At 33.6% G+C, this 72089-nt stretch overlaps 1 protein-coding gene across 3 annotated transcripts; it reads left to right on the top strand.

The window, feature by feature from the left end:
- The first annotated feature begins 13954 nt into the window (after positions 1-13954).
- Positions 13955-26011, top strand: LOC129904999 (protein PHOSPHATE STARVATION RESPONSE 1-like). Of its 3 annotated transcripts, none has more exons than XM_055980409.1 (9): positions 13972-14063; positions 15807-15911; positions 18304-19082; positions 19902-20079; positions 20180-20256; positions 20342-20381; positions 20892-20949; positions 21468-21537; positions 25424-26011. In XM_055980409.1, the coding sequence occupies exons 3-9, from the start codon at positions 18441-18443 to the stop codon at positions 25904-25906; spliced, it is 1548 nt and encodes a 515-aa protein (XP_055836384.1). In that variant the 5' UTR covers positions 13972-14063; positions 15807-15911; positions 18304-18440; the 3' UTR covers positions 25907-26011. The 3 variants fall into 3 exon arrangements, with proteins under 3 accessions (XP_055836383.1, XP_055836384.1, XP_055836385.1); XM_055980410.1 differs by lacking the exon at positions 13972-14063 and adding an exon at positions 14096-15597; XM_055980408.1 differs by lacking the exon at positions 15807-15911 and having other exon boundaries at positions 13955-14063.
- The last annotated feature ends 46078 nt before the right edge of the window (positions 26012-72089 follow it).

Here is a 72089-nt window from a genome sequence, read left to right as displayed (position 1 = left end):
TGGATGATTCTTGAACTAACGGAAACTAGACTTCTATAACTACAATTCGTATGAAGACACCAAATCCTAATAAGGAATTTATCTTATTCAAATGTAGCTTCGAAAATGGATATTCCGTTAAAAGAGATCTCATATCACCTACCATAGAATGATCTAGAACCATTTGACATCATCCATGCTATCAAAATTCTCCATTGAATTTTCAAGATCATCCTTTGGAATTAATTTTATTTATTGTTAAGCCCCTCCTCCACACCTATAAATACTCACCTTATTTCTTCATTTTATTCATCGAGCTTTCTTAAGCAACTCTTCTCTCTATATATACTTCTTTACTCATTCTCAAATATAGTTTTAGTTTTAGTAGTATAAAAATACTACTCTGGTGATTCTTATACTCCGGGTAGTACACAAAATGTTCCGGCGAGAAGAAAAGGCTAGAGGTCCAAGAGTGTTCCAATTCGGAGTAAAGCTACGGATTTAAGGTATGTAAGGCTTTCATAGCATCGAATTGAGTTCGTCCATGCACCCAATATTTAAATTTATTATAATTGAGTTATAGTTGATTTGTATCCAAATCTTGAATTCTAAATGAATTAATTCTTCTTCTATTGAGTTAGATATATTTATGCATTAATATTATTATTATTGTTATCTCTCATATTATTGGAATTATTGTTCATGGCTACTTTATCATGAATCCTAATTGATTTGATGTTCATGAATATTTTTACACATGTTTTGAGTAAAGATGTTGGCTTTTTAAAATATTTTTATTGATAAAAAGAGTGATATGAATTAATATTATATATGTATTTTATTGAGTTTTGAAAGAGCAAAAGAGTTAAGTTTAAATGAATTTGAGTAAATAATGTTTTGATCAAGATGTTTTGATAAGATGTAAATGATGTTTTTGAAGTATAATGATTAATGAAGAGGTAATGAGATGAGTTTGATGATTTAAATTAAAGTCCAATGAGATTAGATGATGAGATTAATATGAGCATATATTTTGGGAGTAGTATTGAGCACCGAGTTGGGTAAGAGTTTAATTGACTCAAACCCCAAAACTACGTAGCCAGCGTAGGATGGAGGCTATTCCTCTTAAGTCCCAAAAAGAGGACTTTGATGAGTGGATCCAAGATGGTGATGTCCTTTACCCGGGCAAGGTATTGGATGGATGTGGCAACGACATCGCTTCATTGTATCATCGCTAGATCATAAGTGATGGTTGTCGGTTAGAGAAACTCCCAACTGAGTAAGCATTTCTTATTATTATTTTAAATTTGCATTACATATTAATGTTGAGATGATGTTGAGTTCTGAGCTGAGTTTTCTTGAGAGAAGTTTCTTGATATCTATCCTTACCTTCCTGCTATTTTACATACTCGTACATTCCACGTATTGACGTCATTCGACCTGTATCATTTTATGATGCAGATACAGGTGTTAGAGATCCTCAACAGGCGCATCGTTGAAGATCATTATTTTTCATCTATTTGGTGAGTCCTTCTTATATTCGGAGGAACTCTTTATCCTTTAATTATTATTGAGTATTTTAAGGTAGTCATGGGCATGTCATTGGCACCATCTAAGAGTATTAGAGGCTTCATAGACAGAGTTTGATGATGTAATCGGAGTAGTTCTCCTTAGAAACTACTTCTTCTAAGAATTATCTATTTTTCCTTTGATGTTGATGATGACAAGCCCACATTAGTATTCTTAAGTCTTCCGCTGATGAAAAAAATGAGTAATGAGACCAAGTGGTTCTCTCGGAAGCCAGAGATGGTTTCTGAGTGTCGGTCACGCCCAGGGTACCCTCTCGGGGTGTGACACTTATATTTAGGGCTGAGGATAAAATATCAAAAACCGAATTACCTAATCAAACCGCGTATTTTGTTATTCGGTAATTCGGTAATTCGGTAATTCGGATTGGTATTCGATACTAAAATATAAAATTAGGTATTTTAGTTTCGATATTCGATATTTTTGTTTCAGTATTCGGAAAATACTGAATATAGAATTTATTTATTTTTATTATTATTATTTTTAATACAAAAAAACTGGAAAAAGAAGAAGAAAAATTACCAAAAAGATAAGAGGTAAGAGGAAACTATCCCATTTTTTCATTTCCCTTACCATTTTCATTTTAACTTTCCCACGTTTACAACATACTATATGCACACTTTCAAACACGTACATTATGGATAACTGCTAAAATTTAAATTTATGTAAATGTAAAAATTATAAATTCTAATTTTAAATTTATGCAATTGGTTAAGAATTTTAATTTCACTTTGCATGATTCACCACGTCAGTTATCTACATAAACTGTTTGGTAGTTACATTGAAAATGAAAGATTCCAACCCTTTCATATTAGTGCAGTGATGTAGAGTTTTTGGATAATTCAAAGAAAAATATATGTATAAAAATTATGTGTGATATATTAGAGATTTTTGTTTTCACTCTTTTTCATCATTTTTATTACATGATAATATTTTTTTTATTATGTATCTATTCATAAATTATTTTCTCTTTGTTTACGATATATCATTTCTCCTCCGTAGAATGTGGCTTCAGAGCAATTTCAGTTTCGGTATTCGGTAAGTTAAAATGCATATATTACTTAATTATGGTATAGTATTAAAAATGTATGTTAAAATATATATTCCTTAGGCTAATGTAAATATTAAATGCAGATAAATTTTTGTTATATATTAACTATTAAAAAAATATGATATGACCGAATACCGTATCGAACCGAAGTTTAAAAGTTCGATATTTGGTATATACTTTGAATTATCGATTACCAAATTACCGAACTCAAACTTTGAAAATACCGAACCGAATACCGAACGCCCAACCCTACTTATATTTGGCAGCATCTGAACACTCTAGTTGCTCAAATACTCTTTCCATGCGCTCCAACCACTGTCGGCATCCGTAGGGTCAACTATTCCTTCTAACTCAACTCCACCTATTTTTCTCATTTTCTCAAAATTTATTTCATTAATTTCGGACATTCTTCTAGCCATGTGATGAAAGAAATCAGCTATTTGTTGAAAAGAAGGATTAACAGCAGGAGTACTATGACTCATTGGAGGGTGTGGCCCAACTCTTGCACCCTGATTGTTTTCCACTTCAGACTCACTAGTACGAAGATGTTAGAATCAGAGAAATGTTCTCCAACCCCTTCTTGTAAGTGAGGTTGGGCATTAGAGTTATTTGAACCCTCTCGAGCGGCTTCCACAGGTCTATTAGAGGAAGAAGAGACCATGACTTAATTCCTAAATAAGGGAAGATCACATTGCATTAGGGACATGTACATGATGCATATGCGAAATACACTCAACAAAACATGCAAGAAAGAAAAAAAGAACAAGTATATCAACAAGTCACAACAAAAGTTCTAGAATCACAAACCTAGGCTATGATACCAAACTTGTAGCATCTCCTTGGGAGGATACCACTTATGAAACAAAAGTTAATTTAATACTTAAAATGTTTAGAAGGAATTTATGCCACAAGATATTCATAAAATATTTAATAGCGAAAATAGGTCCATGCAAAAAAGGGTTAAAAGTGCGATGCTTTTTTTCCCATTAGATGAAATACAATATCAGAGTATCAATTTAAGATGATAATGCCCTTTTCAAGTAGTCCACATTTAAGAACTTTGTTTTGGAATTTATATTTTCAAATCAACGCCACTGCGAGTTCCATAAGAAACATGAAACTCAAACTTGCGATTATCACAGAATCTAGCATCTTTTGTTGTACATAATTACAAGGAAAAATATAAACCCAGTACATGGCATGACTTGGGTTGAGATTACACTCTAAAATAGCAAAACATGTCTCCAAGTTCAAGTTACAAGCATATGGTCTTGTGTTCAACAAGCCTCCAGGATTTTGTACATAAGTGTGACATATGGATCATGTACAAGTCTCCAAAATTTTACAAGACCTAGATGCATATGAAAGTGTGATCTTCACTAAAGCTTCCAAAAATTCTACTCCAAATGGCCCCCTTTAGTGCAGTTCCCAAACATTACCTACGATAGAAAATAACTATCGCTAAGCATAAATCTTAGTGGTGCATAAACCTTGAACTTGGAGCCATTAGATTCTCTGATTCCCTTATCCATAGTAGGTAGCTTAATGAAAAAAAACAAATAAAGTAACCAAGTATATCAAAATATAAAATATCAAACCTTGAAGAGTTTCAAAATATTGATATCCATATTCGAAGACTCAAGTGTCAAGAAAGCTTATAAATCAATTCAAGAGAGTTTGTCCAATAATCAATTTCACCCAATATGTACGTCATGCTATTACACTAAGCTTAATCAATTCCAGATGGACCAAAGCCCATATCAAGAAGGACCGAAGCCCCGAAGCAAGAAGGGTCGTCACCCAATAATCAAGAGAATCAAGAGCCATGTTGAAAGTGGATTTCCACTCGTATTCGAGAATGGACAAAAGTCCATCATCAAGACGAAATGCAAATCCAAAGTCAAGATGGTAAAGATTCGAATCAAGAGGCATGCCTACGTCTATGAAAAATTCACCACAATAAGAACGACAAGTCCCAACAAGAATGCAAAATGATCAAGCAATTTGTACAAATGAGCGATTTAGCGAAAGCTTTGCCATACTTGAGATAATAACCATACAATGCTATAAGATGAAGAGTAAGGAAGCAGCCCATCAAGATATTTCAAAAATTCCAGAAGATAAAGATATTTCAAGTTCAATTTTATACACAAACCTTGGTGTTTTACCACAACATAAGTTCTACCATAATTTGTGAAGTTCAAATCATCTACGCCATAGACCAACCAAAATCCTCTTAGTCAAACAATTCCTCTTGGCTTGTACAAGAGCATATATACTTTAAATGCATAATCAAATATCTACTTAAGTTCAACGGTTCAGCACATCAAAACTAAACAGGAAAATCATCCCAAACTGTCAAAACAAGAATTTTGGACAATACTACTGTCCTATACTGTCGCTTAGTTTCAAAGGGGTAAATGGCAAAAATAGACTTTGTGGTCTTAATGAAAGTTGTAGATATATGTCTCAAGTTTTAGGAAAATTCAAATCACCCCTATATCAGTTCTTTACAAAATGATATGCTCAAAATACTAACAGCAGTACATGTAGGATTTACAAAATAGAATTCTGGGCAGCACATGCCCTGTACTTCCCCACCCAATTTCGAGTAGATACAAGAAAAATTGGGTTTTGGGGCCTAAGGGATATGAAATAGATTTCTAGAACATCTTTAATCACTTAAAATGGTGCTTTATACAAGGGATTAAGCTAAAAACATACATTATTTTAAAATAAAAAGAAACTATTTACATTCATGTCTTTAATTCATAATTTCCCCTCTTTTCAGTCCAAACACAAGAAACTATTTATATTCATATTTTTTTTGGCTTCAATTTTACTCCCTCAGTTCATTTTTACTTGTTCACTATACTATTTTAAAATATCCAATAATACTTATTCAGTTTATAAAATAAATGAATTATTTATCATGATATGTCTAACAACAATCTAGTCCAAAGCGGGTTTGTAACTTACCTCAATTGTGTGGAGTTATTTGGGGCTCAACCAAGGCGAGTCTTGATGATTGATTTAGTGGATGAATATTATAAGAGAAGAGAGGTTTTGGTGTCTGTCTTTCTTGGAGAAAATGAAATTGGAGAGGTGGTTGAGAGGATAAGAACCAAGGGTATATATCTTACTTAGTAAGATAAAGATGAAAATAATAAAATAAAATTTTAAAAAAAAAGGTTGCCCACTTTTATAAATATCTAATCCATTTAATAAATTTAATCAGATAATCATAGTAGGAGTAATTTATATAACTAGACCATAACACTTCAAACAAGTTTCAAATGTCGTCAAGTTCACATTCAGGAAGTGCAAAGTAAAATATACCCTTACTATTAAGATATGATAAATCGAAAATTCAAGTATTCACTAAAATAACTTTTGGGGTGCTACAACTTTCTCCCCCTTAAGAATTTCGTCCCGAAATTTACCTTATGCTAGTCTTGAAACAAATGGGGATATTGAATTTGCATATCCTCTTCTCGCTCCCAGGTTGCTTGTTTGCCAGAATTATTTCTCTAAAGGACTTTTACTAAAAGAACTTTCTTGTTTCTAAGCTCTTTTGTCTCATGGGCCAAGATTTGGATAGGTTCCTCATCATATGTCAAGTCAGGACTTACCTCAATGGATTCGACAAGAAGAACATGAGATGGATCTGAGCAATATCTTCAAAGCATAGAAACATGGAAGACATTGTGGATCCTATCTAATTTCGGTGGAAGAGTTAGTTTATATGTAACTGGACCAACTCTCTCAAGCACTTCATATGGTTCAATAAACCGAGGACTAAGTTTTCCTTTTTGGCCTAATCTCATAATCTTCTTCCATGGAGAAATCTTTGAAAATACCTTATCTCCCACTTGATACTCAATTTCACGCCTCTTAAGGCAAGTTTTGATGATTTATTTAGTGGATGAATACTATAAGAGAAGAGAGGTTTTGATGTCTTTATTTCTTGGAGAAAACGAAATTGGAGGGATGGTGGAGAGGATAAGAACCAAGGGTATATGTCTTACTTAGTAAGATAAAGATGAAAATAAAATACAATAAAAAGGGGCTTCCCACTTTTATAAATATCTAATCAATTTAACAAATTTAATAAAATAATCATAGTATGAATAATTTATATAACTACACCATAACACTTAAAACAAGTTTCAAATGTCGTCAAGTTCACATTCACGAAATGCGAAGTAAAATATACTCTTACTATCAAAATATGATAAATCATTTGATTTTGCAGTAAAAATTATGATCGTTTGATCATACAATAAAAAATGTGCTCTATAAAATTTAAATCAAAAAAAAATTCTTTAACTTTCTTATTCATTGAGAAAAGCTTCAAAATTCATTATTTAATTCTCTTAATGATAAATTTATGTTAAAAGTATTAAAATAAAGGTCATATGTATAAATTTATTTTCTTTCTAACAACATAAATAGGGTGTGAATAAGGATTACAAAGACTCACATCTTTTCTTTTTTCTTTATACTATAAAAATTGTGAATGTATGATTAATGTATATTTAGTTTATTATTACTACAAGAAAAAATGTTTCTTTTATTTTTTTTCCACATCAAAGAAAGAATTATCTTTTGGAGAGTTATTACTCCAATTTATTTATAATAACTAGTGAAGTCATCCGCGCTTCACGCAAATTAATTAGATTTTTGACTTTTTTATTTTTAGTTTTCAAATTTAACCGATGATATTATTCAAAGTTAATTTTATACATATATCTGTTTTTTTATGAATTTTCATCACTTAAATTTTTTTAGTCTTCTAAAATACTTGAATTTTATATAATATATTGTAAGTGAAACACTAATTTGTCTTTTAAAAGAAAGTAGAGAAAGAAAAAATATAAAACCTGATTTCCTTCTGTCCATTTTAATAATTTTTAAACTAAATTATTTATTTATATTTAACACAAATCTAATATTCGAATCTCGTATGCGCTTTTATCTTATTTTATTCTTTTATTTTCTCCTTAAAGTCTTTTACTTTTAATATTTTCCTTATTTCTTCTTTTCCCTTTTTTATTTTCCTACCTGTTCATTTTCGTTTTAAAAAGAAAATATCAAATGTCATTATTTCTTCTTCTAATAATCATCATAATAATAATTCCCTAGTAATAAAGATAAGTAACCAAAAAAATAATATTTCAAATCTCAATATAAAGTAATATATATATATATATATATATTAATATTTAGACAATACGAAAAGAATTCTCAGTTAAAATATGAAAAACAATCATACAATTTAATTGAAAAATAAGTCATTAACATTTTGAAAATTAAGAACCAACAGAATATTATTTATTGATTTTTGAAAACAATTATCATCAAACTAAATATTTTTTTCTTAGAATATATACATAGATAAGAATCAAAGAAACGATTCTTCTTACTTTTGACCCTCCAATTTCATATGTCACAATTATAATTTTAAAGATATATAATTTTAACCCTCTCTTCTTAATTATATTGCTTAGATATAGGAAATATTTAGGGAAATTTACATAAATGTACTACATTAAGAAAATATTTACCATTTATAACAATAATATTTTTTTTCACTGAACACTTATAATACAATTATAATACAATTTTAATACATATTAGCGAGAATAATTTATAAAACTCATATAATACAAGTTTTATTCATGGATAATTTATTTATCACATACTTTAATACACTTATAATACATTGTGTTAATTTCTTACCAAAAAAGTATAATATATTTTAAAACACTTATAATACATTTATATTACATGCATAATTCACTTTTAATACATAGTAGATATATCATAATATTGCTATATATTGCTATAAAACGTAATAAATAAAAAGTATCACTAAAATCAGTAATTATTTATTAAAAAGTGTTTTTCCTAGTAATTTTTCCAAATATTTATAAGTCAGAAATATTATTTCACAATTTTGGGAATTTAATTAACAAAACAAAATGTGTTTTTATTTTATCACATCCGCAACATTACTTTTTTGACAAATTTAAAATTTTCCTTTTCCTTTTGATTAACATTTTTGATTATCCACCCTTTTTAAATTTGTTTACCTATTAATTTATCCCTCAATATCTTAAAATAATCAAGTTATCTTGTCTTTAACTTTTTACTAATTTCATGCAAAATGTCAAAAACGAATTCGCTTAATTAATTTTTTTTATATATTTTTCATATTTTATATTAAAAATCTAAAAATAATTTTATAATAATTTCGATTATCTCCCGCCGATAAAGTGCATCCACGAACGCACTTTAATGTTTCTCGAGAATTATTCTTGATGCTAACTTTATTAATGATCTTGCTCTTATAATTTCATACGAAATTTTCAAATCAATTTTTCTCTGTTGTATATCTTATTGTGTACCCTCCTTAAAAACAAAACTAAGTACACAAAGTCATCTTTGTCAATAGCTCTTTCACTATAAAATTAAAGTAGAGAATAATTAAGCTTAAACTAAATAGATTTGTATAGGAATATTATTTTGCTGTGATTTTAAGATGTCATAAACTTGAACATTAAGTAATTGGGCTTTATTAATGTATTAAACTTGGAAGTTATAGATATTACTATTACTTATTATAGAAGTTATGAGGATGAAGTGGTATGAGTTTTGGAGAAGAATTAAATAAATATAAATAAATGGATAAAAATGAGAGAAAAAGTTAAAAAAAATAAATAGAATATTTGGTCAAAGAGAGATGTCAAGTCAACATTTCTAGAATCACTACTTGATCAGTTATCCACGCTTCACACGATTAATTAATTAAAAATCACAAAATGATGTTTTCTTATAAATAAAAGCCTCCCATTTTGATAGTTTAATTTTATTATATGACATAATTCTCTGTTTAGCTTATTTTAAACATTTCAAACTAAACGTCTCAAATATGCTTCTACTAATAAATATTATTTGTAATAATTAATATTATTTTGTACATTATATTTTGCATTACCTTATTTTATGTAGCCCGAAGTCTCTAAATATACCTACTTGACTTTTCATTTTCCATTGTGATAGTGATTTGAAATATACCTACTTAACAATTCATCATCCGTTATAATTATTTTAAATACCTACTTAACTTTTCTCTTCCACTTTAATAGTTATTAATTATATGAAAATATTATTTGTCGTTAATAATTATAAATATTCCTACTGTTTGTGAACAATTTGTTTTTGCATTTACTTTATTTTTAAAAATCCAATAGTTCATATAACCTATTATTAGATATTAAAAGATGTTAGAATTGAAAAAAATGATTAATTACATATTTATTAGATTGTTTGATCGTATCATCATTATCTTTGGGGCTAGTTGTATTATAAAAATTATTTTGAAATGATGATACGTAATAAAACTTATCAAATTTAACATTTATTTAATGATGGATAATACATTCATAATTAATAGGTTGGAATATATTCTCTAATAAAAACATCTTTCATTTCTATTATATTGAAGGCATTTGATAGTATGTTTTGACGACCCTGCGTACTTTTTGTTGGGATACCATATATATATGGTGTACTTTTCGTGAATGTGTACGAAATATTTTGCTATGTAAAATAATAGTAAAATAAATTTTTAGTACTATGATTTTAAGATGCCATAAATCTGTACATTAAATAATTAAAAGTTATGAATATTATTATAATATTAATTAAGAGTAAATTTATGTAATTTAAGAGGTATGAGTTAAGAAGATGAGTTTACAAAATAAAATAACTGAAGAAATTAGAGAAAACGTCAAAAAAGGAAAAATAAATAAATACTTTTCTTGATCATAGAGAAGTATCACATCATATCTAATGACGAAGATATATTATATTGGGAGTTAAAAAGTTAAATAATTGTATGTAAAGACTTTTTGAGATATTAAAAATAAAATAATTAATTAAATGATGAAAAAAATGGTGAAGATTGGAGGTGAAAGAATATCAAAATGCACATTATATCTAATATGGTCTATCATATTATAGTGAGAGGTAAAAAATTAAGTAATTGAATGTAAAGACCTTATGAGATATTAAACATAAAATAAATAATTAAATAAAGAAAAATCTTCTTATCTCCCAATTTTTAGCACATTATTACTGCACATTAATAAAATTGATTAAGAATTATGAAGTTGGAAGATGGAAGAATACATGAATGCATATTAAGATAGCTAAAAAAAGAAAGTCTTCTTATCTACCAATTTTTAGCACATTATTACTACACATTGATTAAATTGATTAAGAATTATGAAGGTGGAAGAATACATGAATGCATATTAAGATACCTAATAAAGAAATGTCATTATAGTGGGAGGTGAAAAGTTGATGAATTGAATAAAGAATTTTTGAGTTATTAAAAATAAATAAATAAATAGATAAATGAAGGGAATATGGTCAAAAAAAAAGAAAAAAAAGAAAAATAATTTTCTAGGCCATAGAGAGGTGCTACATCACCTTCTCCACACACACATATATAAATATAAATTAAAAATTATGAAGATTGGAGGTGTAAATGCATATTATATCTAATAAAGAAGATATATTATTGTGGGAGGTAAAAAGTTGAGTAATTGATTGTAAAGACTTTTTGAGATATTAAAAATAAAATAAATAATTAAATGAAGAAAAAAAATGGTCCAAAAAAAAGAGAAAAAAATAAATATAAATGGAGGCCATGGAGATTACATAACCTTGTCTATGTTACTCTTTTATAATATGATAGACCATATCATATAGTTTTAGGGGCAACAATATTCAATAACTATGAGAAATATACATAGGTAATATACCTTTCAACCGTGGCAAAATTTTAGAATATTAATTAGAATAATTTGAAAAAAAGACATACACATAAACAAAAGTGTGCATCTTTTCATCTTCATTTGCATAAAACTAAGAAGAAGAAGAGCAAAGTTAATTGAGTAAAAATTGTTAATTGTGCTTTCTAATATATTGGTTTGTAGAGTTTCATAGTTTGTTTCTTGCTGAAATAAAGGGAATCATATATCTGATAAAATATTTTTGTTCAAAATGAAGTAATAAAATAAAAAAGAATAGAATAATATTAATTGAAATCAAAATAATACATTAATGAATCTTCGAAATATTTGGAACTCATTCAAACTTTTATACTATAATTATGACCATCTCTCTTGATGAATCTTCCAAAATAATCAAACTTCCTTCTTCATTTTGATGAACTTGTACCAAATTAATGTGAACATATCTCTATGATGAACAACAACAACAACATATCTAGTGAAATCCCACAAGTGGAGTCTAGGGGAAAACCGAAATGCGGTGAACGTGGATTGAACACGTGACCTTCAGATCTTCAGTCTGACGCTCTCCCAACTAAGCTATCTTTGTGATGAACCTTTGAAGAATATATCTATGATCTTCATCAAAGTGAAAGCCATAACGTGACATTATCTTTTGTATGTCTTCTCTTTAAAATATTAAGTACATGATTAATGAAAAAAGATGAAGAAAACAAATTTAAAAAGGAGGAAAAATTATACTACTAAAGCAAGAATAAGAAAATGGAAACGAACATTCAATATCTCCATAGATGATTGTTATTTATAGATTGAATAATCTATAAGAATAGTTAGAAAGGAGTTGAAGAGACATGTTATTTAAGTAGAGAATATAAATAGATAGAGGTTTTTTGTAACTCATTAGATATAATTAGAATAGTAAATTTGATGGGATTTTTTTAATTAATAAATAAATTGTTTAATGAAAAGAATGAAGAAAAAAGCCAAAAAAATGAGAAAAAAGATAAATAGGAATGTAGGCTATAGAAATGTGTCACACCACCTTGTCTATGATCCTCCTTTAAATATATATATATATAAATTACCACGCGAATATTGTAATAATAAGAATAATTATATTAATGTTGTCAAACTTTTTATCGTCCCCTCTCTCTATATATATATGTGTGTGAGAAAAATAAATATCCAACTTTTGATACTATTTCTATATTTCTTTGTCACTCTCTCATAATCTCTATACGATTGAAGTAGGTAAGTATCACTCCAAGTCAGAAATCATATCATGACTTATCTTTTACATCTCATCTTACGTTATGTGTTTAATTTTTTTTCTATTGTAAAAGTATAATATCAAAGGTAATATTTCACTATCTCAACTTAATTATCTCTTCTCGCAATGCTCTACATGCTACATAAATATGCATTAAATGAGCGCGATACGAGTATCAAATATCGAAAAAAATAATTAAAAAAAAGATCTCTCTAACTTTTGAATTTTATACATAACTATATCGGTACGAGCATCGAATATCGAAAAAATATTTTTTATTTTTATTTTTATTATGGAGTTATTTATACAAAAAGTAATTTATAATCCAGTAGATTTAATATTGTTAGTTGAACCAATAATATTGCTATAAGAATCATTAAATTTAGTATGAGACTATGAGCCCGTTTGGATGGGCTTTAAGTTGGTCAAAACCAACTTAAAACCCCTTTTTAGCTTTTGGACGTGTTTGTCTAATGCTAACTTTAAGCCATAAAATTCTTAAAGTCAGTTAAAAATGAAAAGTTAAGAATTCTAACTTTTTTTAAGTGCTTAAAGCCATTTTGTTTGACCATGGAAATTACTTTTATATCCCTTATATTTTAACTAAATTTCCAAACTATCATTTTTATTCTTTTAACCCTAAAATTCAAACACTTATTTTCAACATAAGCACTTTTATCCAAACACTCAACTGCTTATTTATAAAAATAACTTTCAGCACTTCAAAGTTCTAAAAGCACTTGATACATAAAATTTACTTTTTTTAAGCCCATCCAAACGGGCTCTATGATAATTAGATTATCAATCTACTGAAACTTTTCATTTTAACCTTTATATTTTTATTTTTTTCATAAAGAATTTTAAATTAAAGATGCATCATGTAAGTTTTTTTTAGTAATTCTTTTGAATAGGTAATATCAGAATCATAACCTATATTTATTACATTATTTATTGAAATATTTATCAAATAGTGACATTAATTTAAATAAATATTGTCTCTAAGTACACTAATATATTTATAAACCAGGAAACAACAACGTCAGTTGTAAGCCGTTGATGTATGAAAGTGGGGCAATCAATCAAACAAGTAGTAGTAGTAACAACCAATTTGCCACACGCTAATTGCAAATTATTTGACGCCCCAACATTGTGGTAAAGAGGCACAAAGACAAAAGTAGCCGATAATCATTGTCCAAATCACTTACTCAAATACTTTTTATTGGATAATACTGACTCAAAAAAAAACAAAAATATAGGCAAATAAAGCAATAGCCAACCACCCATATTAGAAATCCATTTATTTCTCTCTCTTTGGATTCGTCAGCTAACGGAGAGTTTGCTACTCAGATTGGTGCATATTTCTTTTCTCTTCTTCTTTGCTATGTTATCTCTTTGGATTGATGCCAAGTCTTTCTTCTTACTTGAACTTGTGCTTGTTTTGAGTTGATTTGAACTTGGCTGATTTGATTTAATTGCTCTCTTCATTCTTGGCAAGGACCTACTGCATTGCATTATTGTTAGAAGAGAAAGTGATCCTTTTTTCTTTCTTCTTTTTGTGGTGCTGATGTTGCAATTAAAAGTGAAATCAAATTGGCTATATTTGAGTTGTGTTCATTGCTATGCCTTAAAACAGAGAACTTGATAATGTGGTAAAATCTTTTGATTCCAGAGATGTCAAAACTATAATTTAAAGCTTGGCTGGAACACATTTGGAGATCTTAAATTCAACTCTTCCTTCCCATTCTTTCTCCTTTCTTTAGGTTTTTGATGTTTTCATGAATTATTTAGAGCTGAGCTACCACGCGCTCATCTTTCAAATTTTTAAGAAATTGATGCATATTGTTAACAACATGGGAAAAGTGGTTTTTGGCTCTTTGGGTACATCTGATAAAATTCGAATGAAACATGGGAGAAATAGGTTTTTTTTTTTTGTTATTTGTTAGCTTGTCTTTTGTGTATAACTACATGATTACTGAGACATACCAAATAAGACTTCACGTTTCATTGCTTTTGAATATTGAGCTCTATATGTATTGTAGGAAGTAAAGTTTGAACTTAACGGGAAAATTAACCTCCCAAACAGAATAAAATTGAATGAAAGATTAGCAGAGCTTTGGGAAATCGCAAAATAGGAAAGATTTTTTCTCTTTGTCAAACATAAAAGAAGGGAAAGAGTTTGTTCCTGAACAGACCTGATGTGTTGAGCTATTCTTCAAGATAATGGATGCATTAGAGCAAGAAAGTTACCCATAAACTATCGCATCCTTTCATTTTAATCATTCTAATTCCTAAGGATGTGAAAGTTATTTATCACTAAAATGAAGCTTAAGTTCCAGCAAAATGAAAATAATCCTAATATTGTTAAGTGCTAATGATTGATGGAAAAGTCATGAAGAAACTATTGCCAGCATTTTCATTCAAATCTGTATTACTCTAGAGAGTTACTTATGAGGAACATCATGTAAAAAGGCAGAGAGAATGTTCACCTATGGGAAAAATAATGAGCCAACACTTTCCAGATCTATGTAGATGATACATCAGAAAAAGTGTTGGCTCCATCAGATTCTCCATAGTAAAAATAATTCATTGGAATACTATGAACTCCAGAATGGAACTTTGAAGCATGCTTTAAGGGGTTTCCACCTTTGATGAAGCTCTAATTCTAGGAGGTGCTTGGTTATTGTTTTAACATATATCTTGAGTTCCGAGTGACTTGGTAGTTTGCGGTGAAATTGCAGAAAATCTGCTGAATCTTGTCCCGCTGAATGCTTCTTAACGTTAGCTACCTTGCTTGTCTTAGAATTCAAGAGCACCTCTTGATAGAATGTTATGTGTCTGTGTTTGATCAAGATCTCAATAGCTGCTTGGATGTACAGATGGATTATGTAAGTTTTATCTTTTTTCAAGAATTTGAAGGTAGCAGATTAGGATAGCATAGCACCAAATAATCTTCTTGAGCATGACAATATTCTCAGTAAATGCAGCAATAGTCTCTATAATCTAAGTGGAAACAACGATATTATTACATACTTGGGTTCTTAATCAGGATTGTATGGCATGTGTCTTGGGATGTATTTTCATGAGATCTTTGCAGGATAAGAATCCAAACAGCTGGAAGCATTCTTTTCGAGGCTAAATAGTCACATATCATGAGGGGAGGATGATAAATTGATGTGGTTCATCAATTAAATGCTTGATGGTAGGACATTTTTATCCTTTTCTCTAACAGTTGTTCAGCTTCGATCTGATCTTTGTCATCGTGGAACCACGTAGACAAACAAAAGATCCAAAATTTCTCCTAAACCATCAAATTGGTTTAGAAATAAATACTCTCTGCAATAATTTTAAACACACCTTGAACAATTGAAAAGGTCCAAACATACCCTTATGTGGCTTCCATCATATGAATCAAATTAGACTGAAATTTTCCATGGTAGAAAGCCGTTAGTGGGTGAGATACATTTGAGATGAGACATAACAATGGGGGGTTTCATAAACCGAAAGGTAAACGAGGGGCAAATGTAAGACAAATCGCAAATCTTAGGGGTTATTTGGACCTTTTTCCTTTGTTCATTGAAGGTGAATCAAGACTCACATGGAGATCATTATGCAAGTTTAGAGCACCAAGGAAGGTTGTCATTTTTATGTGGAATGCTATTTAGACAGCCGACAACTTATGCATAAGAAGATATATAACCTTTAGATGTTGTTGCTTCTGCAAGCAACATGGGATGGATACTGGCCACCTTTTGCTACATAGCTTCACTTTGGATCTTTGTGCATTGGTATGCTTGGTTCCATCCCAGAACAGCGGAAAGATGATGAATAGTTGGCAGAAACAAAGGCAGCGAGGTAGCAGGAAGAGTGTATGGAAAATGGCAGCCTCTGGTGCTATTTGGCATATGAAGATAATGAACTAGGAGAGTATTTGAGGGGGTTGAGAGTTCGTTGGCAAACTAAATATTCTCTTTTTTAATCTTGCATTTATGACGTATACATGAATCACCAACTTGCAATGATGATTAGCTAGATTTTTGGGAGCCTTAAAGCATATTTGTACATGCCAACCCAACTTGGTACAACATTTATAAATACAGTTAATATATCAAAAAGATATTCTTAGATAATATTTGTGGCTTAATCTTTGGGTGATTTTGAAGATCAGAGGCCTTTGAACCGTCATATGTTACACTTACATATATAAGCACGGTAGATTGAACGTCATATGTTACAGTATCATGTCATTCTGTGCTCAAAACTACTGCTCACACGTAAGATTGATGTCAGACAAGTTTGCATTTTTGTATCTTAGAATTGGTATCAGAAGAATTTGTGTTATTGCCGATTTTAAAGATTATATGGTGCTGAATTCGTGCTGGAATAGTAAGTAATGTGGGAGGTTTGTAATTTATATTCAGTAAGAACAATGGAGAAAACATGAATATCAGATGGACTAAAATTTAGAGCCTATGGGAAATTTTTAAAAATATATTCAGTAAGTGAATCAATGAAGAAAGCACGAGTGTCAGAGGGACAAAAATTTAGTGCCAAATGGCCTGATGTGAACAGTAATCGAGAACAATAGAATTAGGTAGTAACCATGTTCTGGTATATCTTGCATTTTAGTAGTCTATATAAATTTGATTTTGTTGGATGCATATGATGCCAGCTTGAGGATTGTGTGCAAATCTATCATTATCTATGAGAAATTAACTTTCTTTGAATTGCATGCTCATTTCTCTATAAAAATGTTCTTGTAGATCCTTTTTTTCCCCAAAGGATTTTAGGGTTGCAGTGTTGCCTACTGATCCTTCTTCCTCAAATTTCTGTTCTTTTTGTTTTAAATTTTTGTTGCCCCTCCCTAGGAGCTCCTACCCTTCTTTTTCTCCCTTGGTGACTCGAATCTACAACCTTAGGGTTGGAGGTCCTCAAATTTCTGACTGTTTCCCCACAGTGCTTCAAGCCTATTTATAATCCACATCAATGTGATGCCTCTGGAGACTTTGACTTTTGTATCTTGATTTGATGTGTATCTTCATGAGTATTTGTCATCAAGAATTCATGTTGTCGTTATATTATCATTACTAAGGCATTTTTTCTAATGCGAAACATCTACAGTCCTTATACTTTCCACGACAACATAAGAATTCTTGTTTTCACAAAAGCCTTAATGCAAAATTTTGTAGGTTTGTTTAAAACACCTGAATGCTTTTTACTTGTGTCTTTCATTGATGATGAGATTTAACTTCTCTAATTGGTAAATTTTGTTATTCATCTAAATTTATTGATACTAGTTTCTTTTTGCAATCAAATTGACTAAATTCTTAAAGTGAACTGCTGCATGAAAGATTAGAAACTACATGAATTATGCTCCTCAACATAATGATTACAGACAAAATAATTGAAATATCAGATACATCACAGTTGATTGTTTTGATAGATTTATCAGACATATCATTAGTATTCCAACTGTATCAAATGTTTATGGATGGCAGAGTAAATTTAAAGTTGTTGGTTCTCATTTTTTATGTAGCTCATATGCAGCCCACTCCATTCTTTTTTTATGTGAGCTTTGTTATGTCATACCACAGATGCACAGGGTTTAGAAGGTTGAGACCATCATTTTCAAAAAAAGTAGAATAATTATGATTATGGGCAGCTGAAAGGAATTTTCGGAACTGTGGTATAAATATAAAGTCGGTTTAGGTAGTTCAATTTATGGACAAAAATGAACATGCGGCCTGCATTATATATACCAAGATCTAGTGAAGCACAGCATAGTAGCATGGGTGTATCTGGAGCTATGCCTATGTCCTTACCAAGTTTGCCGAAATTGGAAGAGAAATTTCCTAAATTGCCAGAGTCTCTTCATGTTATCTCGGAGAAGGAGCTAAGTACAAACCTCATTTCTCCACGGGCAATTTCATCTATGTCAAAGAGTGGGATGGTAGGGCATCTACTGTCATCTACTTCTGGACACCACAAAGATTTCCACTTTTCAGCTACCTCTTCTCAAGAAACTCGGATGCATTATTATCCATTTATCTCAAGTGGGGCTTCTATAGCAGCCAGCCAAGCTTCACACTCAAGTGTACATTCTACCTCATTGGATAACTATCCCTCCGGGAACAGACAGAATTTCTGGGGTAAAGATTCATTTCATGAGTTTCTTGCTTCTCCTACAAATGTTCCTGTTCAAAATGGCCAAGTGGAAAGCCTTGCCGGCATCATGGCATCTGATGACCATGCTAAGAGATCTGATTGGCAGGAATGGGCTGATCAGCTAATTAACGACGATGACACTCTCGATCTCGGTTCAAGCTGGAGTGATATCCTAGTAGATGTCAATTTTCCTGATCCAGAACCTAAGGTTTGTTCCTTATGCTTTGCCCTATTTTATGAAGCTAGGAATAGAAAGAGAAAGGAAGGGAAGAAGAGTAAACAGACGAGAAACTGGAAGAAGAAAGTATTATTTCCAAGGCACAAATGATATTATATATTTCTTAGTAGTATTATGCTTGATTGCTTAACAAAAATTGTCAGTTAAAAGATTTCAATGCACATCAAAACATTTTTTGGGTCAAGTAAATAAGTGTTTCCTAAGTTAAAATTGCATTCAGATGGTGTTGTACTAGCATTATTTACAGTGAAGCAAATTCAATACGGACATCTTGTAAATCTAACAGCTTATTTAACTCTAAATTGTCATCCAGTTTACACCAAACTTCAAGAAGTAGAATACATCCATATTTAGTTCTAAGTGAGGCTTCCATCTTACATATTTCGTTTCCTACTTTCTTAATTGTATGTGCTCTTGCTCCATTTGATTTCCTTGTTTTCTTTATATGTTGAATTCCGTACAAGCTGTTTTGACACCACTTTTAACAAGGCACTTATGTGAAATTTTGTTCATGGATGATACCATCCAACATCATTTTGCTGTTCAATTTAAACTTATTTGTATATTAAAATTCTGAGGTATTGTTACACAGAATATGCTTTTGACTCGAGCAAGAAAAGCGTGTGTTTCACATTCTTTGAGCTTGTCTAGTGTGTTCTTTCCAAGGGCATTATCAACATGACCTCATATCTGAGCAGAAAAATGTGTTCTTTAGGAATCATTTCTGATTTTATGTTATTAGTTTACTGTTTGTTCTTAGTTTACATAAGTTTCTAATGTTTATATCAGCTACTGGGAGTTTCTGAGATCCCTTCCAACCAGCTGCAATCTCCTCCTCCTACTTCATCTGAGCAAAGCTGCCCCATTGGTAGCCCATCATCTGCCACACCTAAGCCTCGAATGCGGTGGACACCAGAGCTTCATGAAGTCTTCATAGAAGCTGTAAATAAGCTTGGTGGAAGCGAAAGTGTGTAGCCTCTTCATTTTGATTTTCTTTTTTCAACAGTTAGGAGGATTTAAGGATTTGAATGACATAACTATATCTTACTCACAATTTTACTCTACAGAAGCTACTCCAAAGGGTGTTTTGAAGCTCATGAATGTGGAAAGCTTAACCATCTATCATGTTAAAAGCCACTTGCAGGTATAATTAAACGTCTTATTGACTATTTTCCAGCTGCAGTATCAGGTGACAGTCTACTCACTTAATCCATTTGTTTCAATTTCAGAAATATAGGACTGCCAGATACAAACCAGAGCCCTCTGAAGGTAGAAGTTACCGCTTTGATTACTTGATAAGATTTTCCATAAATCAGGCATTCGTTGCACCATATTTTACTGATTGTCTCAAATGCCCAAAAACATCTTTCATTGGGCATTGAGGGTGAATTATCACACTTCAGCTATCTGTTGGTGAAAAACAAGCATTAAACAATACACTACTATGGTAGCAGCAGAAAATATTTGAAGGGCCTTTGCCATAAGTGGGGTTATAAAGGCCCAAAGGGTACTTTTCTTATCTACATAGGAAGGAAATAAAGAGCTCAAAACCCAACACTATCGTCTCATGTCATTCTAAACAATATTTCATTGTAATGATATCTATTGTGCTAGTATTTCCTGCCTACCTTTCTTTATTCATGAGTCAATGAAATGTGTGAATGTTTATTAATGTTGGAGTGACTATATACGTTTCATTTGCTGATGCTGAGTAGATCTTTTTCATAGTTTCTATCAAAAATTGAAATTGAGGAATGCACTGTCCTATGCTTATTACAGGAACTTCAGAGAAGAAGCCAACTATCATCACAGAGATGCCATCTCTGGACTTGAAAACGTAAGTCATTACTCTGCATCTATTGAAACATGTTACTAATTCATCAGTGATCTTAAATAACTGCTTGTTTTGCTGCAAGAAGATTAATGTAATACAGAAAAATTTCTTCTGTCATTCGTAATGACTAACTGAATATCTTCGTTAAGACATGTCATTTAAGCTGCACATACATGTATACCTCTGTCCATTTTTTGTTGTTTTAATATGACTATTGACTAGTCAGGAAGCTTAGGAGTAAATTATAATGTTCACAAAATGTAAGAAGAAATTAGTCCAAAATACAGATGAAGGTCAATTTTTACAACTTCAGTAGTTTATATGGGAATTTTGTGCATGCCCCTGTGGTTGGACACACATATAAGGACTAATTTGTGTTGCACAGGGAGACTTCGTGAGAGTAGGTGATTTCAAATCTGATTCAGCTTGCTAATTTCACTTCCTTGGAGAGAACACTTCCTTTTTACAGTTAAAAATTGTAACTACTAATTGTTAAATTTTACTTCGGAATCTGATTACAGGACTATGGGGATAACAGAAGCACTGAAAATGCAGATGGAAGTGCAGAAACAGCTTCATGAACAACTTGAGGTATATGATTAAAGACACCGGCAATATTCGTGCATCTATCTTGCTTTATCTTGCACCTGATTTCTTTTTCAATTGAAAATACAAGTGTCTGAACATGAGGAGAGGGGCAAGTATTAGCATATTTGGCGGATGCTTCTTACTGGATCATCTCATATTATGACAAGAACAAACATGGGAAGATTATATAATATGGCAATAATATAATATAATATATATATATATATATATATATATATATATATATATACTAGTTTTGGACACGTGCGTTGCACGTGTTTCTCAATCTAATTGATATAAATATTATAAAGCGGCTTAAATAGATTATAGATTAGAATAAGTGTTTCATGAATTACACAAAATTTAAAGGAAAACAAACAATTCATGGTAATACTATTTGATCGATAGTTATTATCATTGGAACCGTAATTATACTTGAAACTCTATCAAATGAAATTGAAATAATATCCCTTCATTTTGTGGGAAGAAATAAAGTTTCTTTAGTGTTGTTGAATATTATAAAAGTTTTTTTTTGCAACTATACACAATAAACATGATTTGTATAACCTTCTCTTATAGAGTTTCTACTAATATATCAACTATTCAACCTACCAATTTTCTTATTGTTGATGCTTCAAGAACACATGCTATAACTATAAATATAAGCAACTCGACAAATGTAAGGCCTGATCAAATGTTAAAGTAAAAACTCAAACTAATGGCTAATGCTCCGATCATGTTATTGAATTGAGAAAGTTTTCTAAACTAAATGACTAATAACAATATAGGATGGAGCTTACCAAAGAAAAAATGCATAAATGGTAATATACAATTTCATAAATATTCGCAGGTTCAGGAATATTGAAAGTAACTTAACTATAGACTTATATACATGGTACGTAAGACTATAAGATTGTTTTCAAAATCATTAAGTGAACAAGAATGCAATAATTTCATTAGATAACATAGGAAAATTAGTATCAACTGCTTATACCAGTTGGCTTAGATCCATTTCACGCTTAATTTCGAAATTAGAATGATTCCAAGTTCTTTGGCAACTTCCAGTTCCGCCTAAAACATAAAAAAAAAAATACTAAGAATTAGTGTATGTCAAAATCAACTCATAGCTAAATACAATTAGTTGATATATGTATTTGTGAGTTTAATATTTGAAATTTTATTAGCCAAAATAATGCACAGAACATGATTTGATAATAATAAAGTAATAAGAAAAATGCAATTGCATCAGTTGTTAATAAGAACATAAATCAATATTATCACTAAACCATTCTGCTTATTGTGCCAACGGACATTTTGCTCCGTCTCAAATTATTTTCATCATGAACCTTTCTGCTTTCTTTTACCAATTGGAATATATATTGATAGTGTGATAAAAGAAATGAATGTTACTTCTGTCCTTTTGACTCCTGAAATAAATTATGCAACTCCTCAATTTATTGGAATAGTAAATTAGTCAAACGTATTTAATCTATATTGGATTACTCAAAGCAACTCCTCAAATCCTCTTATTTTTTATTTGTCTAACCATAAGAAGAGACTGTTGGTTAACCTACTGAACTATGAAGAGATAATTTAGTTATTTATTTACTAAAGGATAAAATAGTCATTCAATAGATAAACTTAATTTAATTTACAGAGTTCTAATGAAAAAGTAGAGCATCTCAATTAATTTCAGATTCTACTTATACAAGTGAAGCTATTATCAGAATTAATTATTTTTTGGAATAATTTCATTAACAATTAAATGGTGTAACTTAAGATTTCCTTCAACTGCTTAATTTTTGTCTACCCATAAAAAAGGTTGAGCTTTTAAATGCACCATCACTATTCATTATTGTAGAAGCCATCATTATTCATTAAATGTACCACTATAACAATAAGCTGACCATCCGAATGGTTTTTTTTTCTTTACCTTTTTTAAAAAAATTATTATTAGGATGTGTAAATTCCATCATTGTGCCAAAGTATTATCTGTTTGAAGGGAAAAAAAAGTCATTCAATATTTAAAGTGTAATATGATGATATATGATATGATGATGATATAAATAATATGATATGATTACTATTTAATAGCTAATTTAATAAATAGATATTTTATAATATTATAATTTAGTGTAGGGGTAAAATGGTAATCCAACTTTTCAGTTTGGATTTTTCCACTTTTAGTAATATATATATATATATATATATATATGATTATAAGCTTGGATATAATTTAACAATCGGGTGTTTGGTTGACCGCATTAAAATATGAGATGTATGTACTCCGATAAAACACTCAATTTGGAGTGAGGTGGATAAAACGGAGGCTCGTATTCGGTGTTCTATATGACGAGAATATGTCACCAAAGATTAAGAAGTAAGTTTTGTAAAGTGGTTGTCAGACCAACAATATTGTTTTGGGCAGAATGTTGGCTGGTCAAGAACTCGCATGTCCAGAAGATGAAAGTAGCGGGAATGAGAATGTTGAGACGGATGTGCGAGCATATTAGGAGGGATAAAATTAGGAATAAAGATATACGGAACAAGGTGGGAGTTGGCATCCGTGGTGGACAAGACGAGGGAGGCGAGATTGAAATGGTTTGAGCATGTAAAAAGGAGATACATAGATGCTCTAGTGAGGAAGTATAAGAGGTTAGCTATAGTGGGTATGAGGAGAGGTATAGGTAGGCCAAAAAAGTATTGGACAGAGACGATTAGATAGGACATGACATATGTGCAACTTACTGAGGATATGACCCTTGATAGGAAATATGGAGGAGGAAGATTTGAGTAGAAGGTTAATAGGTAGTTGGCATTTTCTAGTTTACTTATTAGTATTATTATCATTACTCTCCTACTATCTTTTTCTTTGATTTTACTCGTACTTTCTTGTTCTTCAATTTTAGTATTACTTGTTTTTTTGCTTCGTCTTTTGTATTCTTTATTGTTGCTACCGTTCTCTTCCTCATTGTTTTCGGCATGGCTTCGCTAAAACTGTATTTTCTTTACATATGTGATTTTTCTTATGCTTTACCTGAGCCGACGGTCTTTTATCGAAAATAACATCTCTATCTTCACAAAGGTAGGAGTAAGACTGCATACACACCATCCTCTTCAGACTCTAGTTGTGGGATTACACTGGGTATGTTGTTGTTGTTGCTTTGTTTGACTTAGGGTAAGATTGTCTTTTTCTTCTTAAACATTGTCGTGGAATTAAATCCCTCGCCTTCAAAGGAATATTTTGACATTTGGTTTCCCTACACATTGGATTAACGACTCATGTATTAACATTACCACTTTCTCCTAATATTGAATAATAAAGGTAGAATATATTATATATTGTGAATAATGTATTTATGTACTGAACATTTCAGTATTGATTAAAATCTCTAATATGGTGTCTTTATCTGGGTAGTGAACAATCTTCAGGTTTCCCTCTTCCAAAAATTTGGATCTGCCATTGTCTTAAATAAACTTTTTCAGCAACCATGCAGAATATCCTAGTTTTCTCAACATTTTGGTCACACTAGGGTAAATTTGACATTTGAGTTATTATGTTACACTAGATAGAATCCTCCTTAGCTAATATCCTGCTTTAGAAGTGGAAAGTGATATTTGTATGCTGGATAGTAATAGTTATATGATAAATCTCCCCGAGGGAAAAGTACTATTAAGTGGTGTTTGATACGTCTGTCAATATGTTAAGTAATAGGGTTCTTATTTAGTTTTTTAGTGTTTAAAGATTACATTCCCCCTCTGCTGTTTCTTGAGGACTGCTCAGAAACACTGTTACTGGTGTATTTTTACTATTTATGGTTGTACTGTGATAGACATTTCACATTTGGTGGAACAATGCATCATTCTAATAAAATACCTCGTTTCTCAGATCCAAAGAAAGTTACAGTTGCGGATAGAAGAACAAGGGAAATACCTTCAAATGATGTTTGAGAAAGCGAAAAACATGGGAAAAGAGCTAAATGTATCATCATCAAAATCGGAGGAGCCTCCATCACCATCCACTGAAATAAAGCATTCCCCTCCTGATGACAAATCAGATGCACTGGAGCAGGATCATGTCAACATGGGAAAAGAACTAAATGTATCATCATCAAAATCGGAGGAGCCTCCATCACCATCCACTGAAATAAAGCATGCCCCTCCTGATGACAAATCAGATGCACTGGAGCAGGATCATGTCAGCATTGGACTTTGTTCAAATGATGCTTCAAGCTCTGCAGATGATCTTACTGAGAATAAGGAACGAAAATCACCTGAAAGGAAAGCTTGTGAGAATCATGACTCTGATGGTAGAGACTTAAGTTCCCCTCCAGCAAAACGTGCAAAATCGGAGGAAACATCACCTTCATGAACTGACAGACTTTTTGTAACTTCGTAGCATGAATAGCTTGTAATGTAAATTGTGGTGCCTATGTTTGCTGACAGACTTGTAAAAATCGATTTCTGGTTTAAGGTGTGTTTTGCATGAAGGAAAAAATGTTTTTCACGGAAAATCTTTGCCTAGAGAATATTTTGATGGAAAATAAATGATTTTCTTACTTATTTTTTGGTGTTCGGTTAGTTAGAAGAAAATATTGTCACTATGACACCGAACCCGACCCCCACACTTTAACATGACCCTAGACCCCTGTCCCAACCTCCACCTGACCCCCAACATAGACTCAAGACATGACCTTGATCTCCACTCGGGACTTGACCCTCAACCATGACCTTAACTAGGGACCTGACGATCCACCTCAAGCAAGACCTGGACTTGACATCAATTCGAGACCTACTTCCCCTGATCCCGAACTGAGATAAGAGACCTTACCCCAACCTAAAATTCAACCTTAACCTTGAAATGGAGTTGGGGTAAGGAGACGATTCTAGGTCAGGGTCTGGAGTCAGATTCTGCAAGAAAGTCAAAGAAAATACAAAAGAGGAGGAAAAAGTTGGCAACAACTTTTGAAAGAAAAGGCACCGTCCAAGAAAAAGAAGAAAAAGTTGTTGCCTACGCGTAGAAATTTAATGCGTAGTTTTTTTTAGCGTTTTCATCCTCCTATAAATAGAGGGCCTCGTGCCCTCATTTGATTCATTTAGAAAAAGAGTGAGTAAGAATACAAAGAGAGTTATACACCAAGATAAATATTATAGTCTTGAGTGTCCTCTTTCGTAGTTTCTTTTATAAGAGAGAAGTGTTTATTGTTGTTTTCTTCTTATATTTGATAGCAGTGTACTCTCATATTATCATAGTAAAATCATTCTACCCCGTGGTTTTTCCCCTCTATCTGTTTGAGGGGTTTCCACGTAAAATTCTCGTGTCTAATTTATTTTCATTATTTATTATCGTATCAAACTTTAGTTGTGGTGCTTCCTCCTCCCAACAGTGGTATCAGATCCCTCGGTTATTCTGTCTGTTTTATGCGAAGGTACTATCTGTAAATAGTAAATTTTTTGTGAATAGTAAAATTAGGTAAAAAGTACTATTCACGTGAATGGTAAATTTTGGTAACAGTTCATTTTGTCATGATTGTTCGCATAATATTCAGAAATGATCTAGAAGGGTGTGAAACAAATAACAATGTCCAATACAACAAAGTTTGACGTTGAAAAATTTAATAGGACTAATTTCTCATTGTGAAAAATAAAAATAAAAGCGATATTGAGAAAAGACAATTGCTTAGCTGCAATTGAAGGCAGGCCCACAGACTTCACTGATCATAGCAAGTGGAACGACATAGACAACAATGTAGTTGCTGATCTATACTTGGCACTAGCTGATCAAGTGTTATCTAGTGTGGCTGAAAAATGGACTGCGAAGAAAATATGAGATACTCTTACGGGATTGTATGAGGCCAAGTCTTTGCATAATAAAATCTTTTTAAAAGTAAGATTGTATACTCTTCGAATGGCAGAGTCCATGTCAGTTACTTAACACATCAATACTTTGAATACTCTGTTTTCGCAACTTACAATAATGGGTTGCAAAATAGAGGGGACTGAACATGCGGAGCTTCTACTTCAAAGTCTGCCTGACTCGTATGATCAACTCATCATCAAATTGACGAACAATACAGATAGACTAGTTTTCGATAAAATTGCATCCGCCGTCTTAGAAGAAGAAAATCGACGTAAAAATAAGGAAGATAGACAAACAAGTTCGCAGCAAGCTGAAACTTTGATGATGGTGAGAGAAAGACCAACGGAACGTGACCCCAGTGGGAGTCACAATCATGGTAGATCTCAATCAAGAAGTAAGAAGAATATCAAGTGTTACAACTGTGGCAAGAAAGGGCACTTCAAGAAAGATTGTCGGTTCAAGAAGAAGAGTGAACACCCTGAGCCATCAAATGCTCAAGGGAATATTGCAAGTACCTTGGATGATGGAGATATTTTATGTACTGAAGCAATATCAAATAATGAAGGCAGAAAACGTTTCACTGATGTCTGGATCATGGACACAAGAGCAACATGGCACATGACTTCCCGAAAAGAATGGTTCCATCAATATAATCCTATCTCAGGAGGATCAGTGTTCATGGGAGACGATCATGCTTTGGATGTTATTGGTATTGGGTCCATCAAAATAAAGATGTATGATGACACGATACGCACCATCCAGGAGGTACGACATGTAAAAGACTTGAGGAAGAATCTATTGTCTTTAGGACAACTAGATGATAATCGATGTTCATATAAGACTCATGGTGGAGTCATGAAAATATCCAAAGGAACGCTTGTAGTGATGAAAGCAGAAAAACTTGCCGCAAATCTATATGTGCTTAAAGTCGAAACACACCAAGAAGGAGAAGCATCAACCGCATCAACAAGTTCATTTGAAGAATCCACGATGATATGCTATCGTAAACTTGGCCATATGTCGGAACAAGGTTTGAAGATTCTTGTCACGCCCCGAGAGGGTACCCTAGGCGTGGCCGGCACTCAGAAACCATTTTTGACTTCTGAGAGAACCACTTGGTCTCATTTCTTATTTATTCATGAGCGGAAGACTTAAGAATACTAATGTGGGCTTGTCATAATCAAAGGAAAAATAGATAATTATTAGAAGAAGTAATTTCTAAGGAGAACTACTCCGATTACATCATCAGACTCTGTCTATGAAGCCTCTAATACTCTTAGATGGTGCCAATGACATGTCCATGGCTACCTCAAAAGAAACATCACACTCAACAATAATAAAAGGATAAGGAGTTCCTTCGAATACAAGAAGGACTCACCAAATAGCTGAAAAGAAATGATCTTCAATGATGCGCCTGTTGAGGATCTCTAACACCTGTATCTGCATCATAAAACGATGCAGGTCGAATGACGTCAGTACGTGGAATGTACGAGTATGTAAAATGGCAGGAAGGTAAGGACAGATATCAAGAAACTCCTCTCAAGAAAACTCAGCTCAGAACTCAACATCATCTCAACATGAATATGTAATGCAAGTTTAAAATATAATAATAAAAATAATAGTAATAAGCAATGCTTACTCAGTTGGGAGTTTCTCTAACCGACAACCATCACTTATGAGCTAGCGATGATACAACGAAGCGATGTCGTTGCCACATCCATCCAATACCTTGCCAGGGTAAAGGACATCACCATCTTGGATCCATTCATCAAAGTCCTCTTTTTGGGACTTAAGAGGCATAGCCTCCATCCTACGCTGGCTACGTAGTTCTGGGGTTTGAGTCAATTAAACTCTTACCCAACTCGGTGCTCAATACTACTCCCAAAATATGTGCTCATATTAAACTCATCATCTAGTCTCATTGGACTTTAATTTAAATCATCAAACTCATCTCATTTCATGTTCATCAATCATTATACTTCCAAAAACATCATTTACATCTCATCAAAACATCTTGCTCAAAATATCATTTTTCTCAAATTCATTCAAATTCAACTCTTTTACTCTTTCAAAACTCAATAAAATACATATATAGTATTAATTCATATAACTCTCTTTTTATCAATAAAAATAATAAAAAGCCAACATCTTTACTCAAAACATATGTAAAAATATTCATGAACATCAAATCAATTAGAATTCATGGGAAAGTAGCCATGAACAATAATTCCAATAATATGAGAGATAACAATAATAATAATATTAATGCATAAATATATCAAACTCAATAGAAGAAGAATTAATTCATGTAGAATTCAAGATTTGAATAAAACTTAACTATAACTCAATTATAATAAATTTAAATATTGGGCGCATGGACGAACTCAATCCAATGCTATGAAAGCCTTACATACCTTAAATCCGAAGGTTTACTCCGAATTAGAATACTCTTGGATCCCTAGCCTTTTCTCCTCGCCGGAGCGTTTTGTGTACTACCCGGAGTATAAGAATAACCGGAGTAGTATTTTTATACTACTAAAACTAAAACTATATTTGAGAAGAAGTATATAGAGAGAAGAAATGCTTAGGAAAACTTGATGAATAAAATGAGGAAATAAGGTGGGTATTTATAGGTGGGAAAGAGGGACCTAACAATAAATAAAATAATTATAGAGAAAAATATGAAAATTTAATGGAATATATTGATGTCATGAATGATGTTAAATGGAGGACAGTTTATGTCATGCATGATGTCAAATGCATCTAGATGTTTCCATGGTAGGTAAGATGAGTTCTTTTTAACAGAATACTCATTTTCGAAGCTACGTTTGAATAAGATAAATTCCTTATTAGGATTTGGTTTCTTCATAAGAATTGTAGATATGGAAGTCTAGTTTCATATCGTTTAAGAATCAACCAATTTGGAGCAACCTACAGTGAGATATGAATTTTCTTCTATCAACACTCAATTCCATCACAGCACTATATCTTGCAAAGATTAATTTATTTGACCTACGTATACTCCGAATTTGAAGTTATGTTCTTCATGAAAGTTGTAGGTAAGGATGTTGTGATTACCCAGAAATTTGAATCACCTAATTTGGACCAACCTATGAAAAGTTATGCCCAAAATACAAAGGCTGTATTATTTTTGTCTAGAATTGAAATACCGACATACAACATTTTAGGGGTTGTTACAATATCTCCCCCTTGGGATCATTCGTCCTCGAATGAAGATGAAAATAGGAGACATAAAGAATGAATATCATCAATACATCAACTCCGATACTCAAATGGTTAATGACTCAAACTCAAGAATAAACATCGACTCAAAGGTAGAAATAAGGAATATTACCTTGAATATCGTCATCAGAAGGCATAAATAGATGAGGATAGTTAGTCTTCATATCTTCTTCAGCTTCCCATGTAGCCTCTTCAACAAATTGATTTCGCCATAGGACTTTGACAGATGCCACTTCCTTAGTTCTTAATTTGCGAACCTGACGATCAAGAATTTGAACTGGAATCTCTTCATAACTCAAACTCTCTTTCACCCCAATGCTCTCAGCTGGGACAACAAGTGAAGGATCTCCCAAACACTTCTTAAGCATAGAGATGTGAAACACGGGATGAATAGCAGCTAATTCTGGAGGCAACTCCAATTCATAGGCTATGTTACCTACCCTCCTCATAATCTGATAAGGACCAATGTAGCGGGGACTAAGCTTCCCTTTCTTTCCAAATCTCATCACACCCTTCATGGGTGAAACTTTCAAGTATACCCAATCGTACACTTCGAACTCTAAATCTCTTTTTCTAACATCAGTGTAGGATTTTTGGCGACTTTGAGCAGTCCTCAACCTCTCTTGTATGGTTTTCACCTTCTCCATAGCTTGGTGAACCAAGTCTGGTCCAATCAACTCAGCTTCACCAACTTCAAACCAACCAATTGGTGATCTACATCTCCTCCCATACAGAGCTTCATAAGGAGCCATTTGAATACTCGAATGGAAACTATTATTGTATGCAAACTCAATAAGAGGTAAATGATCATCCCAATTACCTTTGAAGTCAATAACACAGGCTCTTAACATATCCTCCAAAGTCTGTATCGTACGCTCTGCCTGGCCATCTGTTTGCGGATGAAAAGCAGTACTAAGGTTCACTCTTGAACCCAAGCCCTTCTGAAATGATTTCCAAAACTGAGCAGTAAATTGAGCTCCCCTATCAGAGATGATAGACAAAGGAACTCCATGCAGTCTAACAATCTCTCTAAGATACAGTTTGGCATAATCCTCTGCAGTGTTCGTAGTCTTAACCGGCAAGAAATGGGCCGATTTGGTCATCCTATCCACAATCACCCAAATAGAGTCATGTTGTTTGCGGGTTCGTGGTAAACCGGTAATGAAGTCCATATTGATCATTTCCCACTTCCATTCCGGTATCTCTATATTCTGAGCCACTCCACAAGGCCTTTAGTGCTCAACTTTAACTTGTTGGCAATTTGGGCACTTGGACACAAACTCTGCTATATCTCTCTTCATTCCACTCCACCAGTATACTTCTCTCAAGTCATGATACATCTTTATTGAACCTGGATGGATGGAATACTTAGAATTATGGGCTTCTTTCATGATTCTCTCCCTAATACTATCAACACTTGGAACACATAATCTTTCTTGATATCTCAACACTCCATCTCCCCCTTTGGTAAAAGCCATTACCTTCTGCTTGTGAACCTCATCCTTCAGTTGAAGAAGAATAGGGTCCTGATCTTGCTTTTCTTTCACCTCTGCAACTAGAGATGATTCGGCTCCATTTCGTACTATTGTACCACCCTCACTAGAGTCAATAAGTTGAACTCCCAAACGCGCAAGTCTATGCACTTCCTTTGCCAACTCCTTCTTTTCCTCTTCCACATAAGTTGTACTCCCCATAGATAACCTGCTAAGAGCATCAGCAACTACATTTGCTTTACCTGGGTGGTAGAGAATGCTCATGTCATAATCCTTGAGCAACTCTAGCCATCTCCTTTGCCTCAAATTCAGCTCCTTCTGGATGAATACATACTGTAAGCTCTTATGGTCTGTGAACACATCCACATGTACACCATAAAGATAGTGACGCCAAATCTTAAGAGCAAATACCACAGCTGCCAACTCAAGGTCATGAGTGGGGTAGTTCCTCTCATGAGTCTTAAGCTGCCTGGAGGCATAGGCAATGACCTTACCTTTCTGCATCAATACACATCCCAACCCAACTCTTGAAGCATCACAATAGATTACAAAACCATCCATTCCTTCGGGTAGGGATAGTACTGGAGCAGTAGTCAATCTAGCTTTCAACTCTTGAAAACTTTTCTCACAAGCATCAGACCATTGAAACTTAGCCTTCTTCTGAGTCAGCTTAGTCAATGGTGAGGATATGGATGAAAATCCCTCAACAAACCTCCTGTAGTAACCAGCCAAACCTAAGAAACTCCTTATGTCGGTTGGAGAGGTGGGTCGGGGCCAGTTCTTAACTGCCTCAATCTTTTGAGTATCAACTTGGATTCCATCCCCAGATATAATATGACCTAGAAATGCTACAGACTCAAGCCAAAACTCACACTTTGAAAACTTAGCATACAACTCCTTCTCCTTAAGAGTTTGAAGGACAATCCTAAGGTGATTAGCATGCTCACTCTTACTTCTAGAGTAGACCAAAATATCATCGATGAAGATAATTACAAACGTATCTAGGTATGGCTTGAATACTCGGTTCATGAGGTCCATAAAAGCTGCTGGAGCATTTGTCAATCCAAAAGACATAACAAGAAACTCAAAATGACCATAGCGGGTTCGAAAAGCCGTCTTCGGGATGTCACATTCTCTCACTTTCAACTGGTGATAGCCTGATCTGAGGTCTATCTTAGAGAAACATGTGGCACCCTGAAGTTGGTCAAATAAATCATCTATTCTGGGGAGAGGGTACTTGTTTTTAATGGTGACCTTGTTTAGTTGTCGGTAATCAATGCACATTCTAAGGGACCCATCTTTCTTTCGCACGAATAGGACAGGAGCGCCCCAGGGTGAGACACTTGGCCTAATAAACCCCTTATCTAGGAGGTCTTTCAGTTGTTCTTTCAACTCTTTCAACTCAGCAGGAGCCATCCTATAAGGAGGAATAGAGATAGGTTGTGTATCAGGAAGGATATCAATACCAAAGTTTATCTCTCTATCAGGAGGAATTCCGGGTAGATCCTCAGGAAAGACTTCAGGAAACTCATTCACAATGGGAACTGACTCAAGAGATGGAGTCTGATCATTAATATTTTTGACTTGAACTATATGATATATACATCCCTTAGAGATTAATTTTCTGGCCTTAAGGTAGGAAATAAATTTACCCCTAGGCACTACAGAATTCCCCTTCCACTCTAAGATAGGCTCGTTTGGAAATTGAAACTTGACAATTCGGGTCCTACAATCAACCGAAGCATAACAAGAATAAAGCCAGTCCATACCAAGAATCACATCAAAATCAACCATGTCTAACTCAACTAAGTCAGCCATGGTATCCCTATGATAGATTGACACAGTACAATTTCTATAGACCCTCTCAGCTAAGATAGAATCACCAACAGGAGTAGACACACTGAAAGGCTCAAGAAGACACTCAGGAAGGATCTCAAATTTACTAGCCAAGTAAGGAGTCACAAAAGATAATGTAGCACCCGGATCAAGTAATGCATACACATCAAAAGAAAGGACTCGAAGCATACCAGTAACAACATCGGGTGCATTTTATTGGTCTTGGCGACTACCCATAGCATACAGACGGTTGGTTCCCCCACCTGCACTTGAAGCTGCACCTCTATGATTACCTCTATTCTGTAGAGCTGCAGAAGAAAACTGAGCTCTACTACTTCCATCTCCCTGCCTTTTTGAAGGACACTCATTCTGGAAGTGACCTATCTTTCCACATCCGTAGCAAGCATTGGTGCCCACACGACACTTTCCCAAATGGAGCCTCCCACATCTAGCACATGGTGGTTTTCCTCTAGAACCTTGAGCCATACTTAATTGGGACTGAGAACCTTGAGATCGAAAGTTTTAGTGACTTAGCGATCTCTGATCATACCTGGTATTAGGTGTAAAAGCATTTGTTGGGGAAGGTGCATAATTGGAAGACCTTTTCTGAAAGAAAGACTTGTTACCCTTCCCTTGCTTCTGCTCATTCTCATGCCCAGCAGACTTAGCCTTCTTGCTTAGGTGTTCTTCTCGGTCCTTTTTCTTATCATCCTCAACCTGCTGAGCATACACCATCAATCTAGAAAAATCCATGTCAGAAATCATTAGCATTGCCTTACATTCTTTCTTTACATGTTTGCCTAGGCCAGAGACAAACTTCCTCATCTTAGACCTCATATGGGGAATCATTTCTGGGGCATATTTGGACAATTGAATAAACTTCAAACTATATTCTTTCACAGTCATACTCTCTTACTTGAGGTTCACAAACTCCTCAATTTTTGCTTCACGTAGCTCTTGGGGAAAAAGGTTATCAAGAAATGCTCTTTCAAACTCATCCCAAAGAGCAGGCTATGCATCTTCACCTCTACTTTCTTCCCACTGGTTATACCAGACATTTGCGACATCCTTGAGTTGATAAGACACCAACTCAACACCCTCAATCTCTGTAGCATGCATCGCTTTTAGTATCTTCCACATCTCATCAATGAAATTTTGGGGGTCTTCATCAACGTTAGAACCCGTGAAGACCGGTGGATTCATTCTCAGAAAATCTCTGATCCTCGTGGCAGCAGACGGCTCTTGATAACTAGAGCTAGGAGTTGGTGAACTCTGGCTACTATTTCGAGTAGCCACCAACTGGGTGAGCATAGCAATCGCTCCTCGAAAATCATCCTCAGAAGTAGGAGTAGTCTGAACAGTAGGTACTTGGGGTACCTCAGTAGACCTTGCAGGTCAGCCCCTAGTTCTCCGTGGAGGCATCACTGACTGTGGAACCTCAGTGCTGGGAGCGTTCTTCTGACTAGCTGAACGTTTAGGAGGCATGTCTGAAACGTGTAAACGCACAAATTAGAAAGAAAGATTTTATAGAGTTAAACTCTATCGCACGAACTCAGATTATGAAAGAAGTGAAATAATTCCTAATGTCCTATAGCTTCCTGATTATAAGTGTGGTGCACGATACACCTATAAACAAGACTCTACTAGACACGGCTTCATAGACACCCTAGGACTCTTGAACTCTGGGCTCTGATACCAAGTTTGTCACGCCCCGGGAGGGTACCCTAGGCGTGGCCGGCACTCAGAAACCATTTTTGACTTCTGAGAGAACCACTTGGTCTCATTTCTTATTTATTCATGAGCGGAAGACTTAAGAATACTAATGTGGGCTTGTCATAATCAAAGGAAAAATAGATAATTATTAGAAGAAGTAATTTCTAAGGAGAACTACTCCGATTACATCATCAGACTCTGTCTATGAAGCCTCTAATACTCTTAGATGGTGCCAATGACATGTCCATGGCTACCTCAAAAGAAACATCACACTCAACAATAATAAAAGGATAAGGAGTTCCTTCGAATACAAGAAGGACTCACCAAATAGCTGAAAAGAAATGATCTTCAACGATGCGCCTGTTGAGGATCTCTAACACCTGTATCTGCATCATAAAACGATGCAGGTCGAATGACGTCAGTACGTGGAATGTACGAGTATGTAAAATGGCAGGAAGGTAAGGACAGATATCAAGAAACTCCTCTCAAGAAAACTCAGCTCAGAACTCAACATCATCTCAACATGAATATGTAATGCAAGTTTAAAATATAATAATAAAAATAATAGTAATAAGCAATGCTTACTCAGTTGGGAGTTTCTCTAACCGACAACCATCACTTATGAGCTAGCGATGATACAACGAAGCGATGTCGTTGCCACATCCATCCAATACCTTGCCAGGGTAAAGGACATCACCATCTTGGATCCATTCATCAAAGTCCTCTTTTTGGGACTTAAGAGGCATAGCCTCCATCCTACGCTGGCTACGTAGTTCTGGGGTTTGAGTCAATTAAACTCTTACCCAACTCGGTGCTCAATACTACTCCCAAAATATGTGCTCATATTAAACTCATCATCTAGTCTCATTGGACTTTAATTTAAATCATCAAACTCATCTCATTTCATGTTCATCAATCATTATACTTCCAAAAACATCATTTACATCTCATCAAAACATCTTGCTCAAAATATCATTTTTCTCAAATTCATTCAAATTCAACTCTTTTACTCTTTCAAAACTCAATAAAATACATATATAGTATTAATTCATATAACTCTCTTTTTATCAATAAAAATAATAAAAAGCCAACATCTTTACTCAAAACATATGTAAAAATATTCATGAACATCAAATCAATTAGAATTCATGGGAAAGTAGCCATGTACAATAATTCCAATAATATGAGAGATAACAATAATAATAATATTAATGCATAAATATATCAAACTCAATAGAAGAAGAATTAATTCATGTAGAATTCAAGATTTGAATAAAACTTAACTATAACTCAATTATAATAAATTTAAATATTGGGCGCATGGACGAACTCAATCCAATGCTATGAAAGCCTTACATACCTTAAATCCGAAGGTTTACTCCGAATTAGAATACTCTTGGATCCCTAGCCTTTTCTCCTCGCCGGAGCGTTTTGTGTACTACCCGGAGTATAAGAATAACCGGAGTAGTATTTTTATACTACTAAAACTAAAACTATATTTGAGAAGAAGTATATAGAGAGAAGAAATGCTTAGGAAAACTTGATGAATAAAATGAGAAAATAAGGTGGGTATTTATAGGTGGGAAAGAGGGACCTAACAATAAATAAAATAATTATAAAGAAAAATATGAAAATTTAATGGAATATATTGATGTCATGAATGATGTTAAATGGAGGACAGTTTATGTCATGCATGATGTCAAATGCATCTAGATGTTTCCATGGTAGGTAAGATGAGTTCTTTTTAACAGAATACTCATTTTCGAAGCTACGTTTGAATAAGATAAATTCCTTATTAGGATTTGGTTTCTTCATAAGAATTGTAGATATGGAAGTCTAGTTTCATATCGTTTAAGAATCAACCAATTTGGAGCAACCTACAGTGAGATATGAATTTTCTTCTATCAACACTCAATTCCATCACAGCACTATATCTTGCAAAGATTAATTTATTCGACCTACGTATACTCCGAATTTGAAGTTATGTTCTTCATGAAAGTTGTAGGTAAGGATGTTGTGATTACCCAGAAATTTGAATCACCTAATTTGGACCAACCTATGAAAAGTTATGCCCAAAATACAAAGGCTGTATTATTTTTGTCTAGAATTGAAATACCGACATACAACATTTTAGGGGTTGTTACAATTCTTGCTCAGCAAAAGCTTCTTCCAGGGATCAAAAAGGTTTCACTACCCTTTTGTGAGTATTGTGTTACCAGTAAGCAAAATAGACTGAAGTTTAACAGTTCCTCTGCTAAAAGCAAGAAAATATTAGATCTGGTCCACTCTGATGTCTGGCAAGCACCAATGAAGTCCCTAGGAGGAGCGAAATATTTCGTGTTATTTATCGATAATTACTCCAGGAGAAGTTGGATGTATCCAATCAAGAGAAAAGCAGATGTTTTTTTGGTTTTCAAAGAATTCAAAGTGCGGGTGAAACTTGAATCTGAGAAAAAGATCAAGTATTTAAGGATAGATAATGGAGGAGAATATACTAGTGATAAATTTGATAACTTTTGTAAACAAGAAGGTATTAAACAACAATTCATGGTGGCATATACTCCACAACAAAATAGAGTAGCAGAGCGGATGAACAGAACCTTGTTGGAACGGACAAGAGCTATGTTGGCAACTGCAGGGTTGGAAAAACTATTATGGGCAGAAGCAGTCAAAACTGCTTGTTATGTGATCAATTGGTCGCCATCAACCGTAATTGATCTGAAAATGCCAATGGAGATGTGGATAGGAAAACCAGCTAATTATTCTCACTTACATATATTCAGAAGTCCTACTTATGTTATGTACAACACCTAAGAAAAATCGAAGTTGGATCCGAAATCTAGGAAATGCATTTTCTTAGGATATGCTGATGGAGTCAAGGGGTATCGCTTGTGGGATCCCACTGCCCGCAATGTGGTAATCAGCAGGGATGTTGTATTTATTGAAAGTAAGATACAAGCAAAAGAAGATAGCACTTCAAAAGAAAAATCAGAGACTACTACAGTTGAAGCTGAAAAAATAAAAAAACATTTCAGTTCCTTCTGAAGCAGCACCAGAGCACGAAGAACAAGAGCAAGCTGAGATCGAAACTCCACAAGTTCGATGGTCAACTAGGGAGAGAAGAGAACCATCTTGACACTCAGATTATTCTATGGAGAGCAGTATTCCATACTGTCTATTATCAGAAGATGAAGAGCCTTCAACTTTTCATGAGGCTATGAAAGGCCAAGAATCATCTCTGTGGATGGTAGCAATTGTTATACCCCATTTTAACTCGAGGTCAAACGGTGTACAACATATTGCTGATTCCTAAATTATTTAATTTTAAGGAGTCGCCACCTAATTATTTTTAAGGTAAATTAGGATACCTAAATAATTGACAATTTTAATGCTAAAAAATGATCTCCGATTAGTGGTCTACTTAGCTTATGAGATTCTAGATAAGGGTTCTAGTTATCCTAAAGGGAAGGGGTTAGGCATCCTTCAAGATTCGTTAAAAATGATTACCGGCCAAACTTAGGTTTAGATTAAAACTATAAAAAGTTGTTCAAAAGTTTTGAAAATGAAGCTTAGTAATTACATGGAAAAAGATTTTTGAACTTGAAATTATTAGGCAAATATTGCTTATTGCATGAAATAAGTGCGTGTTTAAATGCGGTATTTTTTACTAATAATTTAGCCTTAAATAAAAATATAGGTTTCTTTTATTATGATGACTCATTTTAATTAAAAGTTCACAAATCTAAATATCTATACAATGTTAGCTATTGCATTAGTGAGAACATATTCACATTATAAAAACAAATTTAACATGTAATGATAATAATAATAATACTAATAATAGTAGTAATAGTAATAATAGTAATACTAATAATAGTAATAATAATACTAATGATAGTAATAATAATAACAACAATCATAATAACAATAATGCAACAATAACAATAACAATAATAATAGCCATAATAATAATAACAATGATAATAATAATAATAATAAAGTATAATAATAATAATAACGGTAGTAAAAAATATATATATATATAATAATAATAATACGATAAATAATAATAATAATATGATAAATAATAAATATAATATGATAAATAATAATAATAATAATAATAACAGTAAATAACAACAACAATAATAATAAATACGATAATGATGATAATAATAATAACGATAATAATAATAGTAATAATAAAAATAATAATAATGATTATAACAATAATACCATAATAATAATAACAATAATAATAATAATAGCCATAAAAATAACAATGATAATAATAATAATAATAAAATATAATAATAACAATACTAACAGAAATAAAATATACTATTAATATTAATAATAAAAATAGTAAAATAAAAATATATATACTACTATTACTAATAATAATAATAATACTAATGATAATAAAATATACTAATAATAATGATGATAATAATAATAACGAAAATAATAATAATAATAATAATAATAATAATAATAATAATACTAACAGTAAAAAAAAAATAAAAAAAAATACAATTATAACTACTAATAATATTAATAACGAAAATAACAATACTAATAATAACACAATAATAATAATAATAGTAATATTAATAATAATAGCAGTAAACAAAATGTGCTAATAATAATGATAATAATAATTACGAAAATATTAATAATAGTAATAATAATAATAATAATGCTAACAGTAAATAAAATACTACTACTACTAATAATAATAATAAAACGGTAATAATAAGAATATATACTACTACTAATAATAATAATAATAATAACGAAAATAATAATAACAATAACAATAATAATAATAATAATAATAATAATAATAATAATAATAATAATAATAATAATAGAAATATAAACATACTACTGCTTCTATTAATAATATTAATAATGAAAATAATAATATTAATATGAATAACGAAAATAATAATAATAATAATAATAATAATAATAATAATAATAATAATAACAGAAATATAAACATACTACTGCTTCTATTAATAATATTAATAATGAAAATAATAATATTAATATGAATAACGAAAATAATAATAATAATAATAATAATAATAATAATAATATTAATAATAATAATAGTAATACTAACAGAAAAATAAACATACTACTACTTCTATTAATAATATTGATAGCGAAAATAATAATAATAATAATAATAATAGTAATAACAGAAAATAAAATATACTACTAATAATAATAGCAATAATAATTAAAAATAATAATAATAACGACAATAATAATAATAATAATAACAATAGTAAAAATAATAATAAGGATATCGGCTCCATGTGAGGGAATGAAGATTACATTGAAACTCCATTTTTGCTCCCGAAGTGTTCATGCAAACAAAAAGAGAGTGACGAAATTAGAAGGCTAGCATTTTTTAGGATAATATTTAAGCATAATGACAACGAATAAAACAAAGGAACATGAAGTAAATATTACCTGTTGCAGGGCAGTGAACGGGGATGATTTGGTCATGAATCTACCCTCGTTTTTAAAAGTAAAGCTAAGTGCAAATTCAAAAATACTTTGAAAGAAATATTCAAAATCAGTGTAAGAGTTTATTTTTTTGTCTGCGTTTTTTTTTCTCTTCTCCTGTCCGTGTAAGTGTAAGCCCCCCCTTTCCTTCTGTCCAATCCCTCTATTTATAGGGAGATGGAAATTAAAATAAAAATAAAAGTAAAACGGATGATTAAAATAATGCAGAGTGGGCGAAAATATAAAATAATGCGGAACGGCGGAAAAATAATAATTAATACGAAATGGGCGGAATATTTAAATAATGCGGAATGGGCGGATTATTAAAATAATACGGAACGACGGAAAATAATAATAAATACGAAATGGGTGGAATATTTAAATAATGCGGAATGAGGCAATATATTAAAATAATGCGGAATGAATATTATAATATTATTATTTTGAATAGGTTGGCCGATGAATATATATATAATGGGTAAATAGTATTATTTGGTATATAAAGGGAAACACGCGTGGAATGTATGTTGGATGAGTAAAATTATTATTATAATAATGAATGTTATTTAAAATTATATATATATATATATATATATATATATATATATATATATATATATATATTTGGAATATATGTCTATATATATGTACATCTTTTATATATATAGCCGATTATTATTATTAATTATATATATATATATATTTATTTCTTTTATTTTATTACTAGTTATGCTTTTTTTTAAAGAAGACAAAATGTACATTAAATATATATATGTATGGGGAGATGGGAGGGGACAAGAATGGTTAGTTAATTTAAAAAAATATTTTCTGAAAAAAAGAAAAGGGAGATGGAGGGGACAAGCATGGGTTAGTTAATTTAAAGTGTTTTCTGGAAAAAAGAAAAAGGGGGATGGGAAGGGGCATGCGCGGATATACACACACACACACACATATATATATATATATATATATATATATATATATATATGGGGACGCGTGGTATAAATTAATATTATTTATTTTTATTTCATTAATTATTTATTTTAAAAATAAAATCGGATTTCAATATATATATTTTGGAAAAGAGATATAATATTAATATGGGTATATGTGCAGGGGACAAGCGTGGAATAAAAAATGGTATAGGGATATGGAAAGGGGGACAAAGCATGTGTATAATAATATATATTTTATTTATATTTTTTATTTTAAAAAAAATCGGATGAATTATTTATTATATATATATTTTTATTTTTATTTAAAAAAAAAAAAATCGGATGAAAGAATACATATTTTTTATTTTTTATACATATTTTTTTATTTTTTAAATAGGAATTCGGGTGAATATATATATATATATATATATATATATATATATAAAATGGACAAAGAATGATGGGCGGGGCACGCGTGGATTAAAATAATATTAATTTTTTAATTTTTATTAAAAAGATAAATAAAAAATAATAATAAAAAAAAATTGAATGAATATAATATATATATATATATATATATATATATATATATTAAAATGGTACAAAAGTGCGGCGGAAAAAAAAATATATATATTATTATATTCATTTTTTAAAATTATTTGGATGAAAAGAAAACAATTATATATTTTATTATTATTTAATGTTTATTATTATTTATTTTTTAAATAGGGGACAACGGGTGATGGGCATTATTAATATAGTATTAATATAGGTATGGGTAGTAAATTAAAATATATATATTTTTTTATTATTATTATTATTATTATTTTATTATTATTATTATTATTTTTTTACGGAAGATTAACATTATTTAATTATTTATTTATTTATTATTATTTTAAAAGAGGGACAAAAAGTTGTGCAGAATATTATTATTTTATTTTTAATTATTTTTATTTTTGGATGAATAAATAATATATATATTTTTTAATTTCTTTATTTATTATTATTATTATTATTTATTGATTGATTTATTTATTTTTATTTTTTGACGAGGAGATGGCATATATATTATTTGCGTGTTGTAGTATTAATGGAAGAATAAAAATAATAAAAAAAATTGTTAATTCAATATTAATTATTTGTTATTTAGGAGAAGTAATGAAAACGTAAAATTAATTAGTGAAATTGGTTATCAAATTAGACGAATTAATTTACGATCTTCTTAATTTTAACAAAAGTAAAATGATTAACCTCATTGTAACTAATTATTAATTTACGAAATAATTAATTATGGTAAATAATAATTTTCTTTTTATAAGTCAAATTTAAATATTACTAAGAGATAATGTCTATATAACAAAAAAAAAATGCATGTGTTATGAAGATAACAAATTATTTAAAATATACTTGAAAATATGCATGGTTTTATAAAAGCTAATTATTTTAATTTAATTAAAATTGAAGAAGTCTAAAATTAAAATAAGATGAGTATGCATTAATTAATTAACAAACCTCTCATTTTTTACAAAGTAAATAATTAACTTCAGTTTAAATAAATTAACTTGAAATATGAGTCTATTAATTAAAATCCAACTAATTAACAGAGCTATTTATTTTAAAAATAAAAATCTTTTGAAACAATTTTTTTGAATAAATAATAAAATATATTATATTCAAGAATTATTTTATAAATATATATATATATATATATATATAGAGAGAGAGAGAAATTAATTTAAAATGATGATACCATATATGTATATTTCGTTTTTTTATTATTATTATTATTATTATTATTTAATTATATATATATATTTTATTATTATTGTATTATTATTATTTTTTGTAAAAATTACGTTGTTGAGGGTAAAAATTGGGTGTCAACAGCAATACAAAAAGAAATTGAAGCTCTTCATAAAAATAAAACATGAGATCTTGTTCAATTACCACAAGAAAGGAAGGCCATTGGAAATAAATGGGTCTACAAGATCAAACGCAATGGTAATAATCAAGTGGAAATATATCGTGCAAGATTGGTGGTGAAAGAATTCGCTCAAAAAGAAGGTATAGACTTCAATGAGATATTTTCTCCGGTGGTTCGACTCACAACAATTCGAGTGGTCCTGGTGATGTATGCTACATTTGAGTTGTACTTGGAGCAGTTAGATGTCAAAACTGCATTTCTTCATGGAGAACTTGAAGAAGAAATTTACATGCTCCAACCAGAAGGTTTTGAAGAATAGGGAAAAGAGAACTTGGTTTGCAGGTTGAACAAATCTTTATATGGTCTCAAACAGGTACCGAGTTGTTGGTATAAGATATTTGATTCCTTCATTATAGGCCTTGGATACAACAGACATAGTTTAGATCCTTGTTTTTATTACAAGAGATTTGGTGATGACGATTTTGTTATTTTGCTATTGTATGCTGATGACATATTGGTAGCAGGTCCCAACAAAGATCGTCTCACAAATTTAAAGGCACAGTTGGCTAGAGAGTTTGAAATGAAGGACTTGGGACCAACAAACAAGATTCTAGGGATGCAAATTCACCGAGACAGAAATAATAGAAAGATTTGGCTTTCTCAGAAGAACTACTTGAAGAAAATCTTGAGACGCTTCAAGATGCAAGACTGTAAGTCAATTTCTACCCCACTTCCTATTAATTTCAAGTTATCCTCAAGTATAAGTCCTAGCAATGAAGCAGAGAGGATGGAGGTGTCTTGAGTACCGTATGCATCAGCAGTGGGAAGTTTAATATTCGCCATGGTATGTACAAAACCTGACATTGCACAAGCAATGAGAGTGGTTAGTCGATACATGGCTAATCCTGGTAGAGAGCATTGGAATACTGTTAAGAGGATCTTGAGATATATCAAGAGTACCTCCGATGTTGCAATGTGTTATGGAGGATCAGACTTTACTGTTAAAAGTTATGTTGATTCATATTATGCAGGTGATCTTGATAAAAGCAAGTCCACCACAGGTTATATGTTTACTCTTGCTAGAGGAGTTGTAAGCTGGGTTTTAAAACTATAATCTATCGTGGCTATATCTACGACAGAAGTAGAATCTGTAGAAGCTACACAAGCTAGCAAAGAGGCAATATGGATGCAGATGTTACTAGAGGAGCTCGGGCACAAACAAGAGAAGATTGCTCTGTTTTGTGACAGTCAGAGCGTTTTGCATCTTGTAAAGAATCCAACATTTCATTCAAGGACAAAGCACATACGAGTTCAGTATCACTTTATTCATGAGAAGGTGGAAGAAGGCAGTGTGGATATTTAGAAAATTCACACTAATGACAACGTAGTAGATATGTTTACGAAGTCGATCAACAGTAACAAGTTTAAATGGTGTCGATCTTCTATTGGCCTAGCAGAAATGTAACATTGCAGTAATTGGGTAGAAAGAATGGTGTGAAGACTTAATTGATTCTCAATTAAATTTTCAAGTGGGAGAATGCAAGAAAGTCAAAGAAAATACAAAAGAGGAGGAAAAAGTTGGCAACAACTTTTGAAAGAAAAGGCACCGTCCAAGAAAAAGAAGAAAAAGATGTTGCCTACGCGTAGAAATTTAATGCGTAGTTTTTTTTAGCGTTTTCATCCTCCTATAAATAGAGGGCCTCATGCCCTCATTTGATTCATTTAGAAAAAGAGTGAGTAAGAATACAAAGAGAGTTATACACCAAGATAAATATTATAGTCTTGAGTGTCCTCTTTAGTAGTTGTTTCTTTTATAAGAGAGAAGTGTTTATTGTTGTTTTCTCCTTATATTTGATAGCAGTGTACTCTCATATTATCATAGTAAAATCATTCTACCTCGTGGTTTTTCCCCTCTATCTGTTTGAGGGGTTTCCATGTAAAATTCTCGTGTCTAATTTATTTTCATTATTTATTATCGTATCAAACTTTAGTTGTGGTGCTTCCTCCCCCAACAGATTCTAGTCGGAGTTTGGTCCCAGGTTGGGGTAGAGGTCGAGAGTCAGGTCTTGGTTCGGGATCAGGATCGAGAGTCAATACTTATCCTGGGGTTAGGAGTTGGATCCTAGTTTGGGGTAAGGTCCTGACATTGACTTGAGACCTAATTCCAACATCGATCTTGAGCTGTGATCGGAGACTCGACCCAAGCCCAGACTTTACCTTGACCTCGAATTGGGGTTAGGGTCGAGAGTTGGTCTTGGGCTAGGTTGGGGTCAATATTGGGAGTTGGGGTCTTGGTCGGGTCCTTGTCAGGAGTTAGGTCTCAGTTCTTAGGTTGGGGTTGGGAGTCGGGAGGTGATCCATGTTTGGGTCAATATTTGGAGTCAGATCTTGGGTCGGTAGTGTCTAGTCTTGGGGTAGGGTTGGGTCTCGAGTATCGGGTTCCAAGTTGTCATGACCCAATATACTGGATCATGGGGGTACCTACTCGATTTTAATTCGATAGGAGAACCCTTACCATCTATTTCCTTTTTTATAGAAAATTTCAAGGATTTCATTCGCAATAATAATTAATTAAATAATAAACTCAACTTATCTTTCTTCTTAAAACATTTGACATTCCCAAGGACCTCATCTAAATATGTACAACAGCTAACATAAGTGTAGTTGACAAGAAAATGAAAGACAACTTCTGCCTGCAGAAAGAATATGTAGAAGCTCATGATGAATATCTGTCATCCTCACCAACTAGCCAAACAACCTAAAACATATCTACACCCCAAAGAGTGTAGCAAGAGTAGTATCAATACATCACACATATTGGTAGACATCATCGACTGACTAGGATTAGTTCCACGCAACACAACACAAAATCAACACGAACAACAGATATCAAAATACCACAACTTACATTACTCAATCATACATGATCCTATAGTCTTAACAATATCATAGAGGACTAGACCTATATTACTACGCCCTTAGCCCGATCTTTGACCAAGTCATCAACATTCCTTCTTACATATAACAGTTATAAGGATAATCAACATAGCTAACAAAATCAAGTATCATTATCATTTCACATCATTCTTTCCTCAACTTACTAACGGTTAAATTATCAGTGACATTAGACTCGTAACATTTATCATCCTTTACTAGACATTGTCCACGGCCCACGTCAACCCAGCAACAACATCAACATTATTAACACTCAATTAGCAAAGATGATAGTAACGAGAGCATCTAGCAATATTACACAAGTAACACCATACGCAGTTCATAACTTAATGATGCGACAGGTACTAACCTCATTTCACCATAACAATGTCACATAACCACGGGAGATATAGGTCAGCAACAAATATAATAATCATCACAAACTCTACCATCAATAAGCAGTCACATACAATTGTGGAATTATATCCACACTAATCTCACAGCCATATAGCCTCTGTATCTCATCAGTTTCATCTGTCACTCATCTGTACACACATGCCAAAGGGACTTTAATCTTATTATCCATATAGTCATGGCCTATAGGGGACCCTAGGTGTCTATGTACCATATCAGTGTGGTATCCGATCCATCACTCGTATTGGCGGGGTACTCAATCCAACATGCACAACCGCTCGTCTGTAAGCTCACATTGGACTCAATCCACTCATCATCAAAATAGTATATGTATTCTCATTATCTCAGCACATCTCAATATGCTCTTCACTCAGTTATCTCTCAGGACAACACAACAAGTACAATTAATATCACAAGTATACATCATAAACATAAGTCATAAAGACAGTTTTCCACCATTCACGGCCTATTCATGCAAGCATTGTCATCCCAACAAATATTAATCAGATGCTATGTTCGAATAACAATCGCCATGCTTCATAGACTCAGAATACATCAAAGGGACTAATTAAAGTCTAATTCCCGGTAACATCTTTAGTTATCACAGTTACTACACATACATTACCACATTCAAGAAACATTAATCAATTTTAAGGGTAACACCCAATCAAGTCTATTATTATTAATTTCATCACCTTCTCAATTGGTTTCTAGACCACTTATCAATACCATATTTTAATGCTCGTTCTTAGTTCATTCCTTCTTCCCTAATACATTATGATCACTAACCATGTATCTCTCCTTTGGGTTCATCCTAGCTCAAATGTATCATGACCGCTAAACAACCCTTCAAAATCAGCTACATTAACAAGTATAACATCACGAAACATATACCATTCGACTCTACCACGTTTGAAAGCTCTCTTTCGTCCTTACTACAACAATTTCTGTATTATTCATAGATAATTATCACGTGATTCTATCCACTTCATTCACCTTGACTATTCTAAGATTTATTCATATCTAAACATCACATGCATGATACTACACGCCCATACTGTCCATATTACATGATTCTAACGGGTAACCATCCGAACACCATGTCGAAAGGCCTAATCATGTTATCTCCATCAATTCTATAATTTATACATATTTTACTAATCAAGTCTATACGTTAAGTAAATTGTCACACCCCTTTTTCGTCCGAATTTTTCCAATTTAAGTGATGGTATTGAAAATGAATTATTTTTATTATTTACTTCAGAGTAGCAACTTGGAATTAAGTTTTTGGTATTTCAAGTCACCTTATTTAAATCTCTAATCAAAAGGAAGTTGACGTCTTTATATTTTGTTGGTCTGCAAACTAAAAATTTAGGTAAGATATTCTGTTGACCGATACTACTAAAAAGAGGCCAAAAAGTGACAGAAAAAAGCGACGGACAGCGTCGCAACTGAACTATGTCGGATAAAATGACTCTATCCATCATTTTTATTTATTTTAATTTTTTTTAATTAAAAGTGACAGACAGAGACGCTTAGTCCTTCGCTTATTTTAGCGGTTTTTTGCACCAAAAATAAATATTATTTTTATATAAATATTTTATATATTTTGATAAAAAATAATATTTATAAATTAAATATTACGACGCCTTCCGTCGTAAGTAGTTAATTTTTATTTATTAATTTATTTTTAAAAATAGCGACGGACAGGGGCGCTAAGTCCGTCGCTATTGGTCAAAAGATTTGGTTAACCAATTTAAAATAGCGACGGACTGGGTTGCTTTGTCCGTCGTTTTTTGGTCAAAATGGCGGTCAAATATTTTTAAAAAAGAGACGGACTTAGAGACGCTGTCCTTCGCTTTTATTAAAATATATGGGAGGCAGATCATATTTTTTTCTGTTTTGTCTCTCTCTAAACTCTCTCTCCCTTCTCTCTACAAATCCGCCGCCGCCCCTCGTCCCACCGCCGTCCCCCCACCCCCTTCAGTCCCCCACCTCCGTCGCTACACCACCGCCGTCCAGTGGTGCTTTAAGAGTGTTTATTTATCATTAAGAGGTTAGGGCTTAAACCTTATAAAAAAATTTAATTTTTTTATTTGTCATTTGTTAGTTAGTTAATTAGTTGATTACATTTAGTTTGTTGTAGTTCATTCGTATATTGGATTGTGAAATTAGTGAATGTAGTTATAGTTTTGATTTTAGGGCTTAAATTAGTTTTGGGCTGTTGAATTAGATTGTAAATTTTTTAGTAATTTTTTTATATTAGTTAGTTAATTTATTTATGCCATTTAGTTTGTTGTAGTTTATTTGTATATTGAATTGTAAAATTAGAGAATCTAGTTATAGTTTTGATTTTAAGCTTTCAGTTAGATTTGTGATTTTTGAATTAGATTGTAAATTGGATAGTAATTTGTGATTTATTAGTTAGTTAATTAGTTTATTCCATTTAGTTTGTTGTAGTTTGTTTGTATATTGGATTAGAAGTTTTGAAGTTAGAGAAAAATATTGGAACTTAGAGGCTTGAGTTTTAGGACTTTAGAACTTATAATTAGAATAATTTAGATACTTGAATTTTAGGATACTTAAATTTAGAAGTTGAACTTAATTAGAACTTTGAAGTTGAATTTTTTGTTAACTTTAGAAATCTTATTGAAGTTAAGCTTCCCTTTGAACTAATTAAGCTAATGTTGAACTTTAGAATAACTTAGATACTTGAATATAGGAAATTTTGAAGTTTGAAACTTAGAAAAATATTGAAAATTGGATACTTGAATTATAGGACTTTAATTTAGAATTTATAATTAGAATAACTTAGATACTAATTTTGAACTGTAGGTTTGTATAATTTTTAAAATCTTTAGACTTTAGAACTAATTAAACTAAGAAGAGTTAGATATTTAAAGTCATGAAGTTGAACTTTAGGACTTTTGAAGTTAAACTTAGAAATTTTTTAGGTTTGTATAAAATTTAAACTCTTTAGACTTTATAACTAATTTGAATAACTTAGATACTTGAAGTTTAGGATTTTTGAATTTAGAACTTCAACTTGAATGTCATGAGCTTTGAACTTAATTTTTACTTGAATTAATTAGAACATGAGCTTAATTATAACTTGAATTAATTAGAAATTGAAATTAATTATAACTTGAATTAATTAGAATATGAAATTAATTATAACTTGAATTAATTAGAACTTGAACTTAATTATAACTTGAATTAATTAGAACTTGAACTTAATTATAACTTGAATTAATTATTATATGAATTAATTAATTATAACTTGAACTTAATTATTATTTGAATTAATTAATTATAAATTGAAAGAAAAGCGAGCGCCAGATTGTCTAGCTGGCTAAAGCAAGCTAGGGATGATCGGACACCTTTGAGTTGGATGCTGCCTCATATATTTGAAGAATTATGCCGGTATTGGAATACCGAAGAATTCAAGACTTTGTCCAATCAAGGAAAAAAAGTTAGAGCCAGCCTAAATGATGGATTGTTGCACACCAGAGGTGCAAAGAGTGTTGGTACGATTTAGAGGGAGATGGTAAGGTTTCTAAATTTTAAATTTAAATTCATTTTGTTAAATAAATTATTTGATAAAATATTATTTTATTAATTGTATTTTTATTTATAGGAAAAAGAATTGTGACGCACTCCCTATCGTCATGAAGTCTTTAAAAAGACTCACATGAAGAAAAAGACGAATCCATCGGATCCGGATGGGTGGGTGGAGGAAAAAGTCGAACGAGCCTATGTAAGTTATTTAACATAATGTATAATATATTTTGATTCTAACTTTTATTTTTTAATATGCAGCATGATTATGAGTGGCACATAAGTGAGATAGGAGATTCGGTCCAGCTAACGCCTGAACAGTCCACTCAAATTTGGACAGAAAAAGTGGTTGGAGGAAGCCACAAGGGTCAAATATATGGAATGGACTCTAGGAATGACGTACAATGACTCCAATCAGGTTTAGAAGGTATTGGATCATCACGTCAAGCTGAGGCCATTGACGGGGTTCAGATAGCTGCTATGTCTCAACATATTGTAGAACGTACACGTGCATTGGCAGAATCTGAGGAAAAAAGTGTTGAGGAGCAAAAAATTATGAATGAACAAGTTGAGCAAATCAAAGAACAAGTGGTCAACCTCGTCCGTCAGCCTCCGCCTCATTATTAAAGAGGGTTCACTCCGGATGACTCCGACGATAGTGATGAATATATAGCAAATACTCTGTAGGTTCCCTATGTTAGTTTATAAAAAAATTGATTTTTTTTGTTAACTTTGATAGACTTTAAATCGTTCTAAATTATGACTTTATTCGTTTTAAGTGTTAATTATGTTTGTTATTATGAATTTTGCGTATTTTGTTTGTTGTTAGTTGTGTTGGAATGGGTTGAATTGATATGAAATGAATTGAATTTTGATTGCAGGTGGGCAACAGAAACTGCAGTTTTTTGTTGTAAAAAATATTGTAGAAAAGCGACGGATAGGGTCCTTTACTCCGTATCTTTTTTGGAATTCTTTTTAAAATATTTTTTAGAAAAGCGATGGACAGGGACTTTATGTCTGTCGCTGTTTTGGAAAATTTTAAGAAAACCAAGATCAAAAGCGACGGATGGAGACCATTTATCCGTCGTTTTTCTAAAAAAATTAATTATTTTTAAAAAAGCAACATAGTTCGTCGCTTTATATTAAATGATTAATATTTTTAAAAATTAAACCGACAGAGTCCGTCAGTTTTTTAGTTATATTTTTTTAATTAAATAAATATTAGGGGAGACGCAGTCCATCGCATTTTGCGACCCTGTCTGTCACTTTTTTAAAAGCGTCGAACAAAAAAGCGACGGAAGTGACTGCGTTGCTTTTCCGTTGAGTTTGACCAAAAAAGCGAAGCAGTCCATCATTTTTTTGCATCGTTTTTTCACAGTATTTTAGTAGTGTGAAGGGAATGTATTAGGCATCCCTCGAATCCCGTGGTTCTAGCCCAGTCACTTTTATCAACGTATACTTATTTTAAATAATCTTTGGATATATTGTTATAGGCTACTGTTTTACTCGCATTTTTTATGGTTGACTTTTATTGGTCTCAACCCATATGTGTAACCACATTCTGGGTCTCAACATACAACAACTTAGAAGCATAACTGATTTTCTCTCTAGTGCATCACACCTAATATTCTCTGTCTACACCTCTTAATCTAAATTAAAGAAAGTTAATTATTAAAACGATCTGACCAAGGTGCGTCATCGCATCCTTAAAATTTTTTAAGTGTCTCAAAAAGATGCGTAAGTGCATTCTTAATCGAAACAAATATTTTATTAGGTCTAAGTTTTCCTACTAATCCCGTTTGTCTCAAATATCCATTTTCATTCACAGCCTACCGTACATTATTTAGTTTCCAATTCCTACTTTTAACAAAAATAAAATAATCATACCAAATATTTTCATTAAACAAATTATGAAAAAAATCATGTTCATGTTTTATTGAATAAAAAATTATAAACGTAAAATGATCTAAAATTAATCTATGCACAAATATAAGTTCTCGAATAACTAAATATCTAACTCATAAAAAAAGACTTTCATAAATAACCAACTTTACATATTGACAATACATGAAACCATTTAAATAACTTTGTTCATGCTTTGATTCACAATAAATTTATGAAAAATAAATAGAAAGAAACTGTATAAGAACCTGTGTGATGACTAATTGAAAGCATAAACAAGAACACGCCACTGGGCACTTCACAAGAATGCTCTCTATTTTCCCAAATTGTTTTCTTTCCTTTCACTTTCTTTTTTTGTTGTGTTCTTTGTGTGTGTGTTTTTTATGGGAAGATGGATATGTTGTGGGTAGATGGTGAGTGAAAATGTGAGGGAGAGTGAGTAGATTAATGGGGTTAATAGGGTAGTGTAGGTGAGTGGGGTAGTTTAGGTTAATTTTATTTTTAATTAAATATTATAGTAAAAATATTAGCTAACTATTTTGAATTAATAAAATACAAGAAATGTTAAATAGCTAATATGAAAAAATATAATTTAGAAAATAATAGTTTATTATTAAACTAATAATTAAAAGAAAACATATATTTTTTGTAAATTTTCTTTTCTTTCAAACAAAACTTGAAATAAACTTACCCTAAAATGTGACTCTATTTTTGTAGTTTTTAAAAATAAAGTTACTAATATAAGATAATAATCAAATATCTAATTTAAATTTAAAACAATATTTACATACTAAAAATCATATAAAATCTTAGGTTCGGTCAAAAATTACCTGTCTACAGTTTGCCCATCTTGACTGGAAATATGAAAAGTTTGCAGATAAAGAATTAGACAATGTGACATGTTTTGATCGAACTCTTATTTGAAAGGAAAATAATGCAACCGAGTCTTGATTTTAGACAACCTACATATTCGGGGTTATAAGAGAATCAGGTAACATGTAGTTCAAGAAAATGAAATGATGAGTTGGAAGTCAAGTGAGGTCCCATCGAGGCTCTACTTTGCGACTCTTGTTTTTACATGAAAATGAAAGACAAAAATTTAAAAGAAAATACAAGCACAAGATCCTATCTATATAGCTTCTCTTGAATCATTACTTGAGTCTTCAAGCCTCAAGTGATGAGATATTCATTTTCATTTCAAAGAATTTGAAGGTTGTTCTCCAGGTGGTTCTTCTACTTCAGCTCGGATATTCACCTTGTTTTTAAGGTGAGTTCTTGCTACTTGAATTAAAAATGAGCTTGAAAGTTGACAATGCATCCCAGATAAGATCCTAAGCTTGAAATGTGGATTGACCTTATTCTGCAAATAGATTCCTGAAATTCAAACAAACAAAAGCAATAGGTTTGAGTTGAGACTCTGCATGACTTGAGCTTTGTTGCAATGCATCTTTCAGATGGCTTTTGACCTGTATAAAGTAGCTCCATTGATCGTGAAGATCCACTTAAATTGAACCCTGATAGTCCCATTGTAGCTCCATTGATCGTGAAGATCCACTTAAATTGAACCCTGATAGTCCCATTGTCCAGGAGGGTCCTGCTAGTCCCATTATGTAGGAGGGTCCTGCTAAACTAAATCACATTATTCAGGAAGGTCCTGCCAGTTCCATTACGTAGGAGGGTCCTACTAAACTAAATTTCATTATGTAGGAGAGTCTTGCTGGTCCCATTATGCAGGAGGGTCCAGCTAAACTAACTCCTATTATTTAAAAGGTTCCTGCTAAACTAACTCCTATTATTCAAAAGGGTCCTGCTAATCTCATTGTTTAAGAAGGTCCTCTTGATCCCATTATGTAGGAAGGTCCCGCTAGTCCCATTTTTAGGGGACACCTGCTAATCTCATTATGTAGGAGGGTCCTGCTAAACTAAATCACATTATGTAGGAGGGTGGTCCTGCTAGTCTCATTATGTAGGAGGATCTTGCTAGTCCCATTATGTAGGAGGGTCCTGCTAAACTAAATTTTATTATATAGGAGAATCCTGCTAATCCCATTATGTAGGAGGGTCCTGCTAAACTAAATCACATTATTCAGGAAGGTCCTGCTAGTTCCATTATATAGGAGGTTCCTGTTAAACTAAATCTCATTATTCAAGAGGGTCCTGCTATACTAAATCTCATTATCTAGGAGGGTCCTACTAGTCCCATTGTTTAGGAGGGTCCTGCTAAATCCCATTATCCAAGAGGTTCCTGCTATGCTAAATTCCATTACCGAAGATGGTCCTGCTATACTAAATCTCATTATTCAGAAGGGTCTTTCTAGTCCCATTATCCAGTAGGCTCCTGTTAAATTCCATTATCCAGGAGGGTCCTGATATACTTAATCACATTATCTACGAGGGTCTTGCTATACTAAATCCCATTATCCAGGAGGATCTTGCTATACTAAGTCTCATTATTCAGGAGGGTCTTGCTATACTAAATATCACTATCTAGGAGGGTCCTGCTAGTCCCATTATTCAAGATGGTCCTGCTAAATCTCATTATCTAGGAGGGTTCTGCTAGGCTAAAACTCATTATCCATAAGGTCTTGCTAAACTAAATCCCATTTTCCAGGAATAGGGATATGCATCGATCGATTCGGTTCAGTTTTTGTATTATCGATTTTCAATTTTGAAATGTGCTAAACCAATAATAAACCAATAACATATTTTTATCAGTTTTCTGTTTATCAGCTTTGATCCTTAAAGGTTCAATTTTCAATTTAACTAATAAAATAATACTCATAAAATAATTCTATGACTTCTTCAATAATTTGGCGCGACAAGACAATAATATAACTTTACGGAATGCTCATAAAATAGAAACAATAGTGACTAACATGAAAAGAACTCTACAAGTGTAACACAAATAAAAGAAATAGGACAATAATGTGAATTAAAGGCTAAAAGATAAAGGTAGTAACCAATAAGGTATTGGTATTAATATTTAATATTTATTTAAAGGTAACATATAAAAGTACTATTGTCTTAATGGGTTATCGGTTTATCCAATAACCCAATATTAAAAATTAATATCAAACCAATAACTAGATAATTTTTTTTATAAAACCATTAAAAACCCATCAAATCTTAAAATTAGTGGTCTCCTAGTTGGGGTTTGTTAGTAGCCGCCTGAATATGCCCTGTACTCAACAAAGATAGAGTAAGTGTAGTATCAGTACACACAATAACAATGTACTATTAGGATCACGCGGCCATTCCAGTGAATGAAATAAATACAATTTACTCACAACATAGTAAAACAACACATATAAAGATACACAGAGTCAATCTCAAGAACAACAGCCAACAATGGTCCTCTCATGGAACTCATACCCAAACTGTTAGTGTGCAGGTATGACATCTGTTTCAATAGTTAGTGTGTCACCATGAAACCCATCCTAATATGTACCGGCGTGGTGCCTGATCCAATATGTACCAGTGTGGTACCTGATCCAATATATATCGGCGTGGTACCCAATTCAATATATACCAGTGTGGTATCCTATCCAATATGTAATATTGTGGTACTCGATCAAATATATATCGATGTGGTACCCGATCCAATATGTACCAGCGTGGTAACAAATCCAACAATCACAACCACAATAATAATCAAGAATGAATAGTTCACACACTTGCACAATCAAGTAACTGATTCATTACATGATATTGATCAGAAATAGTCATGTCATTAGGTTCATTCCATCTTTCCCTATTAACATACATGCAGACAATACTAATGATGAATTTAACAGGCATACATAACACGTAAGAAAAAGTAAACCATCATCTACCTTTGAACCAAGCCTGAATACTCTTAAGGAAATTGAGGTTTCCCTTTTCAGATTCTCTTGGCTTGTTCTTGGTCTAAAACAAATAGAGAACACAAGAAATCAATAAACAATGACCTAAATTACCCGAATCATATCAAAATACTAACCCTTGGCCAAGTTCATGATTCTATCACCTAACTAGGATTTATTCCCACCATTAAATTCAGGCCAAGAACCCTCCCCTAGGATAATTACCATGGATTCTAGGTTCTAAGAATCAAAATACAAGTTAGGAGAGTATTTAATTTACTTTTAGTGCAAGAATTAGTGAAAAACTGAAAAGAAACTGCCCTAAGTCACCCTTTAGCTCTCAAAAGAGAAACTGCAGAAATAATCTATTTTCAGAACTTTTACCTATTAAATCTGTGACTGGCCCATTCCGCCATAACAGCCCTCGCCATGGCAGAAATAATCCCGCCACAATGGGTTGCACGGACACAGAAACTCCATATTGAGTCCCAATCCCTCATTTCTCTATACACCTCAATCCTTGACGTTCCAAAACAACTCTTTCACGCCAAGACCAATTACGAGATTTCTAATCACCCGAATTTGATTTCATAAAAAGTTGTACAAGATCCTTAATGTCTTGACTATCAACTCAAATGATCAAACTCATAATGTAATCCCTCATCTATTAACGGATTACCATAGACCTCGCCTAACTCAGATTTCGTCCAAGTTTAGCCTAGGCTCAAAATTTTCAAGTTACTACTCAGAAGTTTTATGGTCTAAATTCCTTTCCTATTAGCTTATCTATAATGATGAGAATAATTTGTTATAGATGGATAGATAGACATGTCATTTTTGTTGAAAAATATGTCAATAAATCCCATTGAAATCAATAAATTCAAATGCCCAGTCATAAATATTTTTTCCCAAAATCATCTTTGGAAAATAGAAATAAATTTCAGATTTTCCTCTATATTTTGAAAAGATGTATGGTGTATTATATTTAAGTTTGTTTGTCCTATGTCCTAACACATGAACTGTTTTTTTGCTACTGCTTTAATAAATAATGATAAAGGAGTAGTCAAAAATATATTTAACCATTTTATTTTAAAGTTCAGTAAATTGTAATTTAATATTCACTCAAATTCAATCTATTAATAAAACCAAAATATGAAGAAAAAAAGAATTAGACCCGCCTTTAGCAAGGCGTGAAAATATGATTTAATAGATAAAACGTATTCTTACATTTTAATCTTTTGGATTAGATATTCACTAAGTTCAATATGGTATCAGAGCACGCAAAAAGTCAATCATAAAAAAAATTATACAAATATAATGCCTAAATTTTTTTATAGAAAAACTTGTATTCTCAATATATATTTATATCAAATCAGTAAATGTAAGGTATAAACTTGTATTTTTAAGCTTGGACTCACAATATATATAAACTACTTTTATAGTTGATTCCTACAATTGTTGGTTGAAAGATTTACATGTCTTTAATATTAATTCAACATTTTGCTTAATAAGTTAGTGCTTCATCCTTTACATTTAATTTCCTATATATGTGCAGTTGTGTATAAATCAATTTTTTTGTCTTTATGAATACTAAATCTCATTATTCAGGAGGTTCCTGGTAGTCTAAGTCCCATTATCCAATAGTCCCATTATCCAGGAGGTCCTTCTATACTAAATCACATTATCTAGGAGGGTCCTGCTAGTCCCATTATCCAGGAAGGTTCTGCTAAATCTCATTATTCAGGAGGTCCTGCTATGCTAAATCCCATTAGCTAGGAGGTTTCTGCTATACTAAATTCCATTATCCAGGAAGGTCCTACTATGCTAAATTCCATTATTCAGGCGAGTCCTGCTATACTAAATCTCATTATTTAGGAGGTTCATGCTACACTAAATCCCATTATCCAAGAGAGTTCTTTTATGCTAAATCCCATTATCCAGGAGGTCCTGCTATACTAAATTCCATTATCCTCCTATGATTCAGGAGGGTCCTGCTAAATCTCATTATTCAAGAGGGTAATACTACGCTAAATCCCATTATCTAGAAGGGTCCTGCTACGCTAAATTCCATTATCCAAAAGGGTCTTGCGATGCTAAATCCCATTATCCAAGAGGGTCTTGTATACTAAATCCCATTATCTAGGAGGGTCCTGCTATATTAAATCCCATTATCCAGGAGGGTCCTGCTAGTCCCATTATGTAGGAGGGTCTTGCTAGTCCCATGATGTAGGAGGGTCCTGCTAAACTAAATCATATTATGTAGCAGGGGTCTGCTAGTCCCATTATGTAGAAGGGTCCTGTTAAACAAAATCACATTATTCAGGAGGATCTTGCTAGTCCCATTATGTAGGAGGATCCTGTTAAACTAAATTTTATTATTCAGGGGGGTCCTGCTAGACTAAATCTTAGAGACCAACAACACGATCAAAATTTGCCCAGTTTGCATAAGAAAGTATTTTGTGTGTTATTAGCATGAATAAATACTTGTACCAAAAGAAAAATTCAAAACGTATATGTAAGTAGAATGTTTGTTCCCAAGAAATGAAAGTTGATATAGTGTTTCTTCCCTAAAATACCACTAGTGTGTTTATTCCCTATGGTAAAAATGCAACTAAAGTGTTTTTTTCCTAGAAATGAAAGGTGATAGGGTGTTTGTTCCCTAAAATACACTAGGGTGTTAGTTCCCTAAGGTTAAAATGCAACTAGGGTGCTTGTTCCTTGTGAAGATGTGAGATTAATTTTTTATATATGTAAAAATAAATAAAAATATGCCCCAATTTTTTGAAATCGAGGAATTTTGAAATCTTTTTGATTTATCATTTTATTTGTTAAAATTTTCAGAAATGACCCTAGTATTGATCTTTCAGGGATATGAAAAAGTTTATTTGATGAGATCGAATACTATTGTAGAACTGCCTATACATCTTAACATAGCAAGAATCAGATCAAACGTAGTTCATATATATCAAATATGATATTTTTTACATTTTTAAATTTTCCAAAAATATCTTGTCTTGACTTTAGTTGGTACCAACAATTAGTATTGAACATATGAATCACCTTCAATTACTTTTAGGCAAATCTGGAGTCAACTTTGAAGTAATCCTTGTAGTTTCAAATGGTACCTCAAACATACTTAAGTATTGACAAAATATGTTCACCTTTCATCAAATAAGGGGGTTAAAATTATTCATATCCTCATGTTTCAAGTACCCTTACTAAAATAAAGTCCTAATTCACACAAAATAGAAGAATTTAGATCGTAGGACATTTTGAAAGTCACCCACACTCAGAAAGATGATCAATGCATAAAAGTGAGATACCATATGCTTGGCCCTCATGTAAGTATCCACTAATGTGAGAACACCAAAAATGGGATCAAGTAGGACTTGTTATCAGCTTATAATGTAGGCTTGGAATGAGTAAGATAATCATTTTGCATAAAGTGACTATTTCTTTCCGAAGCATTGCATTATGCTCTCAATTTATTTTCTTCATTTTTGCACTTGATATTTGTTTGCTTGCTTGGTTTTTCTTATTTTGACATTCTCCTCTTCTTTTTCTGAGTTTCCTCCTTTTGTTGGAGGTTTTTGTTTTGACTATCACATTTTCCATCTTTACCACCAAGTTTACCTCATTTGGTTTTTAGAGTAGAAAGTTATAATTATTTTACCGAAGCACGTTCGGACAGGACAATTTGGCGAGCTTACCAGCCAATATGGTGGCTCGCTGAATAGGTCGGCAAACCACGATCTAGCTCGCCGAATGGTGCCCAAAATCCTTCAAAAACAGTTCTATTAGGTGAGCTAAAACACCATTTGGCGACTCACCAAATGGGTCAGCGAGGAGACCTTTAACTCACTAATTTGGCCGACAGAACTCATTAAAATGTCTTTTTTTCTAAATCTTATAACCTAACAACAATCTTATACTCTCAAATCTCCTCCTACAACTCAAGAGATTCAAGTCTCCTTATTGAAGACCAAACATCAAGATTTTTTCAAACCTTACTCTAAGAAATGTGGGTTTTCATCTATGGGTTCTTCCACCCATGGAGCCCAAATGTTTTCTCAACTTAATATTTCAATTTTAAATGATGAAATCCTATGGGTTTTTGCATGATGGTTCCAAATGGGTAGATTATGATATATTTTAAGTTTATTTACTCCTATTGATATATATGTATATTGACCCTCAATTTCAAGTGCTGAGTTTTTTTTGGGTTTTCATACAACGATTCTGTCACGACCCAATTTCCCAGGTCATGATGACACCTACTATAACCCACCAGTACGTAAGCCAACCCGTAACCCGAACCGACAAATAATGGGTTTGAGGGTAGAAATTAAACAAGAGTAGAAAATTATAAAATAAATATGATAAATAAGCAGAAGTAAACCAAAACATGATATAAACAACTAAAGATCCTTTCCAGAATCTGAAAGTCAAAAGCACAAAGCTGCTACAAAATAAAAGACTAATATAAGTCCTAAAAGTTGATCGGACATATATATACAACAACTGGCTAGTCTCAAAGGGAAAAAGAAGGGCCATCCATATTGAAGGAGACAAAAGTGATCTAGAAACGTCAAGTGCTCACCCTAGTCTCCGAAGCTGACCGTAACATGCTTGATCTATCCACAGTGGTAAATGGTGCTCGGTCTTGCATTACGAAAGTAGATGAAGAGTGTAGTATGAGTAACAAGACAAAATGTACCCAATAGGCATCATAGGCTGACTAAGCAAAAAAGGTAAAAACAATATGAAAAAGAGGAATAAACCTAAATAGGAATCAACATAAACATCAAAAGGGAAAATAGTACTATCTATGAGAACTATAGCTAACTATACCCAGTAGGCATCATAGGCCGTCTGAGAAGAAAAGGTAAAAATAATATGAAAAAAAGGAATAAGCCTAAATAGGAATCAACATAAGCATCAAAAGGGAAAAGAGTACTATCTATGAGAACTATAGCTAACTATACCAATTGGCCCCCCATAAGCTCAGCTGGGACAATTGTGCGCAAATTAAATAAAAAACTCGAACGAACCCCAATAAGCTCACCGAGTACACAAAATAGCTACAACTACCAAGGCTGGGAACCAAAACTTTGCGATGTCAGGAACCGAAGAACTGCATCATTTCCAAACCCAAAGTCTCCAAGATTCAACGAACAAGGGGTGCCTTAGGGGTCGAGGCTAAGACTAGAACCTTGATTCTCACTCGAATGTTCAAAGTGGCTAAGGACAGGACTAAGTACTCGGATGCTTGCCATAATACATCGGTACAGTCGAGGCTGGGACTGGGTACACGGATGCTTACCATAAAACATCGATATGATTGAGGCTAGGATTGGGTACACGGATACTCGTCATATTGACAAGTCGGTAGAGGCCAGGACTGGCTACCTGGATACTCCCCAATAATTTAGAACGAAGGACGGGAATGGGTACCCGGATTATCGCAGATAATTTATCCCATAGTGCCAAATATCCTCATTCCAACTAAACAACAACAGTACCAAAAATCTCCTCCCTAATGTTTCAACAGATATACCACCAAATCTTGAATCGGAGCCAAAGACAAATGATCATAAAATCTAATATTGCCGACGCATCTTGAAAGTTATGGCCTTATCGAGTGATGGATGAGAGTGTTCTTAAAAGAAAGGGTATCGCCTAGCTAAGGCCAAACTATTAGGCACTAGCCTGCTACACCATTCTACAAGGATCTAAGTCCACCGGAGCAACGCCGGGGCATCTAAAGCAACTTTACAATCTATAGTAAGGACAATATACTCCACAATATCAAAAACATGCTCACTCAACTCTCCTTACAATACTAACAAATAACAACAATATAACATGCTTCCAAATACCCAAAAACCCGATAAAAAGCCTAAAATATAATTTCTAACACCTAAGATATAAAATTAAGCTACCCAACCCAAATTCCAACTATTTCAACATGACTTTACACATTTTAGCTCAATCTAAGAAATATAAAACTGTAGCCTACCTGTAGGCTAAACACGCGAGCTCCAAATCACTGTGGTAGACCTTTTCCCTTCCGAACGGCCTCAAAACACTGTCACACTATCAAAAATAGAACTACGATGTCGATATGGTCTTTTAGACACTAATTTCATAACTTTTGGAAATAGACCAATTTTGGGGTCTAAAATGGAAAATGTGGGACCCGTTCTGGATTTGACCCTAAAAATAGGTTCTAAACATCATCCCAAGCTCACAAATTAAATTTATTACATAGTTCGGGGTGGGAAACTATGCGAGACGAGCATGCAACCAAAACTCATAAATTCCAACTAAAAGACCCAAAAATGGCAGCATCAAGATCAGCTAATTATGAAGAAACGAGACCCTTCCAACCCAAAACAATTACACTAAGATGATCCTTGTGAAAACCCCCACAGTATAGCCTCAAAAATCATTCAAATCGGAGTTCATATGATCAAGTTATAATTCACCAAAAATCAACAAAAAACAGGTCTAAAAACAACTAAATCAGTGACTAAACATGTAGTTTTACCTCAAACGAAGCTTCCCCTCATGTTTCTGAGTACACCACAAGATTTCTCATGAAATTCTCTTAAATTTAGACCCTTGAATCACCAAAATCAAATTTATATAGGCCAAAAAATAACTTCTCAAAGTTCTTTAAAACATCATTCTGAAAATTGACACTGCCGCAAATAAAATCAAGATTTTTATTTGAATCAAATGCCCCAAATCAATTTCTGAGCTCTCCAATGCATTCTTCTCGAAACATCGCACAAGTTTGCCCGAATCACCCAATTTGGAGCTCTAGAACTCAAGTTATGGGGTTTTGAAGTTGAGGCCAAACCCAAAAAGGGCTGCCTTGCACTAGATTTTTTTGCTGCAATATTTGATTTTGGAAAAGTCCAAAATCTCTGACGGGTTACTCGGAATTCATTCGAAATCTGATAAAAATAAATTAGATATGCTACCCCACTAAATGCGATATTTCAGACTCAATGATGCATTCAAAATTCTCATACGAGGTCATTTAAAAAAAGATAGGTCCCACACCCAAGTGTTATTTTAAGAAACACTCCATAACGGGCCTCAGAATTAGACCAAAAGCCTCAGAAAGCAAACGAAGGATTGTTTTAGACCAAAATCGACATTCCAGAACTAACCATGTTGTCAGAATTTTCATCCGAACTTATTTTCCAAGAATCTTGACCAAAGTCAACCATAGGTTAACTTAAAAAGTTAAAAGAGCCAAATGGCCACAAACTCGTATCGATTGCCTCAATACTTATGCCGACCATGCTCCTTGCCTAATTTGGTCATTTCGGAGCTGATGGAACCATCAGAATTCAAATTCAAGGTCTTTTTGATCCAAAACTTGAAAAGTCATAACAAAACCAACTTAGGCGTTCAAAATATCAAAATGGGCTCGAGACCTCTAAAAATTCAACCAACACTTCTTCTAGGCTAAAAACCATCCCCCGAATTCAACAGAGTCGTCAGAATTCCATTCCAAGCATCCAAACTCCAAAAGTTGACCAAAGTCAAATCTTCGTTACAACTCCAAAACTGATTCCATAAACTCTCCTAGGGCAATTTTTACATTCCGGAGCTGCTCAAATCGATGAAATTCTATTCTGAAACCCATAGCTTCGGTTGATCCAAATATCATTTTTGAACACTTAAAGCTTATGAAAATTCAAAATTTCCAAAAACTCAACTTTTCATAGGATTTTCTAAAACCAACACCCGATACCAATCAAAAATGACTCGGGGCAACTAAAAGGAGGGGTAAAATAGTTATTTTATAAAAATTCCAAAAATGACCTTTAGGGTCATTACAACATCCACTACTAAAGAAACTTTCGTCCGCAAAAGTAAAGACAAGGGTATACCTGGAGGGCCAAATAAGTTGGGGAACTGCTTCTGGATCTCCTACTCAGTCTTCCAGGTAGCCTCCTCGATCGGGCAATGACGCTACTAGACCTTAACCATAGGGATAGACTTAGATAGAAACTGGTGATTATATTTGGATAGAACAGCAACCAACTCCTCAACAAAAGTCAGGTGATCATCCAACTCAACAAAATCATACTGAAGCACGTGAGACTCATTTGGAATGTACCGCCACAACATAGAAACATAAAAAATTGGGTGTATAGTTGAAAATGCTGGTGGCAAACCCAAGTCATAAGAAACCTCTCCAACTCTCCTTAGAATCTCAAAAGGCCTAATATAACTGGGGCTAAGCTTACCCCACCTGCCGAAACTCATTACGCCCTTCAAGGGCGACACTCGTAAGAACACCCGATCTCCAACCTCAAAGTGCAAGGGCCGACGCCTGTGATCAACATAACTCTTATGCCTAGTCTGAGCTATCCTCAGCCTATCCTGAATAACCGAGACTCTGGCTATGGCATCCCGAACTAAATCGATACTGTGCGGCCTAGGCTCTAAAGACTCAAACCAACCAATTAGAGTGCGACAATGCCTACCATATAAGTCCTCGAACGGAGCCATCTGAATACTAGAGTAGTAGCTGTTATTGTATGATAACTCCACCAAAGTCAAGTATTACTCTGAATGACCCTCGAACTCTAATACACAAGCTCACAGCATATCCTCTAGAACCTGAATAGTATGCTCTGACTAACCATTGGTTTATGGATGAAATATCATGCTAAGATCAACTTGGGTACCCAACTCTCTCTTAAAGGCACTCCATAAACTGGAAGTAAATTGAGATCCTCTATCTGATATAATGGACATCAATACCCCGTGTAGACAGGCCACCTCTTGAATATAGATCTGAGCTAGACGATCTGTAGTAAAAGTGGACCGTACTGGTAATAAATATGCTGACTTGGTCAATCAATCAACGAGGACTCAAATACCACCATTACCTCTTGATATCCAAGGCAATCCCATCACGAAGTCCATGGTAATCCTTTCCTATTTCAACTCGAGAATGGATAATCTTTGAAAGACTCCACCAAGCCGCTGATGCACGACCTTAACCTGTTGGCAACTTAAATAATGGGATACATACTCAGATATATCTCTCCTCATACCACACCACTAGTAATGCAGTCTCAAATCCTGATACATCTTCGCGGTGTCCGAATGGATAGAGTACCTTAGAATCATGGGCCTCACAAAGGATCAACTAAATGAAGTCTCCAACTCTGTGAACACAAAAGCGACCATCGAACCGTAGTATCCCATTCGAATCTATAGAATCCTGGCCACCCTTGCCTTGTAATACTAACTCTCGAAGCTGTACCAATGTTCCATCCTCAAACTGTCAGCACGAATCTGGTCCATTAGAGATGATCGAGCTCCCACAAAAGACAAAATCTGTCCAGAATCTGAGATATCCAACCTGACCATTCGATTAGACAAAGATTAGATGTCCAAGTCTATAGGTCGCTCTACATCAGACAAGTAAGCTAAACTACCCATACTTCCTGTCTTTTGGCTCAACGCATCTGTTACTACATTCGCCTTGCCGGGGTGGTAAAGGATAGAGATGTCATAATTGGCCAATAGCTCAATCCAGTGCCGTTATCTAGAATTAAGATCCTTCTGAGTCATAATGTACTGTAAGCTGCGGTTATATATATATATCTCAATGGACTCCATATAAGTAGTGCCTCTACATCTTAAGTGTAAAAACTACCGCCTCTAGTTCCAGGTCATGAATGGGGTAGTTGCGCTCGTGCACTCTTAACTATTTGTAAGGATAAGCAATAACTCGGCCTCGCTACATTAGAACACCTAAGACCTACACTAGAAGCATTATAATATATCAAAAAGATCTCTCTCTCAACTAGAAGAGTCAGAACATGAGCGATGGTAAGCAACTCTATGAGCTTACACTCCTCGAACCACACAAAGGGAATATCCTGGCAGGTCAAATGGGTCAATGAGACTGTAATGGTGGAGAAACCCTCAATGAATCATCCATAATAACCAACTAATCCAATAAAACTCTGAATCTCCATAATAGATGTAAGCCTAGCCCAAACATGAAAGCCTTAATCTTCGCCGGATCCACCCTGATACCCTCTTTGGACACCACTAATCCCAGAAATGCCACAAACTCCAACCAAAACTCGCACTTTGAGAATTTAGCATAAAATTTTTGATCTCTCAAAGTTTGGAGCACAACCCTCAAGTGTTGCGCGTGGTCCTTCCTACACTGCGAGTATACTAGTATATCATCAATGAATACAATCATGAAGGAGTCAAGATAAGGACTGGATACTCAAGTCATAAGGTCCATACAAGCTTGGGGGCATTGATAAGCCCAAAAGACATCACAAGGAACTCATAGTGGCCATAACGAGTCCGAAAAATAGTCTTAAGAATGTCGCCTGCTCTAATATGCAACTGGTGGAAGCCGGACCTCAAGTAAATCTTAGAAAACATGGTTACACCCTGAAGCTAGTCGAATAGATCATCGATAGGAGGTATGGGATGATAATTTTTCACTGTTACCTTATTCAACTGCCTGTAATCAATATATATCTGCATAGTTCCATCTTTCTTCTTAACAAACAGGATGGGTGCACTCCACGATGACATAGTCGAGTGAATGAAGCCCTTACCTAGAAGATCCTCAAGCTGCACACTAAGCTCCTGAGCTCTATGGGGGCCATATGGTAAGGTATTATAGAAATAGGCTTAATTCCTGGCTCTAAATCTATGGCAAAGTTAATATCTCTCTTTAGGGGGTAGGCCAGGTAGGTCAGTAGGGAAGACATCAGTATACTCCCTAGCCACAGGGATTGAATCAATAGTAGGGGCCTCGCTGGACACATCACAGACATATGCTAAGTATGCCAAGCACCCGAATGTAACAAGCCGCTGGGCCCGCATAAAAGATATGATCCCAGTTGGTGAGAAACTATAAATGCCCTGCCATAAGATCGGGGGAATGTAAGGCATGGCTAATGTAACGATCTTGGCATAACAGTCCAAAACCGCATGATGAGGGTATAGACAATCCATGCCCAGAATAACATCGAAGTCTAGCATATCAAGTAAAATAAGATTTATCCGAGTCTCATGCCCCTGAATAGGCACCACAAAAGATCTACAAATCTGATCCACTACTAAAGAATCCCCTACCGTGGTTGAAACATGCAACGGGACCTCAAGTGACTCATAAACAATACCCAGACGTAGAGAAAAATATATAGACACATAGTAATATGTGGAACCTGGATCAAATAAAGATAAAGCAGTCTGTTGACAAATAAGGATAGTACATGTGATAACATCATCTGATGCCTCATCATCTACCCTCGCTGGATAGCATAGAAGTGGCCCTGTCGGTCTCGCCCACAACCATTCGCCCTACCACCTAATCTGCCTCTCTAGGAACCTCTTTAAAAACCCTGCTGACCATTGCTGCAATCGTGACCCTGATATATACCTCCTGGTGGAGGTGGCGCTACTGCCAACGGTCTAGCTCGGTCGGGATACTCTTTAGCCCAGTGCTCCAGTAAGCCACATTCAAAGCATCTTAAAGCTGAACGACCCGTAATAACTCATCTGCAATAGGAAGGAAGTGAACCTAATCCCCTTGAGCTCTGTCCTATGGTGGAATCCCCAAAACGGTGTTGACTACCCTCAACTGCTGGTAGGGCGGCCTGAACCGATGGACTAGACTGACCCTACTGGTACCTATACTGCTGGAACTGCTGGCAAAGTGTATCATAACTATCATGGCCCCTAGACTGGGACCGACTGTAGCTGCCCTGATGTTTGAGAATCTTATCACTGCCCCCTTGGGCCTAGTGATGAGTAATCTCGATCGTGCGGGCATGATCCACCACATCCAGAAAAGAGCAGTCTGTGGAAACCAAGTGCTCGGTTCCCAACCTCAGGTAAGGTCTTAATATACGTACAAAATAGTATACCCACTCTTTAGTGGGTAGAATTATAGTGGCATGTCGGGATAACTAATGAAATCTGGTCTCGTACTCGGCAATCGTCTTATGGCCCTACTCTAATCGAGTAAACTAATCTTAAAGTCAGTCCCTAACACTCCTAGGGATTTATCGAGCTAGGAAAGCCTCTGAGAACTGGGCCATGTTAATAGTGGTGACCCAGCTAGCCTTGACTGCAAATAAGACCACCACCACTATATGGCTGCCCCTCTAAACTGGTGAGCAGTGAAGTCGGTGCCTCTGGACTCCATAAGACTCAAGGAATGGAGCCCCTCCTGATAAGTAGTTAAGAACTCAATGGCATCCTCGCTAATGGCGCTAGAAAATATCGAGGGTGACAGCCTCTAAAATACCCCTAACATCTTCTGCTCCTATAATGACATCACATCCTCTAGAACTGCTTGTAGGGGTAAAACAGCTAGTGGAGGCGGCTGAACCTTAGGTGTTGGCTCGGTGGGCGGATCTCGCGGTGCTAGTATGCCCGCTACTAGGGTTAGGGCTTATGGTACAACCCCAGTAGCCGTGAGAAGCTGCACAATCACTACTTGTAGTGCTGGGGTCATAATCGGTGAGATTGGGGTCTATGCTACTAGTGGTGGCTCCTCCAGTTGAGGAGGAATGGGAGTGTCCTGATGCTCCTCTACCAGCTTCGGCTCTATCTCTACCTTACGGGGCAGACCTCTAGGCCTGCCAGGCCTTGGTACATCATCACGACTAGTGGTACCGCGCATATGCACCATCCCTGAGAATAAGAGGAACAAATGAGATTTTACGAAATTAATAAGACAAAAAATTGCACGAAATAATACAACATAGAGAACGTTCCTAATAACGTCCTGTAGCCTCCCGAAGATAAGTTACAGACATCTTCGCACCCATCCGCGAGACTCTACTAGACGTTAGCTCTGTACAAGTGAGACAATGAACCTGGGGCTTTGATACTAACTTATCACGATCCTACTTCCCAAGTCATGATGACACCTACTATAACCCATCAGTAGGTAAGCCAATCCGTAACCCGAATCGTCAAGTTAGGTAGAAATTAAACAAGAGTGGAAAATTATAAAATAAATATGATAAGCAAAAGTAAACCAAAACATGATATAAGCAACTAAAGATCCCTTCTAGAACCTAAAAGTCACAAGTGCAGATCTTCTACAAAATTAAAGACGAGTATAACTCCCGAAAATGGACTGGACATAAATATACAACAACTGGCTAGTCTCAAAAGGTAAAAGATGGGCCATCCATACAGAAGGAGACATAAGTGATCCAGAAATGCCAAGTGCTCACCCTGGTCTCCGAAGCTAACAACAATAGGCTCGATCTATCCACGGTGGTAACTGGTGCTCGGTCCTGCATCACAAAAGTAGATGCAGAGTGTAGTATGAGTACCAATACCCAGTATGCATCATAGGCCGACTGAGAAGAAAAGGTAAAAACAACATGAAAAAGAGGAATAAGCCTAAATAGGAATCAACATAAGCATCAAAAAAGAAAATAGTACTATCTATGATAACTACAACTAACTATACCCAACTGGGCCCCCAAAATCTAGTCGGGATACTCATGCACAAATTAAATAAAAACTTGAATGAACCCCCATAAGCTTTCCGAGTACACAGAATAGCTACAACTACCAAGGATGGGAACCAAAACTTTGTGATGTCAGGAACCGAAGAACTATATCATTTTATAACCCAAAATCTCCAAGATTTAATGAACAAAGGGTGCCTTAGGGTCGAGGCTAGGACTGGAACCCAGATGCTCGTCCGAATATTCAAAGTGTCCAAGGTCGGGACTGAGTACCCGAATGCTTGCCATAATACATTGGTACAGTCAAGGCAGGGACTAGATACGCGGATGCTCGCCATAAAACATTGATATAATCGAGGCCAAGATTGGGTACCCAGATGCTCGTCATACTGGCAAGCCGGCAGAGGCCGAGACTGGCTACCTAGATACTCCATAATAATTTTAAATGAAGGATTAGAATGGGTACCTGGATAATCGTAGATAATTTATCCCATGGTGCCAAATATCCTCATTCCAACTAAACAATAACAGTACCAAAAATCTCCTTTCTAATGTTTCAACAGATAGACCACCAAATCTTAAACCGGAGCCAAAGACAAATGATCACGAAATCTAATATTGCCGACGCATCTCGAAAGTTATGACCATATTGAGTGATGGATGAGAGTGTTCTTAAAAACAAGGGTATTGCCTAGCTAAGTCCAAACTATTAGGCACTAGCCTGCTACACCATTCTACACGGATCTAAGTCCACCGGAGCGACGCCGGGGCATCTAAAGCAACTTTATAATCTATAGTAAGGCCAACATACTTCACAATATCAAAAACATGCTCACTCAACTCTCCTTACAATACTAACAAATAACAACAATATAACATGCTTCCAAATACCCGCAAACCCGATAAAAAGCCTTTCTAACACCTAAGATATAAAATTAAGCTACCCAACCCAAATTCCAACTATTTCAACATGATTTTACACATTTTAGCTCAATCTAAGAAAGATAAAACTGTAGCCTACCTGTAGGCTAAACACGCGAGCTCCAAATCACTGTGGTAGACCTTTTCCCTTTCGAACGACCTCAAAATACTGCCACACTATCAAAAATAGAACCACAATGTCGATACGGTCTTCTAGACACTAATTTCATAACTTTTGGAGACAGACTAATTTTGGGGTCTAAAATAGAAAATGTGGGACCCGCATCCAAAATTCTGGATTTGACCCTAAAAATAGGTTCTAAACATCATTCCAAGATCACAAATCAAATTTATAACATAATTTGGGGTGGAAAACTACGCGAGATGAGCATGCAACCAAAATTCATAAATTCCAACTAAAAGACCCAAAAACTATATCATTTTAAAACCCAAAATCTCCAAGATTTAATGAACAAGGGGTGCCTTAGGGTCGAGGTTAGGACTGGGACCCAAATGCTCGTCTGAATGTTTAAAGTGGCCAAGGTCGGGACTGAGTACCCGGATGCTTGCCATAATACATCGGTACAGTTGAGGCTGGGACTAGATACACGGATACTCACTGTAAAACATTGATATGATCGAGGCCAAAATTGGGTACCCGGATGCTCGTCATACTAGTAAGCTGGTAGAGGCTAGAACTTAATGCCCGGATACTCTCCGATAATTTAGAACGGAGGCCGAGATTGGGTATCCGGATGCTCGCAGATATTTTATCCCATGGTGCCAAATATCCTCGTTCCAACTAAATAACAACAATACCAAAAATCTCTTCCCCAATGTATCAACAAATATACCACCAAAACTTAAACCAAAGCCAAAGTCAAATGAGCACAAAATCTAATTTGTCGACGTATCTCAAAAGTTATGACCATATCAAGTGATGGAT

The sequence above is a fragment of the Solanum dulcamara genome, chromosome 10, assembly GCF_947179165.1.
Source record: "Solanum dulcamara chromosome 10, daSolDulc1.2, whole genome shotgun sequence".
In the NCBI taxonomy this organism is placed as follows: Eukaryota; Viridiplantae; Streptophyta; class Magnoliopsida; order Solanales; family Solanaceae; genus Solanum; species Solanum dulcamara.
The sequence above is the reverse complement of the archived record's forward strand: the minus strand, read 5'-3'. Positions and strand labels throughout refer to the sequence as shown.

What these genes read in the sequence shown, in the direction of transcription:
- LOC129904999 (XM_055980408.1), top strand. Translation starts at nt 18,441, where the DNA reads ATGAACATGCGGCCTGCATTATATATACCAAGATCTAGTGAAGCACAG. An exon ending in ATGTTAAAAGCCACTTGCAG is followed by an intron (nt 20,257 to 20,341) that starts GTATAATTAAAC and finishes TTTCAATTTCAG; the next exon opens with AAATATAGGACTGCCAGATA. An exon ending in CCATCTCTGGACTTGAAAAC is followed by an intron (nt 20,950 to 21,467) that starts GTAAGTCATTAC and finishes ATCTGATTACAG; the next exon opens with GACTATGGGGATAACAGAAG.